We start from the raw sequence: 72,089 nt of genomic DNA on the forward strand, positions 1-72,089 counted from the left end.
CGGGAAATAATGATAACAAAAAGAGACCAGTATCATAATTATTCTTTTTAGAATGTGGAGTACTAAATTTTGAGACCTTTTCAACAGTATTTGGAACTTCCCTATCTAGAATTGACTTTAGTGTTTCTAATGATGTACCATGACATAGGCCCCGTAAAACGACATTCACATGTCTCAATTGTTTAGGGGTGTACGTATAAGCATCAAACTTGCCCTCCCTCAAAATCTCCATTATTTCTGCATGAACCAGAGGATTCTGGACGTAAAGTTTGCTTTTAAACCTATTCTTGTTAACAATCTTGTATACAACATTCTTAGTATTCAACTCCTCGATCAAGCGATTTATATTTATTCTAAACAAAAATATGGGAGGACAAAATTTAATATGCTCAGGAGGCAGTTCGACGCGGACCTGAGATCCACCAATGCCACTCCTGGAATCTACAGGTTCCTTCTCTAAATTTAAGGACCCTAAAATTTCAAACCAATTTTGTGAAGCATTAATTTGTGAAGTGTGTGGATGAGATTCCGGTGTATTTATGGATGGTAATTTTGTTAAATCAACAATTTGGTCGTCAATATGCTTTTTCTTACATCTCTTACGTTGAAAAGATTGAAACCCATCAGTGTCATCATCCGGACCAGAGGAGGAATTCATATTTATCTCTGCGGCATGTTTTAAGGGCTCAACTTCATTGTTGCAGGCCAAATTTTTTTGTGACGGGGATATTATATTGGAGGAAGCCATGTAAGACAAGGAATCTTGCGCTGAACTCGACACATCGGAGTTCGACAAATCATAATTAGTTGTTTGAATATTGGAATCAATTTTAACATTATTTTCCAAAGCGCTTTGGCCAAGCGAATCGACAACAAAAATCGTATCAGATTTCGAAAATATCTTGTTTGCAATGTTAATGTTGTCCTTAATGCTAGCGCCTTCACACACCAGGGTGGTATTAGCGTTTGGAATTTCTTTCACAGAGGATAGCTTTTTGTTATTGGTTCCAATGTTGCCTTTTTTACCTTTAGAAATGTTATTTACACTATTGAACGCCTTTTTATCTGGTGGTTTCTTCTTAATAGTGTCACTTCTTAATAAGCGGGGGTCCATTGTTGTTAAAGAAAAATTCAAATTAAAATCTCCCTTTTTTATATGTATATAATTTTTTTATTTTTTTTATTTGTTTGAAAAAGTACGTCTGCTCTGGCAGAAAATTCAAACACACAGTCCATGCAATTTATATGACGATATCGAATTCCGTCTCGAAGATAGATGCAGAAGCATCCATGTCTCAAGAAATACATGGGTCAGCTTTGTCAAATCAATCACATGTCCATATGAGATCAAATATATCGCGACCCATAATATCTGCAGTCTCGCTTCTTACGTCGTTTGTTAAGCAAACTTTGACACACAATCCATGCAATATATATGACGATATCGAATTTCGTTTCGAAGATAGATGCAGAAGCATCCAAGTCTCATGAAATACAAGGGTCAGCTTCGTCAAATCAATCACATGTCCATATGATAGCAAATATATCGTGACCCATAATATATACAGTCTAGTTTCTTACGTCGTTTGTTAAGCAAACTTTGACACACAGTCCGTGCAATTTATATGACGATATCGAATTCCGTCTCGAAGATAGATGCAGAAGCATCCATGTCTCAAGAAATACATGGGTCAGCTTTGTCAAATCAATCACATGTCCATATGAGATCAAATATATCGTGACCCATAATATCTGCAGTCTCGCTTCTTACGTCGTTTGTTAAGCAAACTTTGACACACAATCCATGCAATTTATATGACGATATTGAATTCCCTTTCGAAAATAGATGCAGAAGCATCCAAGTCTCATGAAAAATATCTGCAGTCTCGCTTCTTACGCCGTTTGTTAAGCAAACTTTGACACACAATCCATGCAATTTATATGACGATATCGAATTTCGTTTCGAAGATAGATGCAGAAGCATCCAAGTCTCATGAAATACAAGGGTCAGCTTCGTCAAATCAATCACATGTCCATATGAGAGCAAATATATCGTGACCCATAATATATACAGTCTAGTTTCTTACGTCGTTTGTTAAGCAAACTTTGACACACAGTCCATGCAATTTATATGACGATATCGAATTCCGTCTCGAAGATAGATGCAGAAGCATCCATGTCTCAAGAAATACCAGGCTCAGCTTTGTCACATCAATCACATGTCCATATGAGATCAAATATATCGTGACCCATAATATCTGCAGTCTTGCTTCTTACGTCGTTTGTTAAGCATACTTTGACACACAATCAATGCAATTTATATGACGATATCGAATTCCGTTTTGAAGGTAGTTGCAGAAGCATCCAAGTCTCAAGAAATACAAAGGTCAGCTTTGTCCAATCAATCACATGTCCATATGAGAGCAAATATATCGTGATCCATAATATCTGCAGTCTCGCTTCTTACGTCGTTTGTTAAGCAAACTTTGACGTAAAATCGATTCAATTTATATGACGATATCGAATTCCGTCTCGAAGATAGATGCAGAACCATCCATGTCTCAAACAATACATGAGTCAGCTTTGTCAAATCAATCACATGTCCATATGAGAGCAAATATATCGTGACCCATAATATCTGCAGTCTCGCTTCTTACGTCGTTTGTTAAGCAAACTTTAACACACAATCTATGCAATTTACATATATGACGATATCGAATTCCCAGCTTTGTCAAATCATTCACATGTCCATATGAAAGCAAATATATCGTAACCAATAATATCTGCAGTCTTGTTTCTTCCGTCGTTTGTTAAGCATACTTTGACACACAATCCCTGCAATTTATATGACGGTATCGAATTCCGTTTTGAAGGTAGATGCAGAAGCATCCAAGTCTCATGAAATGCAAGGGTCAACTTCGTCAAATCAATCATATGTCCATATGAGAGCAAATATATCGAGACCCATAATATCTGCAGTCTCGCTTCTTACGTCGTTTGTTAAGCATACTTTGACACACAATCAATGCAATTTATATGACGATATCGAATTCCGCCTCGAAGATAGATGCAAAAGCATCCAAGTCTCATGAAATACAAGGGTCAGCTCTTCAAATCAATCACATGTCCATATGAGAGCAAATATATCGTGACCCTTAATATCTGCAGTCTCGCTTCTTACGTCGTTTGTTAAGCAATCTTTGACACAAAATCCATGCAATTTATATGACGATATCGAAATCCGTTTTGAAGGTAGATGCAGAAGCATCGAAGTCTCAAGAAATACAAGGGTCAGCCTCGTCAAATCAATCACATGTCCATATGAGAGAAAATATATCGTGACCCATAATATACACAGTCTTGCTTCTTACGTCGTTTGTTAAGCATACTTTCATCCAAGTCTCATGAAATACAAGGGTCAGCTGCGTCAAATCAATCACATATCCATATGAGAGCAAATATATCGTGACCCATAATATCTGCAGTCTCGCTTGTTACGTCGTTTATTAAGCAAACGTTGACACACAATCCATGCAATTTATATGACGATATTGAATTTCGTCTCGAAGATAGATGCAGAAGCATCCATGTCTCAAGAAATACATGGGTCAGCTTTGTCAAATCAATCACATGTCCATATGAGATCAAATATATCGTGACCCATAATATCTGCAGTCTCGCTTCTTACGTCGTTTGTTAAGCAAACTTTGACACACAATCCATGCAATTTATATGACGATATTGAATTCCCTTTCGAAAATAGATACAGAAGCATCCAAGTCTCATGAAAAATATCTGCAGTCTCGCTTCTTACGCCGTTTGTTAAGCAAACTTTGACACACAATCCATGCAATTTATATGACGATATCGAATTCCGTTTCGAAGATAGATGCAGAAGCATCCAAGTCTCATGAAATAGAAGGGTCAGCTTCGTCAAATCAATCACATGTACATATGAGAGCAAATATATCGTGACCCATAATATCTCCAGTCTCGTTTCTTACGTCGTTTGTTAAGCAAACTTTGACACACAGTCCATGCAATTTATATGACGATATCGAATTCCGTTTCGAAGATAGATGCATAAGCATCCAAGTCTCATGAAATACAAGGGTCAGCTTCGTGAAATCAATCACATGTCCATATGAGAGCAAATATTTCGTGACCCATAATATATACAGTCTCGTTTCTTACCTTGTTTGTTAAGCCAACTTTGACACACAGTCCATGCAATTTATATGACGATATCGAATTCCGTCTCGAAGATAGATGCAGAAGCATCCATGTCTTAAGAAATACAAGGGTCAGCTTTGTCAAATCAATCACATGTCCATATGAGATCAAATATATCGTGACCCATAATATCTGCAGTCTTGCTTCTTACGTCGTTTGTTAAGCATACTTTGACACACAATCAATGCAATTTATATGACGATATCGAATTCCGTCTCGAAGATAGATGCAGAAGCATCCAAGTCTCAAGAAATGCAAGGGTCAACTTCGTCAAATCAATCACAAGTCCATATGAGAGCAAATATATCGTGACCCATAATATCTGCAGTCTCGGTTCTTACGTCGTTTGTTAAGCAAACTTTGACACAAAATCCATGCAATTTATATGACGATATCGAATTCCGTCTCAAAGATAGATGCAGAAGCATCCAAGTCTCAAAAAATACATGGGTCAGCTTTGTCAAATCAATCACATGTCCATATGAGAGCAAATATATCGTGACCCATAATATCCGCAGTCTCGATTCTTACGTCGTTTTTTAAGCAAACTTTGACACACAATCCATGCAATTTATATGGCGATATCGAGTTCGGTTTTGAAGGTAGTTGCAGAAGCATCCAAGTCTCAAGAAATACAAAGGTCAGCTTTGTCCAATCAATCACATGTCCATATGAGAGCAAATATATCGTGACCCATAATATCTGCATTCTCGCTTCTTACGTCGATTGTTAAGCAAACTTTGACAAAAAATCTATTCAATTTATATGACGATATCGAATTCCGTCTCGAAAATAGATGCAGAAGCATCCAAGTCTCATGAAATACAAGGGTCAGCTCTTCAAATCAATCACATGTCCATATGAGAGCAAATATATCGTGACCCATAATATCTGCATTCTCGCTTCTTACGTCGATTGTTAAGCAAACTTTGACACAAAATCTATTCAATTTATATGACGATATCGAATTCCGTCTCGAAAATAGATGCAGAAGCATCCAAGTCTCATGAAATACAAGGGTCAGCTCCTCAAATCAATCACATGTCCATATGAGAGCAAATATATCGTGACCCTTAATATCTGCAGTCTCGCTTCTTACGTCGTTTGTTAAGCAATCTTTGACACAAAATCCATGCAATTTATATGACGATATCGAAATCCGTTTTGAAGGTAGATGCAGAAGCATCGAAGTCTCAAGAAATACAAGGGTCAGCCTCGTCAAATCAATCACATGTCCATATGAGAGCAAATATATCGTGACCCATAATATACACAGTCTTGCTTCTTACGTCGTTTGTTAAGCATACTTTCATCCAAGTCTCATGAAATACAAGGGTCAGCTGCGTCAAATCAATCACATATCCATATGAGAGCAAATATATCGTGACCCATAATATCTGCAGTCTCGCTTCTTACGTCGTTTATTAAGCAAACGTTGACACACAATCCATGCAATTTATATGACGATATTGAATTTCGTCTCGAAGATAGATGCAGAAGCATCCATGTCTCAAGAAATACATGGGTCAGCTTTGTCAAATCAATCACATGTCCATATGAGATCAAATATATCGTGACCCATAATATCTGCAATCTCGCTTCTTACGTCGTTTGTTAAGCAAACTTTGACACACAATTCATGCAATTTATATGACCATATTGAATTCCCTTTCGAAAATAGATGCAGAAGCATCCAAGTCTCATGAAAAATATCTGCAGTCTCGCTTCTTACGCCGTTTGTTAAGCAAACTTTGACACACAATCCATGCAATTTATATGACGATATCGAATTCCGTTTCGAAGATAGATGCAGAAGCATCCAAGTCTCATGAAATAGAAGGGTCAGCTTCGTCAAATCAATCACATGTACATATGAGAGCAAATATATCGTGACCCATAATATCTCCAGTCTCGTTTCTTACGTCGTTTGTTAAGCAAACTTTGACACACAGTCCATGAAATTTATATGACGATATCGAATTCCGTTTCGAAGATAGATGCATAAGCATCCAAGTCTCATGAAATACAAGGGTCAGCTTCGTGAAATCAATCACATGTCCATATGAGAGCAAATATTTCGTGACCCATAATATATACAGTCTCGTTTCTTACCTTGTTTGTTAAGCCAACTTTCACACCCAGTCCATGCAATTTATATGACGATATCGAATTCCGTCTCGAAGATAGATGCAGAAGCATCCATGTCTTAAGAAATACAAGGGTCAGCTTTGTCAAATCAATCACATGTCCATATGAGATCAAATATATCGTGACCCATAATATCTGCAGTCTTGCTTCTTACGGCGTTTGTTAAGCATACTTTGACACACAATCAATGCAATTTATATGACGATATCGAATTCCGTCTCGAAGATAGATGCAGAAGCATCCAAGTCTCATGAAATGCAAGGGTCAACTTCGTCAAATCAATCACAAGTCCATATGAGAGCAAATATATCGTGACCCATAATATTTGCAGTCTCGGTTCTTACGTCGTTTGTTAAGCAAACTTTGACACAAAATCCATGCAATTTATATGACGATATCGAATTCCGTCTCAAAGATAGATGCAGAAGCATCCAAGTCTCAAAAAATACATGGGTCATCTTTGTCAAATCAATCACATGTCCATATGAGAGCAAATATATCGTGACCCATAATATCCGCAGTCTCGATTCTTACGTCGTTTGTTAAGCAAACTTTGACACACAATCCATGCAATTTATATGGCGATATCGAGTTCGGTTTTGAAGGTAGTTGCAGAAGCATCCAAGTCTCAAGAAATACAAAGGTCAGCTTTGTCCAATCAATCACATGTCCATATGAGAGCAAATATATCGTGACCCATAATATCTGCAGTTTGCTTCTTACGTCGATTGTTAAGCAAACTTTGACACAAAATCTATTCAATTTATATGACGATATCGAATTCCGTCTCGAAAATAGATGCAGAAGCATCCAAGTCTCAAACAATACATGGGTCAGCTTTGTCAAATCAATCACATGTCCATATGAGAGCAAATATATCGTGACCCATAATATCCGCAGTCTCGATTCTCACGTCGTTTGTTAAGCAAACTTTGACACACAATCCATGCAATTTATATGGCGATATCGAATTCGGTTTTGAAGGTAGTTGCAGAAGCATCCAAGTCTCAAGAAATACAAAGGTCAGCTTTGTCCAATCAATCACATGTCCATATGAGAGCAAATATATCGTGACCCATAATATCTGCATTCTCGCTTCTTACGTCGATTGTTAAGCAAACTTTGGCACAAAATCTATTCAATTTATATGACGATATCGAAATCCGTTTTGAAGGTAGATGCAGAAGCATCGAAGTCTCAAGAAATACAAGGGTCAGCCTCGTCAAATCAATCACATGTCCATATTTGAGCAAATATATCGTGACCCATAATATACACAGTCTTGCTTCTTACGTCGTTTGTTAAGCATACTTTCATCCAAGTCTCATGAAATACAAGGGTCAGCTGCGTCAAATCAATCACATATCCATATGAGAGCAAATATATCGTGACCCATAATATCTACAGTCTCGCTTCTTACGTCGTTTATTAAGCAAACGTTGACACACACAATCCATGCAATTTATATGACGATATTGAATTTCGTCTCGAAGATAGATGCAGAAGCATCCATGTCTCAAGAAATACATGGGTCAGCTTTGTCAAATCAATCACATGTCCATATGAGATCAAATATATCGTGACCCATAATATCTGCAGTCTCGCTTCTTACGTCGTTTGTTAAGCAAACTTTGACACACAATCCATGCAATTTATATGACGATATTGAATTCCATTTCGAAAATAGATGCAGAAGCATCCAAGTCTCATGAAAAATATCTGCAGTCTCGCTTCTTACGCCGTTTGTTATGCAAACTTTGACACACAATCCATGCAATTTATATGACGATATCGAATTCCGTTTCGAAGATAGATGCAGAAGCATCCAAGTCTCATGAAATAGAAGGGTCAGCTTCGTCAAATCAATCACATGTACATATGAGAGCAAATATATCGTGACCCATAATATCTCCAGTCTCGTTTCTTACGTCGTTTGTTAAGCAAACTTTGACACACAGTCCATGCAATTTATATGACGATATCGAATTCCGTTTCGAAGATAGATGCATAAGCATCCAAGTCTCATGAAATACAAGGGTCAGCTTCGTGAAATCAATCACATGTCCATATGAGAGCAAATATTTCGTGACCCATAATATATACAGTCTCGTTTCTTACCTTGTTTGTTAAGCCAACTTTGACACACAGTCCATGCAATTTATATGACGATATCGAATTCCGTCTCGAAGATAGATGCAGAAGCATCCATGTCTTAAGAAAAACAAGGGTCAGCTTTGTCAAATCAATCACATGTCCATATGAGATCAAATATATCGTGACCCATAATATCTGCAGTCTTGCTTCTTACGTCGTTTGTTAAGCATACTTTGACACACAATCAATGCAATTTATATGACGATATCGAATTCCGTCTCGAAGGTAGATGCAGAAGCATCCAAGTCTCATGAAATGCAAGGGTCAACTTCTTCAAATCAATCACAAGTCCATATGAGAGCAAATATATCGTGACCCATAATATCTGCAGTCTCGGTTCTTACGTCGTTTGTTAAGCAAACTTTGACACAAAATCCATGCAATTTATATGACGATATCGAATTCCGTCTCAAAGATAGATGCAGAAGCATCCAAGTCTCAAAAAATACATGGGTCAGCTTTGTCAAATCAATCACATGTCCATATGAGAGCAAATATATCGTGACCCATAATATCCGCAGTCTCGATTCTTACGTCGTTTGTTAAGCAAACTTTGACACACAATCCATGCAATTTATATGGCGATATCGAATTCGGTTTTGAAGGTAGTTGCAGAAGCATCCAAGTCTCAAGAAATACAAAGGTCAGCTTTGTCCAATCAATCACATGTCCATATGAGAGCAAATATATCGTGACCCATAATATCTGCAGTTTTGCTTCTTACGTCGATTGTTAAGCAAACTTTGACACAAAATCTATTCAATTTATATGACGATATCGAATTCCGTCTCGAAAATAGATGCAGAAGCATCCAAGTCTCAAACAATACATGGGTCAGCTTTGGCAAATCAATCACATGTCCATATGAGAGCAAATATATCGTGACCCATAATATCCGCAGTCTCGATTCTCACGTCGTTTGTTAAGCAAACTTTGACACACAATCCATGCAATTTATATGGCGATATCGAATTCGGTTTTGAAGGTAGTTGCAGAAGCATCCAAGTCTCAAGAAATACAAAGGTCAGCTTTGTCCAATCAATCACATGTCCATATGAGAGCAAATATATCGTGACCCATAATATCTGCAGTCTCGCTTCTAACGTCGATTGTTAAGCAAACTTTGACACAAAATCTATTCAATTTATATGACGATATCGAATTCCGTCTCGAAAATAGATGCAGAAGCATCCAAGTCTCATGAAATACAAGGGTCAGCTTCGTCAAATCAATCACATGTCCATATGAGAGCAAATATATCGTGAACCATAATATATACAGTCTTGCTTCTTACGTCGTTTGTTAAGCATACTTTGACACACACTCCATGCATTTTATATGACGATATCGAATTCCGTCTCGAAGATAGATGCAGAAGCATCAAAGTCTCAAACAATACATGGGTCAGCTTTGTCAAATCAATCACATGTCCATATGAGAGCAAATATATCGTGACCCATAATATCTGCAGTCTCGCTTCTTACGTCGTTTGTTAAGCAAACTTTTACACACAATCAACGCAATTTATATGACGATATCGATTTCCGTCTCGAAGATAGATGCAGAAGCATCTATGTCTCAGGAAATACAAGGGTCAGCTTTGTCAAATCAATCACATGCCCATACGAGAGCAAATATATCGTGACCCATAATATCTGCAGCCTCGTTTCTTACCCCGTTTGTTAAGCAAACTATGACACACAATCTATGTAATTTATATGCCGATATTGAACTCCCTTTCGAAGATAGATGCAGAAGCATCCAAGTCTCATGAAATACAAGGGTCAGCTTCGTCAAATCAATCACATGTCCATATAAGAGCAAATATAACGTGACCCATAATATATACAGTCTCGTTTCTTACGTCGTTTGTTAAGCATACTTTGACACACAATCCATGCATTTTATATGACGATATCGAATTCCGTCTCGAAGATAGATGCAGAAGCATCCAAGTCTCAAACAATACATGGGTCAGCTTTGTCAAATCAATCACATGCCCATAAGAGAGCAAATATATCGTGACCCATAATATCTGAAGTCTTGCTTCTTCCGTCGTTTGTTAAGCATACTTTGACACACAATCCGTGCAACTTATATGACGATATCGAATTCCATCCATGCAATTTATATGGCGATATCGAATTCGGTTTTGAAGGTAGTTGCAGAAGCATCCAAGTCTCAAACAATACATGGGTCAGATTTGTCAAATCAATCACATGCCCATACGAGAGCAAATATATCGTGACCCATAATATCTGCAGCATCGTTTCTTACCCCGTTTGTTAAGCAAACTTTGACAAACAATCAATGCATTTTATTTGACGATGTTGAATTCCCTTTCGAAGATAGATGCAGAAGCATCCAAGTCTCATGAAAAATATCTGCAGTCTCGCTTCTTACGTCGTTTGTTAAGCAAACTTTGACACACAATCCATGCACATTATATGACTATATCGAATTCCGTTTCGAAGATAGATGTAGAAGCATCCAAGTCTCATGAAATACAAGGGTCAGCTTCGTCAAATCAATCATATGTCCACATGAGAGCAAATATATCGTGACCCATAATATCTCCAGTCTCGTTTCTTACGTCGTTTGTTACGCAAACTTTGACACACAATCCATGCAATTTATATGATTTATATGAAATACAAGGGTCAGCTTCGTCAAATCAATCACATGTCCATATAAGAGCAAATATATCGTGATCAATAATATATACAGTCTCGTTTCTTACGTCGTTTGTTAAGCAAACTTTGACACACAATCCATGCAATTTATATGACGATATCGAATTCCGTTTCGAAGATAGATGCAGAAGCATCCAAGTCTCATGAAATACAAGGGTCAGCTTCGTTAAATCAATCATATGTCCATATGAAAGCAAATATATCGTGAACCATAATATCTGCAGTCTTATTTCTTCCGTCGTTTGTTAAGCATACATTGACACACAATCAATGCAATTTATATGACGATATCGAATTCCGTCTCGAAGATAGATGCAGAAGCATCCAAGTCTCATGAAATACAAGGGTCAGCTTCGTCAAATCAATCACATGTCCATATGAGAGCAAATATATCGTGACCCATAATATCTCCAGTCTCGTTTCTTACGTCGTTTGTTAAGCACACTTTGACACACAATCCATCCAATTTATATGACGATATAGAATTCCGTCTCGAAGATAGATGCAGAAGCATCCAAGTCTCATGAAATACAAGGGTCAGCTTCGTCAAATCAATCACATGTCCATATAAGAGCAAATATATCGTGACCAATAATATATACAGCCTCGTTTCTTACGTCGTTTGTTAAGCAAACTGTGACACAAAATCCATGCAATTAATATGACGATATCGAATTCCCTTTCGAAGATAGATGTAGAAGCAACCATGTCTTAAGAAATACAAGGGTTAGCTTTGTCAAATCAATCACATGTCCATATGAGAGCAAATATGTCGTGACCCATAATATCTCCAGTCTCGTTTCTTACGTTGTGTGTTAAGCACACTTTGACACACAATCCATGCAATTTATATGGCGATATCGAGTTCGGTTTTGAAGGTAGTTGCAGAAGCATCCAAGTCTCAAGAAATACAAAGGTCAGCTTTGTCCAATCAATCACATGTCCATATGAGAGCAAATATATCGTGACCCATAATATCTGCAGTTTTGCTTCTTACGTCGATTGTTAAGCAAACTTTGACACAAAATCTATTCAATTTATATGACGATATCGAATTCCGTCTCGAAAATAGATGCAGAAGCATCCAAGTCTCAAACAATACATGGGTCAGCTTTGTCAAATCAATCACATGTCCATATGAGAGCAAATATATCGTGACCCATAATATCCGCAGTCTCGATTCTCACGTCGTTTGTTAAGCAAACTTTGACACACAATCCATGCAATTTATATGGCGATATCGAATTCGGTTTTGAAGGTAGTTGCAGAAGCATCCAAGTCTCAAGAAATACAAAGGTCAGCTTTGTCCAATCAATCACATGTCCATATGAGAGCAAATATATCGTGACCCATAATATCTGCATTCTCGCTTCTTACGTCGATTGTTAAGCAAACTTTGGCACAAAATCTATTCAATTTATATGACGATATCGAATTCCGTCTCGAAAATAGATGCAGAAGCATCCAAGTCTCATGAAATACAAGGGTCAGCTCTTCAAATCAATCACATGTCCATATGAGAGCAAATATATCGTGACCCTTAATATCTGCAGTCTCGCTTCTTACGTCGTTTGTTAAGCAATCTTTGACACAAAATCCATGCAATTTATATGACGATATCGAAATCCGTTTTGAAGGTAGATGCAGAAGCATCGAAGTCTCAAGAAATACAAGGGTCAGCCTCGTCAAATCAATCACATGTCCATATTTGAGCAAATATATCGTGACCCATAATATACACAGTCTTGCTTCTTACGTCGTTTGTTAAGCATACTTTCATCCAAGTCTCATGAAATACAAGGGTCAGCTGCGTCAAATCAATCACATATCCATATGAGAGCAAATATATCGTGACCCATAATATCCGCTTCTTACGTCGTTTATTAAGCAAACGTTGACACACAATCCATGCAATTTATATGACGATATTGAATTTCGTCTCGAAGATAGATGCAGAAGCATCCATGTCTCAAGAAATACATGGGTCAGCTTTGTCAAATCAATCACATGTCCATATGAGATCAAATATATCGTGACCCATAATATCTGCAGTCTCGCTTCTTACGTCGTTTGTTAAGCAAACTTTGACACACAATCCATGCAATTTATATGACGATATTGAATTCCCTTTCGAAAATAGATGCAGAAGCATCGAAGTCTCAAGAAATACAAGGGTCAGCCTCGTCAAATCAATCACATGTCCATATTTGAGCAAATATATCGTGACCCATAATATACACAGTCTTGCTTCTTACGTCGTTTGTTAACCCAGATATGCCCAGCGTCCTATATATAGGACACACAAAATTCTTGCTAATTTGATATGTTATGTTTATCAAAGTACCGTTTATTTTGGTGATATACTCAGTACACATCTGTAGCTCTTGGGATATTATGTGATTCCATTATTTTGAGCTACTATTTTTGAGTTTTGAGGTCTAGTTCATCGAAGTTGCCACCGATCGCTTAGTTTTTACAATGATTTGCGTTATGACCGATTAATTATTGGGTAATTTTATAACGAAAACATACACGATGTGGAGCCTACTACGAAAAAACGTTAACTAGATGCCGAAAAGGTGTCTTTGGACTATATGTCAAATGTTTTGTGTCCCATAACTCCCAGTTATATGATAAAACCCTGTGTCCAAAAGTGGCCTCAAAAACCACTTTTTTCAAAAAATTTTTAAAAAACATATAAACATACTGTTATTATTTCACATTTGCTTCTAAAATAATATAAAAATACTTTTAAAATGATCACGATCAAGCAATGGGCATATCTGGGTTAAGCATACTTTCATCCAAGTCTCATGAAATACAAGGGTCAGCTTCGTGAAATCAATCACATGTCCATATGAGAGCAAATATTTCGTGACCCATAATATATACAGTCTCGTTTCTTACCTTGTTTGTTAAGCCAACTTTGACACACAGTCCATGCAATTTTTATGACGATATCGAATTCCGTTTCGAAGATAGATGCAGAAGCATCCATGTCTTAAGAAAAACAAGGGTCAGCTTTGTCAAATCAATCACATGTCCATATGAGATCAAATATATCGTGACCCATAATATCTGCAGTCTTGCTTCTTACGTCGTTTGTTAAGCATACTTTGACACACAATCAATGCAATTTATATGACGATATCGAATTCTGTCTCGAAGATAGATGCAGAAGCATCCAAGTCTCATGAAATGCAAGGGTCAACTTCGTCAAATCAATCACAAGTCCATATGAGAGCAAATATATCGTGACCCATAATATCTGCAGTCTCGGTTCTTACGTCGTTTGTTAAGCAAACTTTGACACAAAATCCATGCAATTTATATGACGATATCGAATTCCGTCTCAAAGATAGATGCAGAAGCATCCAAGTCTCAAAAAATACATGGGTCAGCTTTGTCAAATCAATCACATGTCCATATGAGAGCAAATATATCGTGACCCATAATATCCGCAGTCTCGATTCTTACGTCGTTTGTTAAGCAAACTTTGATACACAATCCATGCAATTTATATGGCGATATCGAATTCGGTTTTGAAGGTAGTTGCAGAAGCATCCAAGTCTCAAGAAATACAAAGGTCAGCTTTGTCCAATCAATCACATGTCCATATGAGAGCAAATATATCGTGACCCATAATATCTGCAGTTTTGCTTCTTACGTCGATTGTTAAGCAAACTTTGACACAAAATCTATTCAATTTATATGACGATATCGAATTCCGTCTCGAAAATAGATGCAGAAGCATCCAAGTCTCAAACAATACATGGGTCAGCATTGGCAAATCAATCACATGTCCATATGAGAGCAAATATATCGTGACCCATAATATCCGCAGTCTCGATTCTCACGTCGTTTGTTAAGCATACTTTGACACACAATCCATGCAATTTATATGGCGATATCGAATTCGGTTTTGAAGGTAGTTGCAGAAGCATCCAAGTCTCAAGAAATACAAAGGTCAGCTTTGTCCAATCAATCACATGTCCATATGAGAGCAAATATATCGTGACCCATAATATCTGCAGTCTCGCTTCTAACGTCGATTGTTAAGCAAACTTTGACACAAAATCTATTCAATTTATATGACGATATCGAATTCCGCCTCGAAAATAGATGCAGAAGCATCCAAGTCTCATGAAATACAAGGGTCAGCTTCGTCAAATCAATCACATGTCCATATGAGAGCAAATATATCGTGAACCATAATATATACAGTCTTGCTTCTTACGTCGTTTGTTAAGCATACTTTGACACACACTCCATGCATTTTATATGACGATATCGAATTCCGTATCGAAGATAGATGCAGAAGCATCAAAGTCTCAAACAATACATGGGTCAGCTTTGTCAAATCAATCACATGTCCATATGAGGGCAAATATATCGTGACCCATAATATCTGCAGTCTCGCTTCTTACGTCGTTTGTTAAGCAAACTTTAACACACAATCAATGCAATTTATATGACGATATCGATTTCCGTCTCGAAGATAGATGCAGAAGCATCCATGTCTCAAGAAATACAAGGGTCAGCTTTGTCAAATCAATCACATGCCCATACGAGAGCAAATATATCGTGACCCATAATATCTGCAGCCTCGTTTCTTACCCCGTTTGTTAAGCAAACTATGACACACAATCTATGTAATTTATATGACGATATTGAACTCCCTTTCGAAGATAGATGTAGAAGCATCCAAGTCTCATGAAATACAAGGGTCAGCTTCGTCAAATCAATCATATGTCCACATGAGAGCAAATATATCGTGACCCATAATATCTCCAGTCTCGTTTCTTACGTCGTTTGTTACGCAAACTTTGACACACAATCCATGCAATTTATATGATTTATATGAAATACAAGGGTCAGCTTCGTCAAATCAATCACATGTCCATATAAGAGCAAATATATCGTGACCAATAATATATACAGTCTCGTTTCTTACGTCGTTTGTTAAGCAAACTTTGACACACAATCCATGCAATTTATATGACGATATCGAATTCCGTTTCGAAGATAGATGCAGAAGCATTCAAGTCTCATGAAATAAAAGGGTCAGCTTCGTCAAATCAATCATATGTCCATATGAAAGCAAATATATCGTGAACCATAATATCTGCAGTCTTATTTCTTCCGTCGTTTGTTAAGCATACTTTGACACACAATCAATGCAAGTTATATGACGATATCGAATTCCGTCTCGAAGATAGATGCAGAAGCATCCAAGTCTCATGAAATACAAGGGTCAGCTTCGTCAAATCAATCACATGTCCATATGAGAGCAAATATATCGTGACCCATAATATCTCCAGTCTCGTTTCTTACGTCGTTTGTTAAGCACACTTTGACACACAATCCATCCAATTTATATGACGATATAGAATTCCGTCTCGAAGATAGATGAAGAAGCATCCAAGTCTCATGAAATACAAGGGTCAGCTTCGTCAAATCAATCACATGTCCATATAAGAGCAAATATATCGTGACCAATAATATATACAGCCTCGTTTCTTACGTCGTTTGTTAAGCAAACTGTGACACAAAATCCATGCAATTAATATGACGATATCGAATTCCCTTTCGAAGATAGATGTAGAAGCAACCATGTCTTAAGAAATACAAGGGTTAGCTTTGTCAAATCAATCACATGTCCATATGAGAGCAAATATGTCGTGACCCATAATATCTTCAGTCTCGTTTCTTACGTTGTGTGTTAAGCACACTTTGACACACAATCCATGCAATTTATATGACGATATAGAATTCCGTCTCGAAGATAGATGCAGAAGCATCCAAGTCTCATGAAATACAAGGGTCAGCTTCGTCAAATCAATCACATGTCCATATGAGAGCAAATATATCGTGACCCATAATATCTGCCGTCTCGCTTCTTACGTCGTTTGTTAAGCAAACTTTGACACACAATCCATGCAATTTATATGACGATATCGAATTCCGTTTTGAAGGTAGATGCAGAAGCATCCAAGTCTCAAGAAATACATGGGTCAGATTTGTCAAATCAATCACATGTTCATATGAGAGCAAATATATCGTGACCCATAATATCTGCAGTCTCGCTTCTTACGTCGTTTGTTAAGCAAACTTTGACACACAATCAATGCAATTTATATGACGATATCGAATTCCGTCTCGAAGATAGATGCAGAAGCATCCATGTCTCATAAGCATACTTTGACACACAATCCATGCATTTTATATGACGATATTGAATTCCGTTTTGAAGGTAGATGCAGAAGCATCCAAGTCTCATGAAATGCAAGGGTCAACTTCGTCAAATCAATCACATGTCCATATGAGAGCAAATATATCGTGACCCATAATATCTGCACTCTCGCTTCTTACCTCGTTTGTTAATCATACTTTAACACACAATCAATGCAATTTATATGACGATATCGAATTCCGTCTCGAAGATAGATGCAGAAGCATCCAAGTCTCAAACAATACATGGGTCAGCTTTGTCAAATCAATCACATGTCCATATGAGAGCAAATATATCGTGACCCATAATATCTGCAGTCTCGCTTCTTACGTCGTTTGTTAAGCAAATTTTGACACACAATCCATGCAATTTATATGACGATATCGAATTCCGTTTTTAAGGTAGATGCAGAAGCATCCAAGTCTCAAAAAATACCTGGGTCAGCTTTGTCAAATCAATCACATGCCCATAAGAGACAAATATATCGTGACCCATAATATCTGCAGTCTTGTTTCTTCCGTCGTTTGTTAAGCATACTTTGACACACAATCCGTGCAACTTATATGACGATATCGAATTCCGTCTCGAAGATAGATGCAGAAGCATCCAAGTCTCAAACAATACATGGGTCAGATTTGTCAAATCAATCACATGCCCATACGAGAGCAAATATATCGTGACCCATAATATCTGCAGCATCGTTTCTTACCCCGTTTGTTAAGCAAACTTTGACACACAATCAATGCATTTTATTTGACGATGTTGAATTCCCTTTCGAAGATAGATGCAGAAGCATCCAAGTCTCATGAAAAATATCTGCAGTCTCGCTTCTTACGTCGATTGTTAAGCAAACTTTGACACAAAATCTATTCAATTTATATGACGATATCGAATTCCGTCTCGAAGATAGATGCAGAAGCATCCAAGTCTCAAACAATACATGGGTCAGATTTGTCAAATCAATCACATGCCCATACGAGAGCAAATATATCGTGACCCATATTATCTGCAGCATCGTTTCTTACCCCGTTTGTTAAGCAAACTTTGACACACAATCAATGCATTTTATTTGACGATGTTGAATTCCCTTTCGAAGATACATAGATGCAGAAGCATCCAAGTCTCATGAAAAATATCTGCAGTCTCGCTTCTTACGTCGATTGTTAAGCAAACTTTGACACAAAATCTATTCAATTTATATGACGATATCGAATTCCGTCTCGAAAATAGATGCAGAATCATCCAAGTCTCATGAAATACAGGGGTCAGCTTCGTCAAATCAATCACATGTCCATATGAGAGCAAATATATCGTGACCAATAATATATACAGTCTCGTTTCTTACGTCGTCTGTTAAGCAAACTTTGACACACAATCCATGCAATTTATATGACGATATCGAATTCCGTCTCGAAGATAGATGCAGAAGCATCCAAGTCTCATGAAATACAAGGGTCAGCTTCGTCAAATCAATCACATGTCCATATGAGAGCAAATATATCGTGACCCATAATATCTCCAGTCTCGTTTCTTACGTCGTTTGTTAAGCACACTTTGACACACAATCCATCCAATTTATATGACGATATAGAATTCCGTCTCGAAGATAGATGCAGAAGCATCCAAGTCTCATGAAATACAAGGGTCAGCTTCGTCAAATCAATCACATGTCCATATAAGAGCAAATATATCGTGACCAATAATATATACAGCCTCGTTCCTTACGTCGTTTGTTAAGCAAACTGTGACACAAAATCCATGCAATTAATATGACGATATCGAATTCCCTTTCGAAGATAGATGTAGAAGCAACCATGTCTTAAGAAATACAAGGGTTAGCTTTGTCAAATCAATCACATGTCCATATGAGAGCAAATATGTCGTGACCCATAATATCTCCAGTCTCGTTTCTTACGTTGTGTGTTAAGCACACTTTGACACACAATCCATGCAATTTATATGACGATATAGAATTCCGTCTAGAAGATAGATGCAGAAGCATCCAAGTCTCATGAAATACAAGGGTCAGCTTCGTCAAATCAATCACATGTCCATATGAGAGCAAATATATCGTGACCCATAATATCTGCCGTCTCGCTTCTTACGTCGTTTGTTAAGCAAACTTTGACACACAATCCATGCAATTTATATGACGATATCGAATTCCGTTTTGAAGGTAGATGCAGAAGCATCCAAGTCTCAAGAAATACATAAGTCAGCTTTGTCAAATCAATCACATGTTCATATGAGAGCAAATATATCGTGACCCATAATATCTGCAGTCTCGCTTCTTACGTCGTTTGTTAAGCAAACTTTAACACACAATCAATGCAATTTATATGACGATATCGAATTCCGTCTCGAAGATAGATGCAGAAGCATCCATGTCTCATAAGCATACTTTGACACACAATCCATGCATTTTATATGACGATATTGAATTCCGTTTTGAAGGTAGATGCAGAAGCATCCAAGTCTCATGAAATGCAAGGGTCAACTTCGTCAAATCAATCACATGTCCATATGAGATCAAATATATCGTGACCCATAATATCTGCACTCTCGCTTCTTACGTCGTTTGTTAATCATACTTTAACACACAATCAATGCAATTTATATGACGATATCGAATTCCGTCTCGAAGATAGATGCAGAAGCATCCAAGTCTCAAACAATACATGGGTCAGCTTTGTCAAATCAATCACATGTCCATATGAGAGCAAATATATCGTGACCCATAATATCTGCAGTCTCGCTTCTTACGTCGTTTGTTAAGCAAATTTTGACACACAATCCATGCAATTTATATGACGAATTCCGTTTTTAAGGTAGATGCAGAAGCATCCAAGTCTCAAAAAATACGTGGGTCAGCTTTGTCAAATCAATCACATGCCCATAAGAGAGCAAATATATCGTGACCCATAATATCTGCAGTCTTGTTTCTTCTGTCGTTTGTTAAGCATACTTTGACACACAATCCGTTCAACTTATATGACGATATCGAATTCCGTCTCGAAGATAGATGCAGAAGCATCCAAGTCTCAAACAATACATGGGTCAGATTTGTCAAATCAATCACATGCCCATACGAGAGCAAATATATCGTGACCCATAATATCTGCAGCATCGTTTCTTACCCCGTTGGTTAAGCAAACTTTGACACAAAATCTATTCAATTTATATGACGATATCGAATTCCGTCTCGAAAATAGATGCAGAATCATCCAAGTCTCATGAAATACAGGGGTCAGCTTCGTCAAATCAATCACATGTCCATATGAGAGCAAATATATCGTGAACCATAATATATACAGTCTCGTTTCTTACGTCGTTTGTTAAGCATACCTTGACACACACTCCATGCATTTTATATGACGATATCGAATTCCGTCTCGAAGATAGATGCAGAAGCATCAAAGTCTCAAACAATACATGGGTCAGCTTTGTCAAATCAATCACATGTCCATATGAGAGCAAATATATCGTGACCCATAATGTCTGCAGTCTCGCTTCTTACGTCGTTTGTTAAGCAAACTTTAACACACAATCAATGCAATTTATATGACGATATCGATTTCCGTCTCGAAGATAGATGCAGAAGCATACATGTTTCAAGAAATACAAGGGTCAGCTTTGTCAAATCAATCACATGCCCGTACGAGAGCAAATATATCGTGAGCCATAATATCTGCAGCCTCGTTTCTTACCCCGTTTGTTAAGCAAACTATGACACACAATCTATGTAATTTATATGACGATATTGAACTCCCTTTCGAAGATAGATGCAGAAGCATCCAAGTCTCATGAAATACAAGGGTCAGCTTCGTCAAATCAATCACATGTCCATATGAGAGCAAAAATATCGTGACCCATAATATATACAGTCTCGTTTCTTACGTCGTTTGTTAAGCATACTTTGACACACAATCCATGCATTTTATATGACGACTAGCAAAGTGCCCGCTACTTCGTATGCGTTAAATATACAAAACAAATAAACAATATATAATATAGAATGGTGGAAACATTTTGTGTACTAATACGTACCACTTTTGTTCGATTTTCGTCACGCCTACACATCAAGAGCAATCCACATTTTTTGAAATAGTTTAATTGAGGTTCTCAGCGCAAATACGGCCTAACCCAACAACCGCCATCCTCATTTCCAGCACTATCTGTTCCCCCAGAACCAATTATAGAACTATTTAGTAGTTTACATGTAAATAGATAAATACGAACCTCCTCCTATTATTTCAAAATTCCCTTTACACAATAACAAATTGTACCAAATCCTTATTTACAACTTTTCGTATATTTATGGCACATATTTCTTAAATCGGACGTTATAAGCAAATGGTAACAGTAATCTTAATTCCAAATCTCATGAATCCAGATCTATCCGTTCATCCAATACAAAATTGTACCATACATGGAACCATTTCGTACCCCTAAGTGTACCTAATTCCACAAATTAGGATTCGAGCGCTATAATTTCACCCAAATCCTAATTGTACAAAATGTAGTACTTTTTGTAAGCATAAGTACGCATTTCCAAAACTAAGTACGCATTTCCAAAACTAACCCCAAAACTAACTCCAAAATTCAAGATTCTAGCTCTAATCGTTCGCTCAAATCCAAGTTGTACCAAATATAGTACCGTTTAGTACTTTTCGTACATATAAGTACGAATTACCAAAACTTTCTCAATCCTACACCCCAACAGTAATCTTAATTCCAAACTTCAAGATTCCAGCTCTAGCCGTTCGCTCAAATCCAAATTGAACCAAATTTAGTACTTTTCGTACTCATAAGTACGAATTTCCAAAACTACTTCCATATCTCAATCCTACACTCCAACAGTAATATTAATTCCAAATTTCTTGATTCTAGCTCTACCCGTTCGCTCAAATCCAAGTTGTACCAAATTTAGTACCGTTTAATATTTTTCGTACATATAAGTACGAATTTCCAAAACTTCTTCAATCCTACACCCCAACAGTAATCTTAATTCCAAACGTCAAGATTCCAGCTCTAGCCTTTCGCTCTAATCCAAATTGTACCAAATTTAGTACTTTTCGTACTCATAAGTACGAATTTCAAAAACTACTTCCATATTTCAATCCTACACTCCAACAGTAATCTTAATTCCAAATTTCTTGATTCCAACTCTATCCGTTCGCTCAAATCCAAATTGTACCAAATTTAGTACTATTTAGTACTTTTCCTACCCATAACTAAAATTTTTAAAATTTTATCAATCCTACAATTCAACAGGTATTTTAATTCCAAACTTGAGGATGGCAGCTACATCAGATCACCGAAATCCAAATTGTACCAAATTTAGTACCATTTAGTACTTTTCGTACCCATAAGTACAAATTTTCAAAACTACCTCAGTGCTATGTTCAAACAATAAGCTTAATTCCGAATTTCAGCATTCCAGATATATCCGATAACTCAAATCCAAATTTGGTACCATTTAGTACTATTCGTATCCATAGTACGAATTTCTAAAACTACCTCTATCAACACTCCAACATCAATTTTAATTCCGAACTTCACGATTCCAAATGTATTCGTTCGCTCAAATCCAAATTGTACCAAATTTAGTACTATTTAGTACTTTTCCTACCCATAACTACAAATTTCCAAAACTTTATCAATCCTACACTCCAACAGTACTCCTTATTCCAAATCTCGGGTTTCCAGCTATATCCGTTCCAAATTTGTACCAAATTTGGTACCATTTAGTACTTTCGTACCCATGAGTACGAATTTCTAGAACTACCTCAATCCTACAAGCCAACAGTAATCTTAATTCCAAAATTAAGGATTACAGCTGCATCCAATCACCGTAATCCAAATTGTACCAAATTCGATACCATTTAGTACTTTTCGTATCCAAAGTACGAATTTCCAAACCTTCCTCTTTCAACACTCCAACAGTAATCGTAATTCCGAATTTCAGGATTCCAAATGTATCCGATCACATAAATTACAATTTGGTACCATTAAGTACTTATCGTACCCATAACTAAAAATTGCAAAAACTTCATCAATCCTACTTACCAACAGTAATCCTTATTCCGAATCTCGGGATTCCAGCTATATATGTTCACCCAAATCCAAATTGTACCAGATTTGGTACCATTTAGTACTTTTCGTACACATACATAAGTACAAATTTTCAAAGCTACCTCAGTACTATGTTCAAACAATAAGCTTAATTCCGAATTTCAGAATTCCAGATACATCCGATAACTCAAATCCAAATTTGGTACCAGTTAGTACTATTCGTATCCATAGTACGAATTTCTAAACCTACCTCTATCAACACTCCAATATCAATTTTAATTCCGAATTTCACGATTCCAAATGTATCCTATCACTGAAATCCAAATTGTACCAAATTTAGTTCTATTTAGTACTTTTCCTACCCATAACTACAAATTTCCAAAACTTTATCAATCCTACACTCCAATAGTACTCCTTATTCCAAATCTCGGAATTTCAGCTATATATGTTCACCCAAATCCAAATTGTACCAAATTTGGTACTATTTAGTACTATTCGTACCCAAGAGTACGAATATCCACAACTACCTCAATCCTACACGCCAACAGTAATCTTAATTCCAAATTTCAGAATTACAGCTGCATCAGATTACCGTAATCCAAATTGTACCAAATTTAGTACCATTTAGTACTTTTTGTTCCCATAGGTCCGAATGTCCAGGACTCCAAAAGCAATCTTAATTTCGAATTTCAGGATTCCAAATGTATCTGATCACCCAAATCCAAATTGTACCAAATTTGGTACCATTTAGTACTTTTCGTTGCCATAAGTACGAATTTCCAAAAGTATCCCAATCCCACACTCCAATAGTAATCTTAATTCCAAATTTCACTATTCCAGCTCTATCCGATCACTTAAATTCATATTGTACCAAATTTGGTACCATTTAGTACTTTTCGTACCCAAAAGTACGAATTTCCAAAATACCTCTATCCTACACCCCGACTGTAATCCTAATTCCAAATTTCAGGATTCCAGCTCCATCCGTTCCCCCAAATCCAAATTGTACCTTATTTGGTACTATTTAGTACCTTTCGTACCCATATGTACGAATTTCGAAAACTACCTCTATATCTCAAACCTACGCTCCAACAGTAATAGTAATTCCAAATTTCAGAATTCCAACTTTATCGGTTCGCCCAAATTCAAATTGTACCAAATTTAGTACCATTTAGTACTATTCGTACACATGAGTACACATTTTCAAAACCACCTCCTTATATCAACTCATCTTCTAAACCTTGATTTTCATTCCAAATTTCAAGATTTTAGATCTATCCGTTCACGTAATACCAAATAGTACTAAATTTTGTAACTTTTAGTACTTTTCGTACACTTATAGTTCGAATTTCCAAAAACCATTTGGTACACCTTTCTAACTCTCCATCAGTGAACCTCATTCCAAATTTCAGAATTCTAGCTCTACGCGTTTGCCTAATACAAAGGGTACCATATTTAGTACCTTTTAGTACTTTTAGTACAGTTCTAGTTCGAATTTCCAAAAATCCAGCCTTATCCGACACCTTCGGACCAAGAGTTACCCTCACCCAAAATTTCAAGATTCTAGCTTTAGCCGTTTAGTCTGGGCGTTGATTATCAGTCAGTCAGTCAGTCAGTGAGTCAGTGAGTCAGTGAATCAGTGAGTCAGTGAGTCATCATTACTGAACTCTTTTATAAGTATAGATATCGAATTCCGTCTCGAAGATAGATGCAGAAGCATCCAAGTCTCAAACAATACATGGGTCAGCTTTGTCAAATCAATCACATGTCCATATGAGAGCAAATATATCGTGACCCATAATATCTGCAGTCTCGCTTCTTACGTCGTTTGTTAAGCAAATTTTGACACACAATCCATGCAATTTATATGACGATATCGAATTCCGTTTTGAAGGTAGATGCAGAAGCATCCAAGTCTCAAAAAATACGTGGGTCAGCTTTGTCAAATCAATCACATGCCCATAAGAGAGCAAATATATCGTGACCCATAATATCTGCAGTCTTGTTTCTTCCGTCGTTTGTTAAGCATACTTTGACACACAATCCGTGCAACTTATATGACGATATCGAATTCCGTCTCGAAGATAGATGCAGAAGCATCCAAGTCTCAAACAATACGTGGGTCAGATTTGTCAAATCAATCACATGCCCATACGAGAGCAAATATATCGTGACCCATAATATCTGCAGCATCGTTTCTTACCCCGTTTGTTAAGCAAACTTTGACACACAATCAATGCATTTTATTTGACGATGTTGAATTCCCTTTCGAAGATAGATGCAGAAGCATCCAAGTCTCATGAAAAATATCTGCCGTCTCGCTTCTTACGTCGTTTGTTAAGCAAACTTTGACACACAATCCATATAAATTATATGACTATATCGAATTCCGTTTCGAAGATAGATGTAGAAGCATCCAAGTCTCAAAAAATACGTGGGTCAGCTTTGTCAAATCAATCACATGCCCATAAGAGAGCAAATATATCGTGACCCATAATATCTCCAGTCTCGTTTCTTACGTCGTTTGTTACGCAAACTTTGACACACAATCCATGCAATTTATATGATTTATATGAAATACAAGGGTCAGCTTCGTCAAATCAATCACATGTCCATATAAGAGCAAATATATCGTGACCAATAATATATACAGTCTCGTTTCTTACGTCGTTTGCTAAGCAAACTTTGACACACAATTTGTCGATATCGAATTCCGTTTCGAAGATAGATGCAGAAGCATCCAAGTCTCATGAAATACAAAGGTCAGCTTCGTCAAATCAATCACATGTCCATATGAGAGCAAATATATCATGACCCATAATATCTCCAGTCTCGTTTCTTACGTTGTTTGTTAAGCACACTTTGACACACAATCCATGCAATTTATATGACGATATAGAATTCCGTCTCGAAGATAGATGCAGAAGCATCCGAGTCTCATGAAATACAAGGGTCAGCTTCGTCAAATCAATCACATGTCCATATAAGAGCAAATATATCGTGACCAATAATATATACAGCCTCGTTTCTTAGGTCGTTTGTCAAGCAAACTGTGACACAAAATCCATGCAATTAATATGACGATATCGAATTCCCTTTCGAAGATAGATGTAGAAGCAACCATGTCTTAAGAAATACAAGGGTTAGCTTTGTCAAATCAATCACATGTCCATATGAGAGCAAATATGTCGTGACCCATAATATCTAAAGTCTCGTTTCTTACGTTGTTTGTTAAGCACACTTTGACACACAATCCATGCAATTTATATGACGATATAGAATTCCGTCTCGAAGATAGATGCAGAAGCATCCAAGTCTCATGAAATACAAGGGTCAGCTTCGTCAAATCAATCACATGTCCATATGAGAGCAAATATATCGTGACCCATAATATCTGCCGTCTCGCTTCTAACGTCGTTTGTTAAGCAAACTTTGACACACAATCCATGCAATTTATATGACGATATCGAATTCCGTTTTGAAGGTAGATGCAGAAGCATCCAAGTCTCAAGAAATACATGGGTCAGCTTTGTCAAATCAGTTTCGCTTCTTACGTCGTTTGTTAAGCAAACTTTAACACACAATCAATGCAATTTATATGACGATATCGAATTCCGTCTCGAAGATAGATGCAGAAGCATCCATGTCTCATAAGCATACTTTGACACACAATCCATGCATTTTATATGACGATATTGAATTCCGTTTTGAAGGTAGATGCAGAAGCATCCAAGTCTCATGAAATGCAAGGGTCAACTTCGTCAAATCAATCACATGTCCATATGAGAGCAAATATATCGTGACCCATAATATCTGCACTCTCGCTTCTTACGTCGTTTGTTAATCATACTTTAACACACAATCAATGCAATTTATATGACGATATCGAATTCCGTCTCGAAGATAGATGCAGAAGCATCCAAGTCTCAAACAATACATGGGTCAGCTTTGTCAAATCAATCACATGTCCATATGAGAGCAAATATATCGTGACCCATAATATCTGCAGTCTCGCTTCTTACGTCGTTTGTTAAGCAAATTTTGACACACAATCCATGCAATTTATATGACGATATCGAATTCCGTTTTGAAGGTAGATGCAGAAGCATCCAAGTCTCAAAAAATACGTGGGTCAGCTTTGTCAAATCAATCACATGCCCATAAGAGAGCAAATATATCGTGACCCATAATATCTGCAGTCTTGTTTCTTCCGTCGTTTGTTAAGCATACTTTGACACACAATCCGTGCAACTTATATGACGATATCGAATTCCGTCTCGAAGATAGATACAGAAGCATCCAAGTCTCAAACAATACATGGGTCAGATTTGTCAAATCAATCACATGCCCATACGAGAGCAAATATATCGTGACCCATAATATCTGCAGCATCGTTTCTTACCCCGTTTGTTAAGCAAACTTTGACACACAATCAATGCATTTTATTTGACGATGTTGAATTCCCTTTCGAAGATAGATGCAGAAGCATCCAAGTCTCATGAAAAATATCTGCCGTCTCGCTTCTTACGTCGTTTGTTAAGCAAACTTTGACACACAATCCATATAAATTATATGACTATATCGAATTCCGTTTCGAAGATAGATGTAGAAGCATCCAAGTCTCATGAAATACAAGGGTCAGCTTCGTCAAATCAATCATATGTCCCCATGAGAGCAAATATATCGTGACCCATAATATCTCCAGTCTCGTTTCTTACGTCGTTTGTTACGCAAACTTTGACACACAATCCATGCAATTTATATGATTTATATGAAATACAAGGGTCAGCTTCGTCAAATCAATCACATGTCCATATAAGAGCAAATATATCGTGACCAATAATATATACAGTCTCGTTTCTTACGTCGTTTGTTAAGCAAACTTTGACACACAATTTGTCGATATCGAATTCCGTTTCGAAGATAGATGCAGAAGCATCCAAGTCTCATGAAATACAAAGGTCAGCTTCGTCAAATCAATCACATGTCCATATGAGAGCAAATATATCGTGACCCATAATATCTCCAGTCTCGTTTCTTACGTTGTTTGTTAAGCACACTTTGACACACAATCCATGCAATTTATATGACGATATAGAATTCCGTCTCGAAGATAGATGCAGAAGCATCCAAGTCTCATGAAATACAAGGGTCAGCTTCGTCAAATCAATCACATGTCCATATAAGAGCAAATATATCGTGACCAATAATATATACAGCCTCGTTTCTTACCCCGTTTGTTAAGCAAACTTTGACACACAATCAATGCATTTTATTTGACGATGTTGAATTCCCTTTCGAAGATAGATGCAGAAGCATCCAAGTCTCATGAAAAATATCTGCCGTCTCGCTTCTTACGTCGTTTGTTAAGCAAACTTTGACACACAATCCATATAAATTATATGACTATATCGAATTCCGTTTCGAAGATAGATGTAGAAGCATCCAAGTCTCATGAAATACAAGGGTCAGCTTCGTCAAATCAATCATATGTCCCCATGAGAGCAAATATATCGTGACCCATAATATCTCCAGTCTCGTTTCTTACGTCGTTTGTTACGCAAACTTTGACACACAATCCATGCAATTTATATGATTTATATGAAATACAAGGGTCAGCTTCGTCAAATCAATCACATGTCCATATAAGAGCAAATATATCGTGACCAATAATATATACAGTCTCGTTTCTTACGTCGTTTGTTAAGCAAACTTTGACACACAATTTGTCGATATCGAATTCCGTTTCGAAGATAGATGCAGAAGCATCCAAGTCTCATGAAATACAAAGGTCAGCTTCGTCAAATCAATCACATGTCCATATGAGAGCAAATATATCGTGACCCATAATATCTCCAGTCTCGTTTCTTACGTTGTTTGTTAAGCACACTTTGACACACAATCCATGCAATTTATATGACGATATAGAATTCCGTCTCGAAGATAGATGCAGAAGCATCCAAGTCTCATGAAATACAAGGGTCAGCTTCGTCAAATCAATCACATGTCCATATGAGAGCAAATATATCGTGACCCATAATATCTGCCGTCTCGCTTCTAACGTCGTTTGTTAAGCAAACTTTGACACACAATCCATGCAATTTATATGACGATATCGAATTCCGTTTTGAAGGTAGATGCAGAAGCATCCAAGTCTCAAGAAATACATGGGTCAGCTTTGTCAAATCAGTTTCGCTTCTTACGTCGTTTGTTAAGCAAACTTTAACACACAATCAATGCAATTTATATGACGATATCGAATTCCGTCTCGAAGATAGATGCAGAAGCATCCATGTCTCATAAGCATACTTTGACACACAATCCATGCATTTTATATGACGATATTGAATTCCGTTTTGAAGGTAGATGCAGAAGCATCCAAGTCTCATGAAATGCAAGGGTCAACTTCGTCAAATCAATCACATGTCCATATGAGAGCAAATATATCGTGACCCATAATATCTGCACTCTCGCTTCTTACGTCGTTTGTAATTCATACTTTAACACACAATCAATGCAATTTATATGACGATATCGAATTCCGTCTCGAAGATAGATGCAGAAGCATCCAAGTCTCAAACAATACATGGGTCAGCTTTGTCAAATCAATCACATGTCCATATGAGAGCAAATATATCGTGACCCATAATATCTGCAGTCTCGCTTCTTACGTCGTTTGTTAAGCAAATTTTGACACACAATCCATGCAATTTATATGACGATATCGAATTCCGTTTTGAAGGTAGATGCAGAAGCATCCAAGTCTCAAAAAATACGTGGGTCAGCTTTGTCAAATCAATCACATGCCCATAAGAGAGCAAATATATCGTGACCCATAATATCTGCAGTCTTGTTTCTTCCGTCGTTTGTTAAGCATACTTTGACACACAATCCGTGCAACTTATATGACGAGATCGAATTCCGTCTCGAAGATAGATGCAGAAGCATCCAAGTCTCAAACAATACATGGGTCAGATTTGTCAAATCAATCACATGCCCATACGAGAGCAAATATATCGTGACCCATAATATCTGCAGCATCGTTTCTTACCCCGTTTGTTAAGCAAACTTTGACACACAATCAATGCATTTTATTTGACGATGTTGAATTCCCTTTCGAAGATAGATGCAGAAGCATCCAAGTCTCATGAAAAATATCTGCAGTCTCGCTTCTTACGTCGTTTGTTAAGCAAACTTTGACACACAATCCATGCAAATTATATGACTATATCGAATTCCGTTTCGAAGATAGATGTAGAAGCATCCAAGTCTCATGAAATACAAGGGTCAGCTTCGTCAAATCAATCATATGTCCACATGAGAGCAAATATATCGTGACCCATAATATCTCCAGTCTCGTTTCTTACGTCGTTTGTTACGCAAACTTTGACACACAATCCATGCAATTTATATGATTTATATGAAATACAAGGGTCAGCTTCGTCAAATCAATCACATGTCCATATAAGAGCAAATATATCGTGACCAATAATATATACAGTCTCGTTTCTTACGTAGTTTGTTAAGCAAACTTTGACACACAATTTGTCGATATCGAATTCCGTTTCGAAGATAGATGCAGAAGCATCCAAGTCTCATGAAATACAAGGGTCAGCTTCGTCAAATCAATCACATGTCAATATGAGAGCAAATATATCGTGACCCATAATATCTCCAGTCTCGTCTCTTACGTTGTTTGTTAAGCACACTTTGACACACAATCCATGCAATTTATATGACGATATAGAATTCCGTCTCGAAGATAGATGCAGAAGCATCCAAGTCTCATGAAATACAAGGGTCAGCTTCGTCAAATCAATCACATGTCCATATAAGAGCAAATATATCGTGACCAATAATATATACAGCCTCGTTTCTTAGGTCGTTTGTTAAGCAAACTGTGACACAAAATCCATGCAATTAATATGACGATATCGAATTCACTTTCGAAGATAGATGTAGAAGCAACCATGTCTTAAGAAATACAAGGGTTAGCTTTGTCAAATCAATCACATGTCCATATGAGAGCAAATATGTCGTGACCCATAATATCTCCAGTCTCGTTTCTTACGTTGTTTGTTAAGCACACTTTGACACACAATCCATGCAATTTATATGACGATATAGAATTCCGTCTCGAAGATAGATGCAGAAGCATCCAAGTCTCATGAAATACAAGGGTCAGCTTCGTCAAATCAATCAAATGTCAATATGAGAGCAAATATATCGTGACCCATAATATCTGCCGTCTCGCTTCTTACGTCGTTTGTTAAGCAAACTTTGACACACAATCCATGCAATTTATATGACGATATCGAATTCCGTTTTGAAGGTAGATGCAGAAGCATCCAAGTCTCAAGAAATACATGGGTCAGCTTTGTCAAATCAATCACATGTCCATATGAGAGCAAATATATCGTGACCCATAATATCTGCAGTCTCGCTTCTTACGTCGTTTGTTAAGCAAACTTTAACACACAATCAATGCAATTTATATGACGATATCGAATTCCGTCTCGAAGATAGATGCAGAAGCATCCATGTCTCATAAGCATACTTTGACACACAATCCATGCATTTTATATGGCGATATTGAATTCCGTTTTGAAGGTAGATGCAGAAGCATCCAAGTCTCATGAAATGCAAGGGTCAACTTCGTCAAATCAATCACATATGAGAGCAAATATATCGTGACCCATAATATCTGCACTCTCGCTTCTTACGTCGTTTGTTAATCATACTTTACACACAATCAATGCAATTTATATGACGATATCGAATTCCGTCTCGAAGATAGATGCAGAAGCATCCAAGTCTCAAACAATACATGGGTCAGCTTTGTCAAATCAATCACATGTCCATATGAGAGCAAATATATCGTGACCCATAATATCTGCAGTCTCGCTTCTTACGTCGTTTGTTAAGCAAATTTTGACACACAATCCATGCAATTTATATGACGATATCGAATTCCGTTTTGAAGGTAGATGCAGAAGCATCCAAGTCTCAAAAAATACGTGGGTCAGCTTTGTCAAATCAATCACATGCCCATAAGAGAGCAAATATATCGTGACCCATAATATCTGCAGTCTTGTTTCTTCCGTCGTTTGTTAAGCATACTTTGACACACAATCCGTGCAACTTATATGACGATATCGAATTCCGTCTCGAAGATAGATGCAGAAGCATCCAAGTCTCAAACAATACATGGGTCAGATTTGTCAAATCAATCACATGCCCATACGAGAGCAAATATATCGTGACCCATAATATCTGCAGCATCGTTTCTTACCCCGTTTGTTAAGCAAACTTTGACACACAATCAATGCATTTTATTTGACGATGTTGAATTCCCTTTCGAAGATAGATGCAGAAGCATCCAAGTCTCATGAAAAATATCTGCAGTCTCGCTTCTTACGTCATTTGTTAAGCAAACTTTGACACACAATCCATGCAAATTATATGACTATATCGAATTCCGTTTCGAAGATAGATGTAGAAGCATCCAAGTCTCATGAAATACAAGGGTCAGCTTCGTCAAATCAATCATATGTCCACATGAGAGCAAATATATCGTGACCCATAATATCTCCAGTCTCGTTTCTTACGTCGTTTGTTACGCAAACTTTGACACACAATCCATGCAATTTATATGATTTATATGAAATACAAGGGTCAGCTTCGTCAAATCAATCACATGTCCATATAAGAGCAAATATATCGTGACCAATAATATATACAGTCTCGTTTCTTACGTCGTTTGTTAAGCAAACTTTGACACACAATTTGTCGATATCGAATTCCGTTTCGAAGATAGATGCAGAAGCATCCAAGTCTCATGAAATACAAGGGTCAGCTTCGTCAAATCAATCACATGTCAATATGAGAGCAAATATATCGTGACCCATAATATCTCCAGTCTCGTCTCTTACGTTGTTTGTTAAGCACACTTTGACACACAATCCATGCAATTTATATGACGATATAGAATTCCGTCTCGAAGATAGATGCAGAAGCATCCAAGTCTCATGAAATACAAGGGTCAGCTTCGTCAAATCAATCAAATGTCAATATGAGAGCAAATATATCGTGACCCATAATATCTGCCGTCTCGCTTCTTACGTCGTTTGTTAAGCAAACTTTGACACACAATCCATGCAATTTATATGACGATATCGAATTCCGTTTTGAAGGTAGATGCAGAAGCATCCAAGTCTCAAGAAATACATGGGTCAGCTTTGTCAAATCAATCACATGTCCATATGAGAGCAAATATATCGTGACCCATAATATCTGCAGTCTCGCTTCTTACGTCGTTTGTTAAGCAAACTTTAACACACAATCAATGCAATTTATATGACGATATCGAATTCCGTCTCGAAGATAGATGCAGAAGCATCCATGTCTCATAAGCATACTCTGACACACAATCCATGCATTTTATATGGCGATATTGAATTCCGTTTTGAAGGTAGATGCAGAAGCATCCAAGTCTCATGAAATGCAAGGGTCAACTTCGTCAAATCAATCACATGTCCATATGAGAGCAAATATATCGTGACCCATAATTGTTAAATGTTAATAATTAAAAGACGTCTGCTATCTTTAGGTTAACCACAATTAATGTGATGATTCTTTATTCAGATTGCAGAGATGCACTTTTGTGCAGCATATTCTTGAACGTCAAAACAGGTAGATTCATATATTTGTTATGTGTGCTGGTTCTAAGCACTAGGCCTAATAGTATGCGTAATAGTCATACGCATTATTACGCCTAGCTGTACGCGCTGACATAACAACTATACAACATCTCCCTTTACAAAGTAATGTAATTCACATTTTAATTTTTACATGTTTCTTATGTTCAATATTAAATATAAATAATACAAAGTTAAATTCAATTTACAAATTAAGCCTTTTTGGCTGTTTTACAATTCTACCTCTCCTAGTCATATATCGGTTGACATTTTCACTATTTACAATGTTTGGATTAAATTCTTCATCTGCCACCTCAATACAATCTCTAGTATCTGTCGTATTATTGTTTTTACCATTGTTATCCATTTCATTAACATTTTGAACAATATTATTTTCAGGCGTTTTCCTTATATGTTCTAATGATCTTCTAAATCGAGATCCATTACGATCCAACACTACAAACGATCTTGGTTCTTTGCATATTTCAACCACTTCTCCAGAATACCAACAGCTTGTGGGAGTTTTCTTAAACATTATTTGATCACCCTCATGTAAGGTGCCATAATTCTGTGCCTTTCTATTGTAATAATGAGAGCATTTTTCCAAGTTTGATTTTATTTTTTCATTATAAGCTTTTTTGTCAGGCAACTTTGGTTCGAAATTATTTAAGACTGATGGAACTTTTGTACGCAAGGAACGAGACATCAATAACTCCGAAGGACTTGGCAAATTGCCTTTAGGCGTTGTCCTATAATGCAACAAGGCTATGTAGGGGTCTGAGTTACTTTCTTGGGACTTAGTTAACAGTTTTTTAATCGTCTGGATTGATCGCTCAGCTAAACCATTGGACCGTGCCAAATATGGACTAGAAGTTTTGTGATCTATTCCCCAATCTCGACAGAACAACCCAAATTCCTTGGAATTATATGGTGGACCATTGTCCGAAACAAAAATGCATGGAATTCCATGACGAGAAAAAATTGACTTTAATCTTGTTATAACTTGTGTAGCGCTATAGCCACTACTGAGTACTTCAACTTCCACATATTTGGAATAATAATCAACAACCAAGAGGTACGTCTTACCTTGATAATCAAATAGATCACAACCAACTTTATACCAAGGTATTTGCACTATATCGTGTGGCATTAATTCTGGTTTTGTATTAGAATTTTGGTATTTGGCACAAATTTCACAATTTGACACAACATTTTCAATATCGTTATAAATATTGGGCCAGTATACCGACTGTCGAGCTAAATTTTGACATCTTACAACCCCCATGTGACCTTCATGGATTCTTCCCAAAATATGCTTCCGAAGAGTTTTTGGAATCAATATTTGGTGATTTTTTAAAATAATGTCATTTAAGATACTCAGTTCGTCTTTAATTCGAAAATATGGCCTTGCATCTATTTCTACTTCTTTTTGATTTTTAGGCCAACCATTTTTAATATAATTAAATACTTTCAAAATTGTTTGATCATTTAAACTATGTTTTCTAATAAGGTCCATATCGGCAAACGGTGTCTCCATATGAGAAGCTATAAAGTTGCAATGTAATGATATTTCCTTATCTACCTCAGACAAAGCAGTATTATTTAAGGGTGCCCTCGAAAGAGTGTCTGCAATTTTCAAATTTTTACCAGGTTTGTAGATAACGGAAATGTCATAACATTGCAATCTCAGCATAAATCGCTGTAGCCTGGGAGGTATCTTATAAAGAGCCTTATTAAAAAGATTAATCAATGGTTTATGATCCGTCTCTACGACTACCTTAAATCCGTAAATATATTGGTGAAATCGTGTGCACCCAAAAAGAATGGCCAATAATTCCTTTTCTATTTGTGCATAATTCTTTTGAGTTTCCGTTAAGGAGACAGATGCATACGCAATAGGGTGTTTATCATGTAAAATTGTAGCTCCCAGAGCATACTTCGAGGCATCAACTGACAAAATTATTTCCTTTTTAGGATCAAAATATGTTAAAACTGGTATCGATGTAATTTCTTTTTTAAGATTATCAAACTCTGTATCATGGACTGTAGTCCAATGCCATTGGGTTTCGTTTTTCAAAAGATCCCTTAAATTATTATTTTTAAGGGAAAGATTTTCAATAAATGCTCCCAAATAATTCACCATACCGAGAAATCTTTGTACATCTTTCACATTTTCTGGACGTGGCATTTGAAGTATTGCCTGAATTTTCTCATTGTCAGCTCTTACACCAGATTCGTCAAAAATATGTCCCAAAAACTTTATCTCTGATTTGAAAAAATGACATTTCGCCTTATTAAATTTTAAACCAACTTCCATAGCTCTTTTTAGAACAGCTTCCAAGATCTTCGCATGTTCTTCTTTGCTGGATGAATATATCAAAAAGTCATCAATATATATTATAACACCGGGTATGTCACCAAAAAGTTTTATCATCTCAGCATGAAAAATCTCTGGGGCAGCATTAATGCCAAAAGGTAATCTTAAAAATCGAAAGCGACCAAATGGTGTATTGAAAGTACAAAGCTTAGATAACTTTACACTCAATGGGATCATCCAGAATCCGCTGTTAGCATCCAAAGATGAAAAATATTTCGAACCGTTCAATTTCGCCTTACATTCCTCAATATTAGGGAAAGGGTAATGTGGCCTTAGAATTGCCTTATTCAAATTTCTTGGATCTAAGCAAAGTCTCAAACTACCATTTGGTTTTGTAACCAGTACCACTGAATTCACCCACTCTGTTGGTTCATTTTCCGAAGTAATAACATTTAACTGGACCATTCTGTCCAATTCTTTTTTTAAACCGTCATGTAATTTAAAAGGGATCCGACGAGGAGGTTCTACCACCGGAACCACGTCATCTCTCACAATTAAATTACATTTGTTTTTCAAACAACCAAGACCGTTCAATACATGCGAATACTTTTCAATCAATTCATTTATTGACAAGCTATTAATTTGTTTAATTATATTCATATTTATAGCAGTTTCAATTCCAATAATGTTCTTGCAATGTATATCAACAATATAGAATGTTGTAAGAAAGACCCGACCTTTATACGTGACCTCTATGTCTATTTTACCTAGCACTGGTATCTTTTCCCCACTAAATGTACATATTCTAACTTTAGACTTCTTTAAATTATTAATAATTTTTAAATTTTTTGCTGCATCCAAAGACATCACATTAGCCTGTGCTCCTGTGTCAATTTGACAAATAACATTTTGATTTTGTATCATTACCTCGACATTCCATTCTTTAGCCTTTTTGCTCTCCTCAATTACAGCTCCAAGAAACAAATCCTCATCATCAGTGTCCTCATCAGCTAACATTTGGTTCACAAATTTCTTTTTGTTGAAACACATTCTTGCAAAATGGTTCATTTTACCGCAAGCATGACACTTAATTCCCTCTGCTGGGCATTTCATTTTATGTACCAACCCGCACTTCGTACAATTCTTGCTTTCCATGTTATGATTGTTGTTGTTATTTTCGTATCGGCTACTGTAATTATTAGTACTGCTTTCGCGCTGAGTTTTGGGACCTTTTCTTATAATGTTTACCAAGCCATCAACACCGTCGTCATTTTGAAGCAATGATGAATTTATTCTTGCTGTTTCCATGTTTTTGGCCAACATAACAGCCTTCTCCAAAGTGATGCCGTCTTCCGTTAAGAGTCTTTCTCTTATAAAAGAATGTTTTGAATTCAGGCCACAAATAAAAATGTCACGAACAAGTTGCGTTCTAAGTTCCTTGAACTCACAATTCAGGCTAAGGTTCTTCAATACTGTTACAAACTCATCCAAAGTCTGCTCTTCTTGTTGCTTGTAAGTGAAAAATTTATGCCTTTCCATCACTATGTTGCTCTGTGGAACAAAATATGACTGCATTTTGCTGACTAAATCATCATATTCCACCACATCGACATCAAGATTAAATGAGTTGAAAATGTCCAACGACTTACTGCCCAAATGATGCAATAATAGTGCAACCTTCCTCTCGTTGGGCTGCGATTCCAAATCAGAGGCACGCAAAAATATCTTAAACTGAGTGTGCCACGTGTTCCATTCTTTTGCCAAGTTTGGTGCTTTTAGGTTTATTGGTGCCAATGTGGCCGCAAACAATTTGCCACCATTAGAACAGCCGGCTTCAACACTTCTCTCTTCCAAAGACATTTTTCTTTATTTTATCTGATATTTAATTATCAGAAATCACACCTGACACCATGTTAAATGTTAATAATTAAAAGACGTCTGCTATCTTTAGGTTAACCACAATTAATGTGATGATTCTTTATTCAGATTGCAGAGATGCACTTTTGTGCAGCATATGCTTGAACGTCAAAACAGGTAGATTCATATATTTGTTATGTGTGCTGGTTCTAAGCACTAGGCCTAATAGTATGCGTAATAGTCATACGCATTATTACGCCTAGCTGTACGCGCTGACATAACAACTATACAACAATAATATCTGCACTCTCGCTTCTTACGTCGTTTGTTAATCATACTTTACACACAATCAATGCAATTTATATGACGATATCGAATTCCGTCTCGAAGATAGATGCAGAAGCATCCAAGTCTCAAACAATACATGGGTCAGCTTTGTCAAATCAATCACATGTCCATATGAGAGCAAATATATCGTGACCCATAATATCTGCAGTCTCGCTTCTTACGTCGTTTGTTAAGCAAATTTTGACACACAATCCATGCAATTTATATGACGATATCGAATTCCGTTTTGAAGGTAGATGCAGAAGCATCCAAGTCTCAAAAAATACGTGGGTCAGCTTTGTCAAATCAATCACATGCCCATAAGAGAGCAAATATATCGTGACCCATAATATCTGCAGTCTTGTTTCTTCCGTCGTTTGTTAAGCATACTTTGACACACAATCCGTGCAACTTATATGACGATATCGAATTCCGTCTCGAAGATAGATGCAGAAGCATCCAAGTCTCAAACAATACATGGGTCAGATTTGTCAAATCAATCACATGCCCATACGAGAGCAAATATATCGTGACCCATAATATCTGCAGCATCGTTTCTTACCCCGTTTGTTAAGCAAACTTTGACACACAATCAATGCATTTTATTTGACGATGTTGAATTCCCTTTCGAAGATAGATGCAGAAGCATCCAAGTCTCATGAAAAATATCTGCAGTCTCGCTTCTTACGTCGTTTGTTAAGCAAACTTTGACACACAATCCATGCAAATTATATGACTATATCGAATTCCGTTTCGAAGATAGATGTAGAAGCATCCAAGTCTCATGAAATACAAGGGTCAGCTTCGTCAAATCAATCATATGTCCACATGAGAGCAAATATATCGTGACCCATAATATCTCCAGTCTCGTTTCTTACGTCGTTTGTTACTCAAACTTTGACACACAATCCATGCAATTTATATGATTTATATGAAATACAAGGGTCAGCTTCGTCAAATCAATCACATGTCCATATAAGAGCAAATATATCGTGACCAATAATATATACAGTCTCGTTTCTTACGTCGTTTGTTAAGCAAACTTTGACACACAATCCATGTAATTTATAAGACGATATAGAATTCCGTTTCGAAGATAGATGCAGAAGCATCCCAGTCTCATGAAATACAAGGGTCAGCTTCGTCAAATCAATCATATGTCCATACGAAAGCAAATATATAGTGACCCATAATATCTGCAGTCTTATTTCTTCCGTCGTTTGTTAAGCATACTTTGACACACAATCAATGCAATTTATATGACGATATCGAATTCCGTCTCAAAGATAGATGCAGAAGCATCCAAGTCTCATGAAATACAAGGGTCAGCTTCGTCAAATCAATCACATGTCCATATGAGAGCAAATATATCGTGACCCATAATATCTCCAGTCTCGTTTCTTACGTTGTTTGTTAAGCACACTTTGACACACAATCCATGCAATTTATATGACGATATAGTATTCCGTCTCGAAGATAGGTGCAGAAGCATCCAAGTCTCATGAAATACAAGGGTCAGCTTCGTCAAATCAATCACATGTCCATATAAGAGCAAATATATCGTGACCAATAATATATACAGCCTCGTTTCTTACGTCGTTTGTTAAGCAAACTGTGACACAAAATCCATGCAATTAATATGACGATATCGAATTCCCTTTCGAAGATAGATGTAGAAGCAACCATGTCTTAAGAAATACAAGGGTTAGCTTTGTCAAATCAATCACATGTCCATATGAGAGCAAATATGTCGTGACCCATAATATCTCCAGTCTCGTTTCTTACGTTTTTTGTTAAGCACACTTTGACACACAATCCATGCAATTTATATGACGATATAGAATTCCGTCTCGAAGATAGATGCAGAAGCATCCACGATATCGAATTCCCTTTCGAAGATAGATGTAGAAGCAACCATGTCTTAAGAAATACAAGGGTCAGCTTCGTCAAATCAATCACATGTCCATATGAGAGCAAATATATCGTGACCCAATATCTGCCATCTCGCTTCTTACGTCGTTTGTTAAGCAAACTTTGACACACAATCCATGCAATTTATATGACGATATCGAATTCCGTTTTGAAGGTAGATGCAGAAGCATCCAAGTCTCAAGAAATACATGGGTCAGCTTTGTCAAATCAATCACATGTCCATATGAGAGCAAATATATCGTGACCCATAATATCTGCAGTCTCGCTTCTTACGTCGTTTGTTAAGCAAACTTTAACACACAATCAATGCAATTTATATGACGATATCGAATTCCGTCTCGAAGATAGATGCAGAAGCATCCATGTCTCATAAGCATACTTTGACACACAATCCATGCATTTTTTATGACGATATTGAATTCCGTTTTGAAGGTAGATGCAGAAGCATCCAAGTCTCATGAAATGCAAGGGTCAACTTCGTCAAATCAATCACATGTCCATATGAGAGCAAATATATCGTGACCCATAATATCTGCACTCTCACTTCTTACGTCGTTTGTTAATCATACTTTAACACACAATCAATGCAATTTATATGACGATATCGAATTCCGTCTCGAAGATAGATGCAGAAGCATCCAAGTCTCATGAAATACAAGGGTCAACTTCGTCAAATCAATCACATGTTCATATGAGATCAAATATATCGTGACCCATAATATCTGCAGTTTCGCTTCTTACGTCGTTTGTTCAGCAAACTTTGACACACAATCCATGCAATTTATATGACGATATCGAATTCCCTTTCGAAGATAGATGCAGAAGCATCCATGTCTTAAGAAATGCAAGGGTCAGTTTTGTCAAATCAATTACATGTCCATATGAGAGCAAATATATCGTGACCCATAATATCTGCAGTCTCGCTTCTTACGTCGTTTGTAATCAAACTTTGGCACAAAATCCATGCAATTTATATGACGATATCGAATTCCGTCTCGAAGATAGATGCAGAAGCATCCAAGTCTCAAACAATACATGGGTCAGATTTGTCAAATCAATCACATGCCCATACGAGAGCAAATATATCGTGACCCATAATATCTGTATCATCGTTTCTTACCCCGTTTGTTAAGCAATCTTTGACACACAATCCGTGCATTCAAATCAATCACATGTCCATATGAGAGCAAATATATCGTGACCCATAATATCTGCAGTCTCGCTTCTTACGTCGTTTGTTAAGCAAACGTTGACACACAATACATGCAATTAATATGACGATATCGAATTCCCTTTCGAAGATAGATGTAGAAGCAACCATGTCTCAAGAAATACAATGGTTAGCTTTGTCAAATCAATCACATGTCCACATGAGAGCAAATATATCGTGACCCATAATATCTGCAGTCTCGCTTCTTACGTCGTTTGTTAAGCAAACTTTGACACACAATACATGCAATTAATATGACGATATCGAATTCCCTTTCGAAGATAGATGCAGAAGCATCCAAGTCTCAAACAATACATGGGTCAGATTTGTCAAATCAATCACATGCCCATACGAGAGCAAATATATCGTGACCCATAATATCTGTAGCATCGTTTCTTACCCCGTTTGTTAAGCAAACTTTGACACACAATCCATGCATTTTATATGACGATATTGAATTCCCTTTCGAAGATAGATGCAGAAGCATCCAAGTCTCATGAAAAATATTTGCAGTCTCGCTTCTTACGTCGTTTGTTAAGCAAACTTTGACACACAATCCATGCAATTTATATGACGATATCGAATTCCGTTTCGAAGATAGATGCAGAAGCATCCAAGTCTCATGAAATACAAGGGTCAGCTTCGTCAAATCAATCACATGTCCATATGAAAGCAAATATATCTGACCCATAATATCTGCAGTCTTGTTTTATCCGTCGTTTGTTAAGCACACTTTGACACACAATCCATGCAATTTATATGACGATATAGAATTCCGTCTCGAAGATAGATGCAGAAGCATCCAAGTCTCATGAAATACAAGGGTCAGCTTCGTCAAATCAATCACATGTCCATATGAGAGCAAATATATCGTGACCCATAATATCTGCCGTCTCGCTTCTTACGTCGTTTGTTAAGCAAACTTTGACACACAATCCATGCATTTTATATGACGATATTGAATTCCGTTTTGAAGGTAGATGCAGAAGCATCCAAGTCTCATGAAATGCAAGGGTCAACTTCGTCAAATCAATCACATGTCCATATGAGAGCAAATATATCGTGACCCATAATATCTGCACTCTCGCTTCTTACGTCGTTTGTTAATCATACTTTAACACACAATCAATGCAATTTATATGACGATATCGAATTCCGTCTCGAAGATAGATGCAGAAGCATCCAAGTCTCATGAAAAATATCTGCAGTCTCGCTTCTTACGTCGTTTGTTAAGCAAACTTTGACACACAATCCATGCAAATTATATGACTATATCGAATTCCGTTTCGAAGATAGATGTAGAAGCATCCAAGTCTCATGAAATACAAGGGTCAGCTTCGTCAAATCAATCATATGTCCACATGAGAGCAAATATATCGTGACCCATAATATCTCCAGTGTCGTTTCTTACGTCGTTTGTTACTCAAACTTTGACACACAATCCATGCAATTTATATGATTTATATGAAATACAAGGGTCAGCTTCGTCAAATCAATCACATGTCCATATAAGAGCAAATATATCGTGACCAATAATATATACAGTCTCGTTTCTTACGTCGTTTGTTAAGCAAACTTTGACACACAATCCATGTAATTTATATGACGATATAGAATTCCGTTTCGAAGATAGATGCAGAAGCATCCCAGTCTCATGAAATACAAGGGTCAGCTTCGTCAAATCAATCATATGTCCATACGAAAGCAAATATATCGTGACCCATAATATCTGCAGTCTTATTTCTTCCGTCGTTTGTTAAGCATACTTTGACACACAATCAATGCAATTTATATGACGATATCGAATTCCGTCTCAAAGATAGATGCAGAAGCATCCAAGTCTCATGAAATACAAGGGTCAGCTTCGTCAAATCAATCACATGTCCATATGAGAGCAAATATATCGTGACCCATAATATCTCCAGTCTCGTTTCTTACGTTGTTTGTTAAGCACACTTTGACACACAATCCATGCAATTTATATGACGATATAGAATTCCGTCTCGAAGATAGATGCAGAAGCATCCAAGTCTCATGAAATACAAGGGTCAGCTTCGTCAAATCAATCACATGTCCATATAAGAGCAAATATATCGTGACCAATAATATATACAGCCTCGTTTCTTACGTCGTTTGTTAAGCAAACTGTGACACAAAATCCATGCAATTAATATGACGATATCGAATTCCCTTTCGAAGATAGATGTAGAAGCAACCATGTCTTAAGAAATACAAGGGTTAGCTTTGTGAAATCAATCACATGTCCATATGAGAGCAAATATGTCGTGACCCATAATATCTCCAGTCTCGTTTCTTACGTTTTTTGTTAAGCACACTTTGACACACAATCCATGCAATTTATATGACGATATAGAATTCCGTCTCGAAGATAGATGCAGAAGCATCCACGATATCGAATTCCCTTTCGAAGATAGATGTAGAAGCAACCATGTCTTAAGAAATACAAGGGTCAGCTTCGTCAAATCAATCACATGTCCATATGAGAGCAAATATATCGTGACCCAATATCTGCCATCTCGCTTCTTACGTCGTTTGTTAAGCAAACTTTGACACACAATCCATGCAATTTATATGACGATATCGAATTCCGTTTTGAAGGTAGATGCAGAAGCATCCAAGTCTCAAGAAATACATGGGTCAGCTTTGTCAAATCAATCACATGTCCACATGAGAGCAAATATATCGTGACCCATAATATCTGCAGTCTCGCTTCTTACGTCGTTTGTTAAGCAAACTTTAACACACAATCAATGCAATTTATATGACGATATCGAATTCCGTCTCGAAGATAGATGCAGAAGCATCCATGTCTCATAAGCATACTTTGACACACAATCCATGCATTTTTTATGACGATATTGAATTCCGTTTTGAAGGTAGATGCAGAAGCATCCAAGTCTCATGAAATGCAAGGGTCAACTTCGTCAAATCAATCACATGTCCATATGAGAGCAAATATATCGTGACCCATAATATCTGCACTCTCGCTTCTTACGTCGTTTGTTAATCATACTTTAACACACAATCAATGCAATTTATATGACGATATCGAATTCCGTCTCGAAGATAGATGCAGAAGCATCCAAGTCCCATGAAATACAAGGGTCAACTTCGTCAAATCAATCACATGTTCATATGAGATCAAATATATCGTGACCCATAATATCTGCAGTTTCGCTTCTTACGTCGTTTGTTCAGCAAACTTTGACACACAATCCATGCAATTTATATGACGATATCGAATTCCCTTTCGAAGATAGATGCAGAAGCATCCATGTCTTAAGAAATACAAGGGTCAGTTTTGTCAAATCAATTACATGTCCATATGAGAGCAAATATATCGTGACCCATAATATCTGCAGTCTCGCTTCTTACGTCGTTTGTAATCAAACTTTGGCACAAAATCCATGCAATTTATATGACGATATCGAATTCCGTCTCGAAGATAGATGCAGAAGCATCCAAGTCTCAAACAATACATGGGTCAGATTTGTCAAATCAATCACATGCCCATACGAGAGCAAATATATCGTGACCCATAATATCTGTATCATCGTTTCTTACCCCGTTTGTTAAGCAATCTTTGACACACAATCCGTGCATTCAAATCAATCACATGTCCATATGAGAGCAAATATATCGTGACCCATAATATCTGCAGTCTCGCTTCTTACGTCGTTTGTTAAGCAAACGTTGACACACAATACATGCAATTAATATGACGATATCGAATTCCCTTTCGAAGATAGATGTAGAAGCAACCATGTCTCAAGAAATACAATGGTTAGCTTTGTCAAATCAATCACATGTCCACATGAGAGCAAATATATCGTGACCCATAATATCTGCAGTCTCGCTTCTTACGTCGTTTGTTAAGCAAACTTTGACACACAATACATGCAATTAATATGACGATATCGAATTCCCTTTCGAAGATAGATGCAGAAGCATCCAAGTCTCAAACAATACATGGGTCAGATTTGTCAAATCAATCACATGCCCATACGAGAGCAAATATATCGTGACCCATAATATCTGTAGCATCGTTTCTTACCCCGTTTGTTAAGCAAACTTTGACACACAATCCATGCATTTTATATGACGATATTGAATTCCCTTTCGAAGATAGATGCAGAAGCATCCAAGTCTCATGAAAAATATTTGCAGTCTCGCTTCTTACGTCGTTTGTTAAGCAAACTTTGACACACAATCCATGCAATTTATATGACGATATCGAATTCCGTTTCGAAGATAGATGCAGAAGCATCCAAGTCTCATGAAATACAAGGGTCAGCTTCGTCAAATCAATCACATGTCCATATGAAAGCAAATATATCTGACCCATAATATCTGCAGTCTTGTTTTATCCGTCGTTTGTTAAGCACACTTTGACACACAATCCATGCAATTTATATGACGATATAGAATTCCGTCTCGAAGATAGATGCAGAAGCATCCAAGTCTCATGAAATACAAGGGTCAGCTTCGTCAAATCAATCACATGTCCATATGAGAGCAAATATATCGTGACCCATAATATCTGCCGTCTCGCTTCTTACGTCGTTTGTTAAGCAAACTTTGACACACAATCCATGCATTTTATATGACGATATTGAATTCCGTTTTGAAGGTAGATGCAGAAGCATCCAAGTCTCATGAAATGCAAGGGTCAACTTCGTCAAATCAATCACATGTCCATATGAGAGCAAATATATCGTGACCCATAATATCTGCACTCTCGCTTCTTACGTCGTTTGTTAATCATACTTTAACACACAATCAATGCAATTTATATGACGATATCGAATTCCGTCTCGAAGATAGATGCAGAAGCATCCAAGTCTCAAACAATACATGGGTCAGCTTTGTCAAATCAATCACATGTCCATATGAGAGCAAATATATCGTGACCCATAATATCTGCAGTCTCGCTTCTTACGTCGTTTGTTAAGCAAATTTTGACACACAATCCATGCAATTTATATGACGATATCGAATTCCATTTTGAAGGTAGATGCAGAAGCATCCAAGTCTCAAAAAATACGTGGGTCAGCTTTGTCAAATCAATCACATGACCATAAGAGAGCAAATATATCGTGACCCATAATATCTGCAGTCTTGTTTCTTCCGTCGTTTGTTAAGCATACTTTGACACACAATCCGTGCAACTTATATGACGATATCGAATTCCGTCTCGAAGATAGATGCAGAAGCATCCAAGTCTCAAACAATACATGGGTCAGATTTGTCAAATCAATCACATGCCCATACGAGAGCAAATATATCGTGACCCATAATATCTGCAGCATCGTTTCTTACCCCGTTTGTTAAGCAAACTTTGACACACAATCAATGCATTTTATTTGACGATGTTGAATTCCCTTTCGAAGATAGATGCAGAAGCATCCAAGTCTCATGAAAAATATCTGCAGTCTCGCTTCTTACGTCGTTTGTTAAGCAAACTTTGACACAATCCATGCAAATTATATGACTATATCGAATTCCGTTTCGAAGATAGATGTAGAAGCATCCAAGTCTCATGAAATACAAGGGTCAGCTTCGTCAAATCAATCATATGTCCACATGAGAGCAAATATATCGTGACCCATAATATCTCCAGTCTCGTTCTTACGTCGTTTGTTACTCAAACAATCCATGCAATTTATATGATTTATATGAAATACAAGGGTCAGCTTCGTCAAATCAATCACATGTCCATATAAGAGCAAATATATCGTGACCAATAATATATACAGTCTCGTTTCTTACGTCGTTTGTTAAGCATACTTTGACACACAATCCACGCAATTTATATGACGATATAGAATTCCGTTTCGAAGATAGATGCAGAAGCATCCCAGTCTCATGAAATACAAGGGTCAGCTTCGTCAAATCAATCATATGTCCATACGAAAGCAAATATATCGTGACCCATAATATCTGCAGTCTTATTTCTTCCGTCGTTTGTTAAGCATACTTTGACACACAATCAATGCAATTTATATGACGATATCGAATTCCGTCTCGAAGATAGATGCAGAAGCATCCAAGTCTCATGAAATACAAGGGTCAGCTTCGTCAAATCAATCACATGTCCATATGAGAGCAAATATATCGTGACCCATAATATCTCCAGTCTCGTTTCTTACGTTGTTTGTTAAGCACACTTTGACACACAATCCATGCAATTTATATGACGATATAGAATTCCGTCTCGAAGATAGATGCAGAAGCATCCAAGTCTCATGAAATACAAGGGTCAGCTTCGTCAAATCAATCACATGTCCATATAAGAGCAAATATATCGTGACCAATAATATATACAGCCTCGTTTCTTACGTCGTTTGTTAAGCAAACTGTGACACAAAATCCATGCAATTAATATGACGATATCGAATTCCCTTTCGAAGATAGATGTAGAAGCAACCATGTCTTAAGAAATACAAGGGTGAGCTTTGTCAAATCAATCACATGTCCATATGAGAGCAAATATGTCGTGACCCATAATATCTCCAGTCTCGTTTCTTACGTTGTTTGTTAAGCACACTTTGACACACAATCCATGCAATTTATATGACGATATAGAATTCCGTCTCGAAGATAGATGCAGAAGCATCCAAGTCTCATGAAATACAAGGGTCAGCTTCGTCAAATCAATCACATGTCCATATGAGTGCAAATATATCGTGACCCATAATATCTGCCATCTCGCTTCTTACGTCGTTTGTTAAGCAAACTTTGACACACAATCCATGCAATTTATATGACGATATCGAATTCCGTTTTGAAGGTAGATGCAGAAGCATCCAAGTCTCAAGAAATACATGGGTCAGCTTTGTCAAATCAATCACATGTCCATATGAGAGCAAATATATCGTGACCCATAATATCTGCAGTCTCGCTTCTTACGTCGTTTGTTAAGCAAACTTTAACACACAATCAATGCAATTTATATGACGATATCGAATTCCGTCTCGAAGATAGATGCAGAAGCATCTATGTCTCATAAGCATACTTTGACACACAATCCATGCATTTTTTATGACGATATTGAATTCCGTTTTGAAGGTAGATGCAGAAGCATCCAAGTCTCATGAAATGCGAGGGTCAACTTCGTCAAATCAATCACATGTCCATATGAGAGCAAATATATCGTGACCCATAATATCTGCACTCTCGCTTCTTACGTCGTTTGTTAATCATACTTTAACACACAATCAATGCAATTTATATGACGATATCGAATTCCGTCTCGAAGATAGATGCAGAAGCATCCAAGTCTCATGAAATACAAGGGTCAACTTCGTCAAATCAATCACATGTTCATATGAGATCAAATATATCGTGACCCATAATATCTGCAGTTTCGCTTCTTACGTCGTTTGTTCAGCAAACTTTGACACACAATCCATGCAATTTATATGACGATATCGAATTCCCTTTCGAAGATAGATGCAGAAGCATCCATGTCTTAAGAAATACAAGGGTCAGTTTTGTCAAATCAATTACATGTCCATATGAGAGCAAATATATCGTGACCCATAATATCTGCAGTCTCGCTTCTTACGTCGTTTGTAATCAAACTTTGACACAAAATCCATGCAATTTATATGACGATATCGAATTCCGTCTCGAAGATAGATGCAGAAGCATCCAAGTCTCAAACAATACATGGGTCAGATTTGTCAAATCAATCACATGCCCATACGAGAGCAAATATATCGTGACCCATAATATCTGTATCATCGTTTCTTACCCCGTTTGTTAAGCAATCTTTGACACACAATCCATGCATTCAAATCAATCACATGTCCATATGAGAGCAAATATATCGTGACCCATAATATCTGCAGTCTCGCTTCTTACGTCGTTTGTTAAGCAAACGTTGACACACAATACATGCAATTAATATGACGATATCGAATTCCCTTTCGAAGATAGATGTAGAAGCAACCATGTCTCAAGAAATACAATAGTTAGCTTTGTCAAATCAATCACATGTCCACATGAGAGCAAATATATCGTGACCCATAATATCTGCAGTCTCGCTTCTTACGTCGTTTGTTTAGCAAACTTTGACACACAATACATGCAATTAATATGACGATATCGAATTCCCTTTCGAAGATAGATGCAGAAGCATCCAAGTCTCAAACAATACATGGGTCAGATTTGTCAAATCAATCACATGCCCATACGAGAGCAAATATATCGTGACCCATAATATCTGTAGCATCGTTTCTTACCCCGTTTGTTAAGCAAACTTTGACACACAATCCATGCTTTTTATATGACGATATTGAATTCCCTTTCGAAGATAGATGCAGAAGCATCCAAGTCTCATGAAAAATATTTGCAGTCTCGCTTCTTACGTCGTTTGTTAAGCAAACTTTGACACACAATCCATGCAATTTATATGACGATATCGAATTCCGTTTCGAAGATAGATGCAGAAGCATTCAAGTCTCATGAAATACAAGGGTCAGCTTCGTCAAATCAATCACATGTCCATATGAAAGCAAATATATCTGACCCATAATATCTGCAGTCTTGTTTTATCCGTCGTTTGTTAAGCACACTTTGACACACAATCCATGCAATTTATATGACGATATAGAATTCCGTCTCGAAGATAGATGCAGAAGCATCCAAGTCTCATGAAATACAAGGGTCAGCTTCGTCAAATCAATCACATGTCCATATGAGAGCAAATATATCGTGACCCATAATATCTGCCGTCTCGCTTCTTACGTCGTTTGTTAAGCAAACTTTGACACACAATCCATGCAATTTATATGACGATATCGAATTCCGTTTTGAAGGTAGATGCAGAAGCATCCAAGTCTCAAGAAATACATGGGTCAGCTTTGTCAAATCAATCACATGTCCATATGAGAGCAAATATATCGTGACCCATAATATCTGCAGTGTCGCTTCTTACGTCGTTTGTTAAGCAAACTTTAACACACAATCAATGCAATTTATATGACGATATCGAATTCCGTCTCGAAGATAGATGCAGAAGCATCCATGTCTCATAAGCATACTTTGACACACAATCCATGCATTTTATATGACGATATTGAATTCCGTTTTGAAGGTAGATGCAGAAGCATCCAAGTCTCATGAAATGCAAGGGTCAACTTCGTCAAATCAATCACATGTCCATATGAGAGCAAATATATCGTGACCCATAATATCTGCACTCTCGCTTCTTACGTCGTTTGTTAATCATACTTTAACACACAATCAATGCAATTTATATGACGATATCGAATTCCGTCTCGAAGATAGATGCAGAAGCATCCAAGTCTCATGAAATACAAGGGTCAACTTCGTCAAATCAATCACATGTTCATATGAGATCAAATATATCGTGACCCATAATATCTGCAGTTTCGCTTCTTACGTCGTTTGTTCAGCAAACTTTGACACACAATCCATGCAATTTATATGACGATATCGAATTCCCTTTCGAAGATAGCTGCAGAAGCATCCATGTCTCAAGAAATACAAGGGTCAGTTTTGTCAAATCAATTACATGTCCATATGAGAGCAAATATATCGTGACCCATAATATCTGCAGTCTCGCTTCTTACGTCGTTTGTAATCAAACCTTGACACAAAATCCATGCAATTTATATGACGATATCGAATTCCGTCTCGAAGATAGATGCAGAAGCATCCAAGTATCAAACAATACATGGGTCAGATTTGTCAAATCAATCACATGCCCATACGAGAGCAAATATATCGTGACCCATAATATCTGTAGCATCGTTTCTTAGACCGCTTGTTAAGCAATCTTTGACACACAATCCATGCATTCAAATCAATCACATGTCCATATGAGAGCAAATATATCGTGACCCATAATATCTGCAGTCTCGCTTCTTACGTCGTTTGTTAAGCAAACGTTGACACACAATACATGCAATTAATATGACGATATCGAATTCCCTTTCGAAGATAGATGTAGAAGCAACCATGTCTCAAGAAATACAATGGTTAGCTTTGTCAAATCAATCACATGTCCACATGAGAGCAAATATATCGTGACCCATTATATCTGCAGTCTCGCTTCTTACGTCGTTTGTTAAGCAAACTTTGACACACAATACATGCAATTAATATGACGATATCGAATTCCCTTTCGAAGATAGATGCAGAAGCATCCAAGTCTCAAACAATACATGGGTCAGATTTGTCAAATCAATCACATGCCCATACGAGAGCAAATATATCGTGACCCATAATATCTGTAGCATCGTTTCTTACCCGTTTGTTAAGCAAACTTTGACACACAATCCATAAATTTTATATGACGATATTGAATTCCCTTTCGAAGATAGATGCAGAAGCATCCAAGTCTCATGGAAAATATCTGCAGTCTCGCTTCTTACGTCGTTTGTTAAGCAAAAAACTTTGACACACAATCAATGCAATTTATATGACGATATCGAATTCCGTCGCGAAGATAAATGCAGAAGCATCCATGTCTCAAGAAATACAAGGGTCAGCTTCGTCAAATCAATCACATGTCCATATGAGAGCAAATATATCGTGACCCATAATATCTGCAGTCTCGCTTCCTACGTCGTTTGTTAAGCAAACTGTGACACAAAATCCATGCAATTTATATGACAATATCGAATTCCGTCTCGAAGATAGATGCAGAAGCATCCAAGTCTCAAACAATACATGGGTCAGCTTTGTCAAATCAATCACATGTCCATATGAGAGCAAATATATCGTGACCCATAATATCTGCAGTCTCGCTTCGTACGTCGTTTGGTAAGAAAACTTTGACACACACAATCCATGCAATTTATATGACGATATCGAATTCCGTTTTGAAGGTAGATGCAGAAGCATCCAAGTCTCAAGAAATACATTGGTCAGCTTTGTCAAATCAATCACATGTCCATATGAGAGCAAATATATCGTGACCCATAATATATGCAGTCTCGCTTCTTATGAGAGCAAATATATCGTGACCCATAATATCTACAGTCTCGCTTCTTACGTCATTTGTTAAGCAAACTTTGACACAGAATCCATGCAATTTATATGACGATATCGAATTCCGTCTCGAAGATAGATGCAGAAGCATCCAAGTCTCAAACAATACATGGGTCAGCTTTGTCAAATCAATCACATGTCCATATGAGAGCAAATATATCGTGACCCATAATATCTGCAGTCTCGCTTCTTACGTCGTTTGTTAAGCAAACTTTGACACACAATACATGCAATTAATAGGACGATATCGAATTCCCTTTCGAAGATAGATGTAGAAGCAACCATGTCTCAAGAAATGCAAGGGTTAGCTTTGTCAACTCAATCACATGTCCATATGAGAGCAAATATATCGTGACCTATTATATCTGCAGTTGTAGCGGGTGTGCTTTAGGGTTAGAACTTGAACGAAATGTCGATAGATGACTCCCGTAGCTGACCACGCATTATTCCCCGGCCTTAGTGCTCGTCGTATGGGAGTAGGATCTTGCCTTAGGGTCATCTAACGTGTCCACCAACTATCAGCTTTATATTTCTAAATGCGTGTATAAACAACCATAAACACGTTAGACCCAACATCATAAGAAGAATGCTACCTATAGTCAAGGAAAGTGGCTAGTAAGCAAAGAAAATATTTTCTTTTAGGCCAGTTTGTACCATGCACAGATGTAATTGCATGACAGCCCTCCCTTCCATTTTACCGAAACGATCCATAACCAGAAAAAAACTGAGATGACTTTGGTGAACCCATCTTTAGTTACCCTTACCTTACCGAAATATACCCTTCAAATCAAACTTGGGAAGTTCTTCAGTTCATATTTAAATAGCAATCCATTTTATTAGAACCAATTGTGCAGCTTAAGAATTAACTAATCATATGTAATAAGATAAACTGAAGGTTTGTGACAATTTTCTAATATGGAAACAGCTACAGCCTCTCCAAGAGATCATTATATATAACTAAACGATATTAAATGCAAAAAAAAAAAATATTGAATGTGTATCACTTAGTCACACACTAGTCTCCATAAAGACGGGATAATGCATATGTCGTATTCAGGTTTAATAATTAATTCGATCGCATAAACTTTCAATGGCGAAGCAAATTACTTGGGTATCAAGACAAAATGTTAACGATGATCGCGTACGGATGTATGTTCGTATGTTTAATTTCAGTTTAACATTATACAGTTTGCAAAGTAAATCAGCTGACTGGGTACATTGACCTCAGTGGTTTTAATCACTCACACATACGCAGTATCGTTATAATTAAGTATTTAAAATTTCGGCGAAATCAGATATGTCAAAAATACGCACAGATATAAAAAGAACTAGTTCAAACCATATAATAATCCACAACGTGATACAAAGGGAGCTGTTTTGGATATATTAATATACATAACACTATGATACAAAAGTGGACAAAAATTTTTTGCAGGACTTCTGATGCACAAATTCGGTTTTGTGGGAGTCCATAGAAGACGAAAATACCTTTGGTTTCTTTGGGTCACTTCGGGTTTTGATTTTATAACGGTAAATGTAGTGAAAAATTGACTTTCTTGGATTTTCAAATTTAAACGGGCATTACTTCTTTTTTCCACAACCGATTTGCACACACGGTTTTTGTTATAAAGGGGAGAGTAATGCCTTTCGAACAAGCCATAGATTTTTAAAATCGGTTAACAAATGGCTAAGTAATAGTGGTTTAACTGTGACAAAAACGCTTTAAAAATCGGTAAAATGTTTTTCCTTGTGCTCTAGGCTGCGTAAACGACACCTAACAGTACAATTATTTACTGTTAGCAAGTAGGAAATTTAGTTGGCTTTACAAAATGGGAAAAACCAACGAAATCGGTTGAAAAATGAATGCGTTATGGCATTTTTTGTTTTTCAACTTTTGGGTTTTTTTCATATTTTCCTTTATAAAAGATGGGTAGCATAGCATGTATGATTCTAATTGTGATTATCCTGCTTAACAATTACGCACAAGGTATCAATGTTTTACAAAGGAAAATATGAAAAAAACCAAAAAGTTGAAACACAAAAAGTGCCATAACGCATTCATTTTTCAACGGATTTTCTTAGTTTTTCCCATTTTGGAAAGCCAACTAAATTTCCTACTTGCAAACTGTAAATAATTGCAATGTTAGGTGTCACTTACGCAGCCTAGAGCGCAAGGAAAAACATTTTACTGTTTTTTAATGCGTTTTGACACACTTAAACCACTATTACATAGCCATTTGTTAACCAATTTTAAAAATCTATGGCTTGTTCGAAAGGCATTACTCTCCCCTTTATAACAAAAAACCGTGTGTTCAAATCGGATGTGAAAAAAGAAGTAATGTCAGTTTAAAGTTGAAAATCCAAGAAAGCCCATTTTTCACTACATTTACCGTTATAAAATGAAAAACCGAAGTGACCCAAAGAAACCGAAGGTATTTTCGTCTTCTGTGGACTCCCACGAAACCGAATTTATGCATTAGAACCCCTGCAAATTTTCACTGTAGCACAGTGTAATTAATTTTTGCAAAATTCATTGTTATGGAAACCAAATCTCCAAGTACGAGCCAACAAACAGTGCTTTTCAAACTTTAATTCTCAACCAATCGATTAACATGAAAACTAACTGAGGTTAACAGCAAATCTACTGTTAACTCCAAGGTATTAACATATCCAGCACAGCTTTCAATATGAAACAGGAAACTGAAAGGAGCGTACACACAAAAAAATCACTTAGGTAATTTGAAAAAAAAGGAATTTAAGATTTTCAAGTTCAAAAATTATTAAAACAATTTGAAACAAAAGTGGGAATAAATAAATTTATTATGAATAATTGTCCAGTGTGAGAGGGATAACGGGATTAGTTTCTCTTTCCGACCCAAGTGATTTTTACGGTGGATGCTCTGTTAAAAAAAATTATTATAAAACTCGATTGTTGCTGGAGCTCCCACGTTGAAAGGCCTTTCACAGATAGGGGAAGGGGTGTTAAATGATCAATATTCTCCACAAACTCCGGCAGGTATTAGTTTTTAAATACGTTGTACAGCAATATAATAAACACTCACTGTTTCAATTATTAACATGATTCGCAAATAGTTCTTTTTTTCTGTTTCAAATCAAATTTTTTTATTTGAAATTTATTTTATGTAAACGTTACTCTCACTGTGCATTAACTGATCACGAACATGTCTCTCAATTATACCGTCATTTGTTTCACCAGCTAAAGTTAAATGCTTCCGACTCAAAAATGGCAAACAATTTTTATGACCGACACAAGTGTACTAAATAATTAATTTTAGTTAAAGTTGCAATATTGCAAAGGAGATCTAACGCTTACTGGATGGAAGTTAACAAATTTCAAGCGTTTCATTGAACTATCAACGACACGCGGTTAACAAATATTACGAATTACAACCAAAATTTCTTCTGCATTTCACGCACTTTACACCACCGCTCTCTTGCACGTACAAAAACCACTGATCATGCAAACATCAAGTTGTGTTCTCCTTAGACTGTAAAATACTGTTGATAGTTGGAGACGAAAGGCCTAGGGGAAGAGGGAATCCTGTAAACACACGAAAAGGGGTACACGGAGACCATTAGTCCTCAACTTATTGAGGTGCTTCATTGATTCAATGCAATCTTACCGAGTGAATCTTTATAAAATAGCTTGCATATGATATCTTCCGGAAATATTACAGAATTCTGTGAAAAGCTGAGTAACAATTCAGCAGCAAACAAAAACAATTTAATGAACCCAATCGCCGCAAGGTGAGGTTATGGTGATGCAAAGTATAACACCTTCATCTCCGCAACTCAAACACCATGACCACACTGTTATTTACTTCCAATCGATTTTATCAATATTGGTTCAAGAGAAACTGAATCCACCAAAGCGAATTTTGGTATATTTTACCAATGCAAATGAAGCAGAAGGTTGTCAGGCAAAGGGGTAATATTGGAATCGTTTACACCATAACCTCTATGGTCACAGTTGGTGCGATCTTCAAACGACTGTCAAGGTGAAGCAAAACAAGCTTTATGCCCCATCCGTTTTCGCCTTTTGTATGCTCAGCAACCCCAGGGCACCTATGGCTGAAAACTACTACAACCCAACTATTCCAAGATTAAATATGGCTACGTGAAATAGCAATATCTTATTAATACCATCAAACTTTCACGTCAATGTATGCGTCACACAAAAAGAAAACACAACGAAAGGGGTGATAAATAATAAAATCAGTTTTCGCCACTTCTAGGCTAGGGGAAATTATAGCACCCTTTCCAACCACCCTCCTTTGGCATGAATCGAAATGATCACCTAGTGTCGGGTTTCTCACACCTACTCCATGTATAACAATCACAAATTCCAAAAAAAAAATGAAAAAATTAATAAAAAGGATAAGTAAGGAAAAAAATTAATAAACAAAAAACTATTCCGCTTCTACCGGGATTTGAACTTGGGTCGGGTGGATAGTAGCCGGAGACTCTCCCTCTAGGCTAACGTTAGCCTGCGGGAACGTCTGGCTGAGCAGTATTCACAACTCTCTGTTACATCAACTGAAAAGCATCTGAACCAAATTTGTTAACATAAACACCAGTAATGTTACACTTATCAGTGCTGAAAATATAACTAAGACATCAGATCAAGACCATCTATGCAAATTAACAGAAGCGAGATACAAAGCAGAATCAGAGGCGTAGAACCATTGAATATCAAATGCCAGCGACAATAAAACATCACAGTATCTACAATGCGCCCCTACACAGTCTCGCTTCTTCCGTCGTTTGTTAAGCAAACTTTGACACACAATCCGTGCAATTTATATGACGATATCGAATTCCGTCTCGAAGATAGATGCAGAAGCATCCAAGTCTCATGAAAAATATCTGCAGTCTCGCTTCTTACGTCGTTTGTTAAGCAAACTTTGACACACAATCCATGCAATTTATATGACGATATCGAATTCCGTTTCGAAGATAGATGCAGAAGCATCCAAGTCTCATGAAATACAAGGGTCAGCTTCGTCAAATCAATCACATGTCCATACGAGAGCAAATATATCGTGACCCATAATATCTGCAGCATCGTTTCTTACCCCGTTTGTTAAGCAAACTTTGACACACAATCCGTGCATTTTATATGACGATATTGAATTCCCTTTCGAAGATAGATGCAGAAGCATCCAAGTCTCATGAAAAATATCTGCAGTCTCGCTTCTTACGTCGTTTGTTAAGCAAACTTTGACACACAATCCATGCAATTTATATGACGATATCGAATTCCGTCTCGAAGATAGATGCAGAAGCATCCAAGTCTCAAGAAATACAAGGGTCAGCTTCGTCAAATCAATCACATGTCCATATGAGAGCAAATATATCGTGACCCATAATATCTGCAGTCTCGCTTCTTACGTCGTTTGTTAAGCATACTTTGACACACAATCAATGCAATTTATATGACGATATCGAATTCCGTCTCGAAGATAGATGCAGAAGCATCCATGTCTCATGAAATACAAGGGTCAACTTCGTCAAATCAATCACATGTTCATATGAGATCAAATATATCGTGACCCATAATATCTGCAGTTTCGCTTCTTACGTCGTTTGTTCAGCAAACTTTGACACACAATCCATGCAATTTATATGACGATATCGAATTCCGTTTCAAAGATAGATGCAGAAGCATCCATGTCTCAAGAAATACAAGGGTCAGCTTTGTCAAATCAATCACATGTCCATATGAGAGCAAATATATCGTGACCCATAATATCTGCAGTTTCGCGTCTTACGTCGTTTGTTCAGCAAACTTTGACACACAATCTATGTAATTTATATGACGATATTGAATTCCCTTTCGAAGATAGATGCAGAAGCATCCAAGTTTCATGAAATACAAGGGTCAGCTTCGTCAAATTAATCACATGTCCATATGAGAGCAAATATATCGTGACCCATAATATATACAGTCTCGTTTCTTACGTCGTTTGTTAAGCATACTTTGACACACAATCCATGCATTTTATATGACGATATCGAATTCCGTCTCGAAGATAGATGCAGAAGCATCCAAGTCTCAAGAAATACATGGGTCAGCTTTGTCAAATCAATCACATGCCCATACGAGAGCAAATATATCGTGACCCATAATATCTGCAGTCTTGTTTCTTCCGTCGTTTGTTAAGTACACTTTGACACACAATCCCTGTAATTTATATGACGATATCGAATTCCGTTTTGAAGGTAGATGCAGAAGCATCCAAGTCTCAAGAAATACAAGGGTCAGCTTTGTCAAATCAATCACATGTCCATATGAAAGCAAATATATCGTGACCCATAATATTTCCAATCTCGTTTCTTACGTAGTTTGTTAAGCAAACTTTGACACACAATCTATGTAATTTATATGACGATATCGAGTTCCGTTTCGAAGATAAATGCAGAAGCATCCAAGTCTCATGAAATACAAGGGTCAGCTCCGTCAAATCAATCACATGTCCATATGAGAGCAAATATATCGTGACCCATAATATATACAGTCTCGTTTCTTACGTCGTTTGTTAAGCATACTTTGACACACAATCCATGCATTTTATATGACGATATTGAATTCCGTCTCGAAGATAGATGCAGAAGCATCCATGTCTCAAGAAATACATGGGTCAGCTTTGTCAAATCAATCACATGTCCATATGAGAGCAAATGTATCGTGACCCATAATATCTGCAGTCTCGCTTCTTGCGTCGTTTGTTAAGCAAACTTTGACACACAATCCATGCAATTTATATGACGATATCGAATTCCGTTATGAAGGTAGATGCAGAAGCATCCAAGTCTCAAGAAATACATGGGTCAGATTTGTTAAATCAATCACATGCCCATATGAGAGCAAATATATCGTGACCCATAATATCTGCAGTCTCGCTTCTTACGTCGTTAGTTAAGAAAACTTTGACACACAATCCATGCAATTTATATGACGATATCGAATTCCCTTTCGAAGATAGATGTAGAAGCAACCATGTCTCAAGAAATACAAGGGTTAGCTTTGTCAAATCAATCACATATCCATATGAGAGCAAATATGTCGTGACCCATAATATCTCCAGTCTCGTTTCTTACGTTGTTTGTTAAGCAAACTTTGACACACAATCCATGCAATTTATATGACGATATAGAATTCCGTCTCGAAGATAGATGCAGAAGCATCCAAGTCTCATGAAATACAAGGGTCAGCTTCGTCAAATCAATCACATGTCCATATGAGAGCAAATATATCGTGACTGATAATATCTGCCGTCTCGCTTCTTACGTCGTTTGTAAAGCAAACTTTGGCACACAATCCATGCAATTTATATGACGATATCGAATTCCGTTTTGAAGGTAGATGCAGAAGCATCCAAGTCTCAAGAAATACATGAGTCAGCTTTGTCAAATCAATCACATGCCCATATGAGAGCAAATATATCGTGACCCATAATATATGCAGTCTCTCTTTTTACGTCGTTTGTTAAGCAAACTTTGACACAAACTCCATGCAATTTATATGACGATATCGAATTCCGTTTTGAAGGTAGATGCAGAAGCAACCAAGTCTCATGAAATGCAAGGGTCAACTTCGTCAATTCAATCACATGTCCATATGAGATCAAATATATCGTGACCCATAATATCTGCGGTCTCGCTTCTTACGTCGTTTGTTAAGCATACTTTGACACACAATCCGTGCAATTTATATGACGATATCGAATTCCCTTTCCAAGATAGAAGCAGAAGCATCCATGTCTCAAGAAATACAAAGGTCAGCTTTGTCAAATCAATCACATGTCCATATGAGAGCAAATATATCGTGACCCATAATATCTCCAGTCTCGTTTCTTACGTCGTTTGTTCAGCAAACTTTGACACACAACCCATGCAATTTATATGACGATATCGAATGCCTTTCGAAGATAGATGCAGAAGCATCCATGTCTCAAGAAATACAAGGGTCAGTTTTGTCGAATCAATTACATGTCCATATGAGAGCATATATATCGTGACCCATAATATCTGCAGTCTCGCATCGTTTGTTAAGCAAACTTTGACACACAATCCATGCAATTTATATGACGATATAGAATTCCGTCTCGAAAATCTCATGAAATCCAAGTCTCATGAAATACAAGGGTCAACTTCGTCAAATCAATCACATGTTCATATGAGATCAAATATGTCGTGACCCATAATATCTGCAGTTTCTCTTCTTACGTCGTTTGCTAAGCAAACTTTGACACACAATCCATGCAATTTATATGACGATATCAAATTCCGTTTTGAAGGTAGATGCAGAAGCATCCAAGTCTCAAGAAATACATGGGTCAGATTTGTCAAATCAATCACATGCCCATATGAGAGCAAATATATCGTGACCCATAATATCAGCAGTCTCGCTTCATACGTCGTTTGTTAAGCAAACTTTGACACACAATCCGTGCAATTTATATGACGATATCGAATTCCGTCTCGAAGATAGATGCAGAAGCACCCAAGTCTCATGAAATACAAAGGCCAACTTCGTCAAATCAATCACATGTCCATATGAGAGCAAATATACCGTGACCCATAATATACACAGTCTCGTTTCCTACGTCGTTTGTTAAGCATACTTTGACACACAATCAATGCAATTTATATGACGATATCGAATTCCGTCTCGAAGATAGATGCAGAAGCATCCAAGTCTCATGAAATACAAGGGTCAACTTCGTCAAATCAATCACATGTTCATATGAGATCAAACATATCGTGACCCATAATATCTGCAGTTTCGCTTCTTATGTCGTTGATTCAGCAAACTTTGACACACAATCCATGCAATTTATATGACGATATCGAATTCCCTTTCGAAGATAGATGCAGCAGCATCCATGTCTCAAGAAATACAAGGGTCAGTTTTGTCAAATCAATCACATGTCCATATGAGAGCAAATATATCGTGACCCATAATATATACAGTCTCGTTTCTTACGCCGTTTGTAAAGCATACTTTGGCAGACAATCAATGCAATTTATATGACGATATCGAATTCCGTCTCGAAGATAGATGCAGAAGCATCCAAGTGTCATGAAGTACATGGGTCAGCTTTGTCAAATCAATCACATGCCCATACGAGAGCAAATATATCGTGACCCATAATATCTGCAGTCTTGTTTCTTCCGTCGTTTGTTAAGTATACTTTGACACACAATCCCTGTAATTTATATGACGATATTGAATTCCATTTTGAAGGTAGATGCAGAAGCATCCAAGTGTCAAGAAATACAAGGGTCAGCTTTGTCAAATCAATCACATGTCCATATGAAAGCAAATATATCGTGACCCATAATATCTCCAATCTCGTTTCTTACGTAGTTTGTTAAGCAAACTTTGACACACAATCTATGTAATTTATATGACGATATCGAGTTCCGTTTCGAAGATAGATGCAGAAGCATCCAAGTCTCATGAAATACAAGGGTCAGCTTCGTCAAATCAATCACATGTCCATATGAGAGCAAATATATCGTGACCCATAATATCTGCAGTTTCTCTTCTTACGTCGTTTGCTAAGCAAACTTTGACACACAATCCATGCAATTTATATGACGATATCGAATTCCGTTTTGAAGGTAGATGCAGAAGCATCCAAGTCTCAAGAAATACATGGGTCAGATTTGTCAAATCAATCACATGCCCATATGAGAGCAAATATATCGTGACCCATAATATCTGCAGTCTCGCTTCTTACGTCGTTTGTTACGCAAACTTTGACACACAATCCGTGCAATTTATATGACGATATCGAATTCCGTCTCGAAGATAGATGCAGAAGCACCCAAGTCTCATGAAATACAAGGGCCAACTTCGTCAAATCTGTTTAATTACGAATTCAATTCACTTTTCAAATGGTAATGTTTCATTTCTTCCGTTAGAACTTGACCATTTAGCAGAAGTGCAACTTTGTGTTTTCGCATAAAGTGAAAGATGTCAAATTCTAATGAGAATGTACTAAAAATTGGCGCCACTTTGCAGTGTCCATCGTTTGTTTTTCTTCTCTCTTTGGTTAATAAAGACTTGTCATTCGATTTTCGTCGATTGAAGTAATAACTTGGATTTTCGTCCACTATTGGATTTTCGTCCACATAACACTGTAAACAAAGGGTACAGATATTGTTTCCCAAACAATATTTATTCAATAAAGGATTGAATCATTTTTATTATAACGAAATTGATACTGCTGTTGTTTTGTTTTCTTTTTGGTTTTTTTCTTTTATTGCCTCCGCAAACATTGGTCCAATCGAGCCGAATACATTGCTTCCAGCAAAAGGATTCGGATTCTCTTCACTTGGGAAGCAACAACAATTGGTTTTTTCGTTGTGTTACAAAGGCGATCTGACTCCGTCACCAACAATAAAGCAACATAAACATCATCATCCCTCATAATTATTGTCATCAACTTCTTTATTATTTAAGCTAGGTGAGTACCGTCAAAGAAGTGAGCATTCGCGAATGTAATTATTGTTTTACAACAAAAAATAAAGTGCTGAATTAGTTTGCTAACATTCGCCCTACAACGCCGTCGCGTCGTTATAGTTGTTGTTGTTATTCTCTTCAAGAATAACTACATATTTTATTACTTCGTTAGAGTACTCAAAATAACATTCAATGTTAAAGAGAGCAGTGATTAATATTTGTTGGTATTCTTTTTCTATTCGAGAAAAATATTAATATCGTTGTTAGTGTATTTTCAATGCATATTCAAATTGCCAAGAAAGGCTATGTCACTTATTGAAGAAAACTAGTGGTGAAGCGAAAGATATTGTTTCAAAATTCCCTTTTACGAATAGGAGTTTTAATTTGGCTTGGAATGCTTTGAAGGAGACGTACGACAATGTACGAATTCTGGTGAATAACCAATTAAAGTTATTGTTCGGCCTTCCGGTCATTGATATAGAATCATGTTCAGGATTGAAACTGTTACAGCGGGGTATAAATGGTTGCATTTCTGCTATGGAAATTTATCCGATTTTTGTTTTCAGTTGCATCCAAAGATTACCCACAAACACTGTTCAATTTTGGGAACAAAATGTTCAAAATAAATCGGTCCTATCTTCATGGAAAGATTTAGATTCCTTTCTTACAGAAAGAATTCAGACACTTACGTGTCTTCGTGAGCTTAGGGGAATTGAATCCAATAATAAACATGAAAGCAAGTTTTCCAAACTGAGCCTTTCCAATTCCTCATCCACCTCTTCAGGTCGATTTTGTATTATGTGCCCTAAGTTAGTTCATCCCTTAAGATTTTGTCCCAAATTCTTAAAATGCTCGATCGATAGTCGCTTTTCGGCACTTCGACGTCATCATTGTTGTATGAACTCCAGGTCATGAAGTACATAAATGTCTAAGTAACCATAACTGTTCAAGATGTAACAGGCGACATCACACGCTGTTACATCGTGAAAATTCCTTCCATATGGGTTCTCCTAAATCGATTTCGTCAAATTCTTATTCAAGTACCCCTAAAGTATCGCAAAATGTATCAGTTCAAAGCCCAGACCTCTCTTCTTCTTCGTCTGGTACCTTTTCAACAAATAGGCAAGTGTTCCACGTTGCAGAAAATAGGAAAGTCGTATTAGGAACGGCTATGGTGAATATCGTTCACCAGGGAGTTTCACACCCAGTTCGTGCCCTTATCGACCCAGCATCCGAAGCTTCCTTCATTACTGAGGAGTTACAACAAAAAATTGGTATTTCTACCACATCAACAGCGGTTACTATTTCAGGGGTTGATCAAACTATTTCCGCTAGATCCAACAAGTGCTGTTCATTCTGTATTGGTTCCTCAAACGAGAATACATTTTGCATAGAGCTAACGGCTTTGGTAGTCCCTAGAATTGCCGAAAATCTGCCTTCCATTTCCATCGGTACTGGATTATATTCGCGTCTTCCAAATATTCGTTTGGCGGACCCACAGTTATTCGACTGTAGGCCAGTAGATATTCTAATTGGTGCTGATCTATATCCACAAATTCTTTTACAAGGAATTAAGTTTAATATTTTGGATTCTTTGGTTGCTCAAAATACAGTTTTCGGTTGGATCATTACTGGTCCACTTTCTCCAAGTATAAGAGTATATTCTGCAGTAGTGAGATATGCATAAAAGTTCGAAATGCATTTCTTATAGGAAAAAAAATATTTGAATTCATTTTCTCAGACGTTCATGTGAAGCATTCGCCGTTTTTTGAATTTAGTGTTATTGACTACGTCAAAGTACTTTTCTACAAATCTTTTTCAACATAATCTTGAATCTCCTTGTCTGTCGTTTACCAATTTTACAACTGAAAACATTCATGCTGTTATACCAATACTATCTCCTAGAGGTGGAATAGTATTTGAATGAAATATTCAAAAGGACATACAGTTGTTATCGGTACACGATATTCAAATGGACGATTTCGTGGTTCTTCTGATCGGACAATTCTCGCACTTCGTGTAAATGAGTCGTTTAATATAAAACGTTTTTTCGGGCGTTAACCGTGGTCTTCAATTCGTGCAAATGTAACACGGTGTTGTAGGACGACGAAGAAATTAGTTAATCATTCTAATTAAAATGAATTGTTCGTGATGAACATAAATTGGTTTCTTTCTTTTTTCATATAGTAGAAAAATTGTATAAGACAACCTACTCTCAGCTATTACTAGTCTGACGAGTAAAAATGTACGAATATTTATAAACCACAAGTAGTTGGAAGCAGATTCTTAGTAGTGGCTCCTATTCGGGAGTTTAGAATTTGCTGGTCGATAGCGCCCTTCAGGCGAAATAAAACGAAAACTTTCCTATCCGGGATATTTAACAATTCTTCGTTTTTGATTTTAATTTAGCTGGTCGGTAGAGCCCTTCTGGCGAAAAAGAACGAAGAGGCTCCTATCCGGGAGATTTAACAACCTTTCGTTTCTTTCAGTTACAAAAAAATTTTATTGTATCGAATCGCTCCTATCCGGGAGGTTGAACAACGCTTCTGTACTAAGTAGTAGTGGATGTAGCGCCAATGGAAATTGGCATGGGTCCTCCGGACCACATGGGCTTTCCGAGCCATTTATATTATAAAAAATGTACAAAAAGGAAAGAAATTGCTAAAATGCTCACCATTGACGGTTCCGCCGTTTAATGTAAAATATGTACTCATAACTAAAGAACTAGAAATTAAGTTGAAACATCGCTGGATATTTCAAGGTGGCCGGCAATGTTTAATTACGAATTCAATTCACTTTTCAAATTGTAATGTTTCATTTCTTCCGTTAGAACTTGACCATTTAGCAGAAGTGCAACTTTGTGTTTTCGCATAAAGTGAAAGATGTCAAATTCTAATGAGAATGTACTAAAAATTGGCGCCACTTTGCAGTGTCCATCGTTTGTTTTTCTTCTCTCTTTGGTTAATAAAGACATGTCATTCGATTTTCGTCGATTAAAGTAATAACTTGGATTTTCGTCCACTATTGGATTTTCGTCCACATAACACTGTAAACAAAAGGTACAGGTATTGTTTCCCAAACAATACTTATTCAATAAAGGATTGAATCATTTTTATTATAACGAAATTGATACTGCTGTTGTTTTGTTTTCTTTTTGGTTTTTTTTTCTTTTTATTGCTCCGCAAACAAAATCAATCACATGTCCATATGAGAGCAAATATATCGTGACCCATAATATATACAGTCTCGTTTCCTACGTCGTTTGTTAAGCATACTTTGACACACAATCAATGCAATTTATATGACGATATCGAATTCCGTTTTGAAGGTAGATGCAGAAGCATCCAAGTCTCAAGAAATACATGGGTCAGATTTGTCAAATCAATCACATGCCCATATGAGAGCAAATATATCGTGACCCATAATATCTGCAGTCTCGCTTCTTACGTCGTTTGTTAAGCAAACTTTGACACACAATCCGTGCAATTTATATGACGATATCGAATTCCGTCTCGAAGATAGATGTAGAAGCACCCAAGTCTCATGAAATACAAGGACCAACTTCGTCAAATCAATCACATGTCCATATGAGAGCAAATATCGACACCTCCAAATAATAGTATGCTAAGTCTAAAAAGTGAGATTTGCAGGAGAAGCTCTCAAAGTGTGGAAAGTTTTCTGAACTTCAGTACTATGCTAAGTCAATATTTGTTTATAACTTCTGTTCGGATTGACCGATCATTACCAAAATTTGACAAAATTTAAGTTAAAGGACGTTCGACACCTCCAAATAATAGTTTGCTAATTCTGAACAGTGAGTTTTGCAGGACAAGCTCTAAAAGTTTGGAAATTTCTTTGACCTTCAGTACTATGCTAAGTAAATATTTGTTTATAACTTCTGTTCGGATTGTCCGATTACTACCAAAATTTTACAGAATTTAAGTTAAAGGACGTCAAATATAAAAATGTAAAGAACTTGAAAACATGCTAAGTCGACTTAGCATACTATTGTTTGGAGGCGTCGATATATCGTGACCCATAATATATACAGTCTCGTTTCCTACGTCGTTTGTTAAGCATACTTTGACACACAATCAATGCAATTTATGTGACGATATCGAATTCCGTCTCGAAGATAGATGCAGAAGCATCCAAGTCTCATGAAATACAAGGGTCAACTTCGTCAAATCAATCACATGTTCATATGAGATCAAATATATCGTGACCCATAATATCTGCAGTTTCGCTTCTTACGTCGTTGGTTCAGCAAACTTTGACACACAATCCATGCAATTTATATGACGATATCGAATTCCCTTTCGAAGATAGATGCAGCAGCATCCATGTCTCAAGAAATACAAGGGTCAGTTTTGTCAAATCAATTACATGTCCATATAAGAGCATATATATCGTGACCCATAATATCTGCAGTCTCGCTGCGTTTGTTAAGCAAACTTTGATACACAATCCATGCAATTTATATGACGATATAGAATTTCGTCTCGAAGATAGATGCAGAAGCATCCAAGTCTCATGAAATACAAGTGTCAACTTCGTCAAATCAATCACATGTTCATATGAGATCAAATATGTCGTGACCCATAATATCTGCATAATATATACAGTCTCGTTTCTTACGCCGTTTGTTAAGCATACTTTGACACACAGTAAATGCAATTTATATGACGATATCGAATTCCGTCTCGAAGATAGATGCAGAAGCATCCAAGTCTCATGAAATACATGGGTCAGCTTTGTCAAATCAATCACATGCCCATACGAGAGCAAATATATCGTGACCCATAATATCTGCAGTCTTGTTTCTTCCGTCGTTTGTTAAGTATACTTTGACACACAATCCCTGTAATTTGTATGACGATATCGAATTCCGTTTTGAAGGTAGATGCAGAAGCATCCAAGTCTCAAGAAATACAAGGGTCAGCTTTGTCAAATCAATCACATGTCCATATGAAAGCAAATATATCGTGACCCATAATATCTCCAATCTCATTTCTTACGTAGTTTGTTAAGCAAACTTTGACACACAATCTATGTAATTTATATGACGATATCGAGTTCCGTTTCGAAGATAGATGCAGAAGCATCCAAGTCTCATGAAATACAAAGGCCAGCTTCGTCAAATCAATCACATGTCCATATGACAGCAAATATATCGTGACCCATAATATATACAGTCTCGTTTCTTACGTCCTGTCTCTAAAATACAAGGGTCAGCTTTGTCAAATCAATCACATGTCCATATGAGAGCAAATATATCGTGACCCATAATATCAGCAGTCTCGCTTCTTACGTCGTTTGCTAAGCAAACTTTGACACACAATCCATGCAATTTATATGACGATATCGAATTCCGTTTTGAAGGTAGATGCAGAAGCATCCAAGTCTCAAGAAATACATGGGTCAGATTTGTAAAATCAACCATATGAGAGCAAATATATCGTGACCCATAATATCTGCAGTCTCGCTTCTTACGTCGTTTGTTAAGCAAACTTTGACACACAATCCGTGCAATTTATATGACGATATCGAATTCCGTCTCGAAGATAGATGCAGAAGCACCCAAGTCTCATGAAATACAAGGGCCAACTTCGTCAAATCAATCACATGTCCATATGAGAGCAAATATATCGTGACCCATAATATATACAGTCTCGTTTCCTACGTCGTTTGTTAAGCATACTATGACACACAATCAATGCAATTTATATGACGATATCGAATTCCGTCTCGAAGATAGATGCAGAAGCATCCAAGTCTCATGAAATGCAAGGGTCAACTTCGTCAAATCAATCACATGTTCATATGAGATCAAATATATCGTGACCCATAATATCTGCAGTTTCGCTTCTTACGTCGTTGGTTCAGCAAACTTTGACACACAATCCATGCAATTTATATGACGATATCGAATTCCCTTTCGAAGATAGATGCAGCAGCATCCATGTCTCAAGAAATACAAGAGTCAGTTTTGTCAAATCAATTACATGTCCATATGAGAGCATATATATTGTGACCCATAATAGCTGCAGTCTCGCTTCGTTTGTTAAGCAAACTTTGATACACAATCCATGCAATTTATATGACGATATAGAATTCCGTCTCGAAGATAGATGCAGAAGCACCCAAGTCTCATGAAATACAAGGGCCAGCTTCATCAAATCAATCACATGTCCATATGAGAGCAAATATATCGTGACCCATAATATATACAGTCTCGATTCTTACGCCGTTTGTTAAGCATACTTTGACACAAAATCAATGCAATTTATATGACGATATCGAATTCCGTCTCGAAGATAGATGCAGAAGCATCCAAGTCTCATGAAATACAAGGGTCAGCTTTGTCAAATCAATCACATGTCCATATGAGAGCAAATATATCGTGACCCATAATATCTGCAGTCTCACTTCCTACGTCGTTTGTTAAGCAAACTGTGACACGCAATCCCTGCAATTTACATGACGATATCGAATTCCGTTTTGAAGGTAGATGCAGAAGCATCCAAGTCTCAAGAAATACAAGGGTCAGCTTTGTCAAATCAATCACATGTCAATATGAGAGCAAATATATCGTGACCCATAATATCTGCAGTCTCACTTCCTACGTCGTTTGTTAAGCAAACTGTGACACGCAATCCCTGCAATTTACATGACGATATCGAATTCCGTTTTGAAGGTAGATGCAGAAGCATCCAAGTCTCAAGAAATACAATTGTCAGCTTTGTCAAATCCATCACATGTCCATATGAGATCAAATATATCGTGACCCATAATATCTGCAGTCTCACTTCCTACGTCGTTTGTTAAGCAAACTGTGACACACAATCCCTGTAATTTATATGACGATATCGAATTCCGTTTTGAAGGTAGATGCAGAAGCATCCAAGTCTCAAGAAATACAATTGTCAGCTTTGTCAAATCCATCACATGTCCATATGAAAGCAAATATATCGTGACCCATAATATCTCCAATCTCGTTTCTTACGTAGCTTGTTAAGCAAACTTTGACACACAATCTATGTAATTTATATGACGATATCGAGTTCCGTTTCGTAGATAGATGCAGAAGCATCCAAGTCTCATGAAATACAAGGGTCAGCTTCGTCAAAACAATCACATGTCCATATGAGAGCAAATATATCGTGACCCATAATATATACAGTCTCGTTTCTTACGTCGTTTGTTAAGCATACTTTGACACACAATCCATGCATTTTATATGACGATATTGAATTCCGTCTCGAAGATAGATGCAGAAGCATCCATGTCTCAAGAAATACATGGGTCAGCTTTGTCAAATCAATCACATGTCCATATGAGAGCAAATGTATCGTGACCCATAATATCTGCAGTCTCGCTTCTTACGTCGTTTGTTAAGCAAACTTTAACACACAATCAACGCAATTTATATGACGATATCGAATTCCGTCTCGAAGATAGATGCAGAAGCATCCATGTCTCAAGAAATACAAGGGTCAGCTTTGTCAAATCAATCATATGACCATACGAGAGCAAATATATCGTGACCCATAATATCTCCAGTCTCGTTTCTTACGGCGTTTGTTAAGCAAACTTTGACACACAATCCATGCAGTTTATATGACGATATCTAATTCCGTCTCGAAGATAGATGCAGAAGCATCCAAGTCTCATGAAATACAAGGGTCAGCCTTGTCAAATCAATCACATGTCCATATGAGAGCAAATATATCGTGACCCATAATATCTGCAGTCTCACTTCCTACGTCGTTTGTTAAGCAAACTGTGACACGCAATCCCTGCAATTTACATGACGATATCGAATTCCGTTTTGAAGGTAGATGCAGAAGCATCCAAGTATCAAGAAATACAAGGGTCAGCTTTGTCAAATCAATCACATGTCCATATGAGAGCAAATATATCGTGACCCATAATATCTTCATTCTCGTTTCTTACGTCGTTTGTTAAGCAAACTTTGACACACAATCCATGCAATTTATATGACGATATAGAATTCCGTCTCGAAGATAGATGCAGAAGCACCCAAGTCTCATGAAATACAAGGGCCAGCTTCATCAAATCAATCACATGTCCATATGAGAGCAAATATATCGTGACCCATAATATATACAGTCTCGTTTCTTACGCCGTTTGTTAAGCATACTTTGACACACAATCAATGCAATTTATATGACGATATCGAATTCCGTCTCGAAGATAGATGCAGAAGCATCCAAGTCTCATGAAATACATGGGTCAGCTTTGTCAAATCAATCACATGCCCATACGAGTTTTCGCTTCTTACGTCGTTAGTTCAGCAAACTTTGACACACAATCCATGCAATTTATATGACGATATCGAATTCCCTTTCGAAGATAGATGCATCAGCATCCATGTCTCAAGAAATACAAGAGTCAGTTTTGTCAAATCAATTACATGTCCATATGAGAGCATATATATTGTGACCCATAATAGCTGCAGTCTCGCTTCGTTTGTTAAGCAAACTTTGATACACAATCCATGCAATTTATATGACGATATAGAATTCCGTCTCGAAGATAGATGCAGAAGCACCCAAGTCTCATGAAATACAAGGGCCAGCTTCATCAAATCAATCACATGTCCATATGAGAGCAAATATATCGTGACCCATAATATATACAGTCTCGATTCTT

General features: G+C 37.0%; 1 protein-coding gene across 1 annotated transcript; it reads right to left on the reverse strand.

The window, feature by feature from the left end:
- Window positions 1–37,415: 37,415 nt before the first annotated feature.
- LOC141391881 (uncharacterized) lies at window positions 37,416–38,409 on the reverse strand. Its single transcript, XM_073964570.1, has 2 exons — window positions 37,477–38,409; window positions 37,416–37,433 (listed from the first exon to the last, which is right to left on the reverse strand). Exons 1-2 carry the CDS (start codon window positions 38,407–38,409, stop codon window positions 37,416–37,418), a joined length of 951 nt encoding a protein of 316 aa, XP_073820671.1.
- Window positions 38,410–72,089: the final 33,680 nt, after the last annotated feature.

Source organism: Musca autumnalis, unplaced genomic scaffold, assembly GCF_047663935.1.
Source record: "Musca autumnalis isolate F117 unplaced genomic scaffold, ASM4766393v1 scaffold_188, whole genome shotgun sequence".
NCBI lineage: Eukaryota > Metazoa > Arthropoda > Insecta > Diptera > Muscidae > Musca > Musca autumnalis.

Bases quoted from the DNA above. Each gene is read 5' to 3' on its own strand.
- LOC141391881 (XM_073964570.1), bottom strand. From the start codon at position 38,409: ATGTCTTTGGAAGAGAGAAGTGTTGAAGCCGGCTGTTCTAATGGTGGC.